The 52,631-nt window shown below is 50.3% G+C and overlaps 1 protein-coding gene across 1 annotated transcript; it reads left to right on the top strand.

Moving 5' to 3' along the window:
* Window positions 1-19,818: 19,818 nt before the first annotated feature.
* Window positions 19,819-42,795, top strand: LOC311353869 (fibroblast growth factor 11-like; the record flags this gene model as incomplete). The annotated part of the gene is made up of 5 exons (XM_084473671.1): window positions 19,819-20,011; window positions 38,827-38,937; window positions 39,843-39,946; window positions 42,504-42,537; window positions 42,725-42,795. The coding sequence occupies 5 exons, from the start codon at window positions 19,819-19,821 to the stop codon at window positions 42,793-42,795; spliced, it is 513 nt and encodes a 170-aa protein (XP_084329797.1).
* Window positions 42,796-52,631: the final 9,836 nt, after the last annotated feature.

The following is a 52,631-nucleotide window of genomic DNA, read 5'->3' as shown; positions in this document are numbered from 1 at the left end:
TCTGTCTGTCAGTACATCTGTCAGTCTGTCTGTCTGTTAGTCAGTATGTCTGTCTGTCTGTCTTGCTGTCAGTATGTCTGTCTGTCTGTCTGTCTGTCTGTCTCCATCAATCCCTTGCTTTCCGGTTTGACTGAATCCCAGCAGTCTGTAGTAAAACTAAAGGTGAAAGACATCAAATATATATATGTATCATCTTTAATGCCCTGCAGCATTACAATCAGAACGGCTGATGTGTTACTTATTAGTGAACATGGACAATTTAAAGTGCATAATTTGTTGGAATTGATTGGAAGTGATACGTGCCTCGAATGACAAGAGGCTTCAGAAAGAAAAAGAGGAATTAGAGTTAGAGCTGAAGGAGGAGTTAGTGATCTAAACTGGGTTACCAGGTAGTTAGGAACAGAGTTAGTTAGGAAAAGAGTTAGATATAGAAACAGAGTTAGTTATAGAGACAGTTAGTTAGGAACAGATTTAGTTATAAAAACAGAGTCAGTTAGGAACAGAGTTAGTTAGAAACAGAGTTAGTTGTAGGATCTTCTGTTCTAGAGTTACAATTAGTTGTAGAAAAAATAGTATGTTTTAGAGTTAGTTGTAGTATAGTGTTAGTTACAACCATTACTTCTCGAGTTAGTGCTAGAGTGACAGTAAGATGTGCCTTTACGTATTTCTGAAAAAGCCGGGTAGTAATTTTAACTTCAAAGCCTTTTCTGCAGAACGACCCCACAATACCCCATCAGTTAAAGGTTCCAAATCAACGACTGACGAACTACAAGAGACCGGCAAAGATCAGACACTACTCTTTCATCATCTCTGTGTTCTTCTTCAAGATAATAGTGTTCCTCATTATCCTCCTCCTCCTTCTCATCATCATCATCATCATCATCATGCTCTAGAAGCTTTTAGAGCAGAATGATCCAGAAGGCTGGTTTATATTGCAGAGGACGCGTGGGGGGGGGGGGAGGAGTGTTAACCGGACATCAGCCAGACTGCGGACGTGCTCTCATTATTGACCAACGTTTCCTCCATGCTGTGCCCTGAGAGGAGGTGAGAGATGAGCACGGATGCGTCTATGAAGACGTGGTCACGAACATTGATGTCAGAACCCGAGCTCAAAGCCTTTCATCGCCCACCAAAAGAGAACCTTCCCCTTTTGATATATTCTCATCCTGAGATTTCCCAGTGGTGCTCCCAATAAGGGAGACGGATTAGCTGGTAACCAGAGGCGGGCGGGCCGGAGAGCCGCTGCAGCCGGTGTCTCCGGGCTGGAATAACGTTCCGGAGACACGCAGACGATGAACACGGAATTGGAATTGATGTTATCATCGGCATAACTAACTCACTGTGTCTCTGACACACACACACACACATACGCAGACCCACGCAGATACACACACACACACACACACACACACATCCACATGCAGACACACACGCACACGCACACACACACGCACACTCACACACACACACTGTGAGTGTCTGTTCAACCACTGCATAGATACTCACTCACACACGCACACACACACACACACACACACACACACACACACACACTGTGAGTGTCTATTCAACCGCTGCTTAGATACTCACACACACACACACACAGACACACTCAGAGAGACTCACACACACACACCATTCAGAGACACACTCAGAGATACACACTCAGAAACACACTCACACACACATACACACCGACGCACACACTCAGTGACACTGTGTGTCACTGCTGCTTTGAAACTCACACTCACACACTTACAGAGATACACACACACACACACACATACACACACATTAACACTCAGACACATATACATGCTCACACACACACACACACACACACACACACACACTCTCACACACACTCAGACACACCCAGGAGTTGGCACATCTACAGCCAGCACACTTTACAGCGTCTCCTTTCATAGCTGTGTTCTTAATAGGATGAAGGAAATCATGTTAGAGGATTGAAACCTCTGCAGTGGAGCTCTGCAGTGCCTCACAGCCTCTCTCTCTCCTCCTCCTCCTCTCTCCTCTTTCCTCTGAGACTTTCCCTCCATCCCTCCTATCACTTAGCACCCACCAGCCTACATCCCCCCCCCCCCCCCCCCCCCCCCCCTCCTACAAACCCCCCTCCTACGAAGACCACTGAGGACGTTGGGAGAGAAATAAACGAGAATAAAACAAGAAACAAACGCGAGAAGAAAATGGAGGGAGGGAAATGGAGATTCTGGGCTCCGGAGACCGGTGTGAATTCAAAGCAAAGTAGAACAATTGTGACAAGACATCAAGTCCTCATAAGTCCTCATAAGGTGTGTATGTGATGTCCATATAAGGTTATGATTCCTGTTAAGGCCTGTATGATGTCCTTATAAGGTCATGATTTCTGTTTAGGCCTGTATGATTTCCTTATGAGTCCTGAGTAGAGTGGTTCTAATACCGATACCAGTATCGGAAATTCCTCCGATACTGCCTAAAATGCAGTATCGGCGAGTACGGAAGTCTATGCGCCAATCCGATACCATCACATGACTCATTTACTACCCATGGCAGAGAACATCACCAACACGACAGTGTTATGCTGCGTTCGTTAATGGTCAGAGGCAGGGTTTGAATTATATTTTCATCTTTAAGGGGGTCTCTCTATCTCATAAAAAAAGTTGGCGCACCGCACACATAGCCTTACCATGCACAGAAATGCCAGTATTCGTAACCTCTTCTTTAAGTTCTACCTTAACATTTCACATGTTTCCCGAAACGTTCTTTGCTACGAATCTCTTTCGTATGTCGTTTGTTGGAAAGGTCGGTCTGAAGAGCTTGTAGAACCTTCTTAGCTCTACCGTAGTGATGTTTCAGCTCCTGACACTAGTCTCTGTCACTGTACAGTAACCTTTAGAAATCCCCGTTGCGCATGTTCATTCCAAATTCGCATCCATAGCCAATTGAGGCGAAATGAAACGGCATGTTTGAATTAAGGATATTGGGCTGTGGGTACAGCAGGCAAGGTCCGCTCAACTCGCTTCCAATAATTTCAAAAACTCGCACCTTCAAAAAATAATTTCTTTTGAAATTCAAAAATGAACAAAACTGTCTTCTAAATGAAGGAAATGATACTGGGAAACAAATAAACCATTATAAGCAACGAGTGAACTTAATAAGCGATCAAAATACTTTTTTCAACCACCGCCTCTTTCCCTTGACATTTAGTTTTCACCTGACATATGCGACAGATGTAATTAAGGCAACCTGGTCTCACAGGAATTTGTGAAATGACCACGGGTGCTTAACTCAAAATCTGTGGTGGCCTCCATAACTGACAGTGATATTTATCTTTTAGATGTAGCCTATTGGTATTTACCTCAAAAGCACATCTAACCAAAATCAAGGTGACTCCTTCGGACATGCAAGCTGTCAAATCGAATCGATCGTATGCCGTTTGCTCAGCCTAGTGGTGTGGTGGTGAAGTGCAGCCATGGTGCGTTCATGAGCGTAGGCTACGGTCTACGTCCCGTACAGTAGCCTATATTTTAATTTAACGTCTTTAATGGTAAGAGACCGCACAGGGATGGATAATGAGCGTTTTTTAAAGATTAAATTACAATGCCACATATGGCAGACACCTTCAGATATGAGAGACCCCCTCAGATTTTAGACTTTGTTGCCTTTATGGGAGCCAGCAGTAACGGACTGAGCCTCTGGCATTCGGGCAAATGCCAGAGGGGCCGCGGGCTCTCGTGGGCCGTTTGAGCCGGCCGGCCAATCAGAGAGCAGCATGGCAAATGGAGGCCCCATTACATCTCGCCACACTTTCAATAATATGTCAATAATTTTCTACGGTACGCGCAACCTCGCTCCGTCAGCCAGTCCGCAACCAAACACTGTCCGTCCCCGTCCCCCGTCAACAACCCTGTCCGCCCGCAACCAAACACTGTCGTCGTCGCCCCCCCCCCATCAACAATCCTGTCCGCCCACAACCAAACGGGTAAGTTCGCCACTGGGTGGGTGCAAATGCCAGGGCCGTTTTTTGATCCCAGTCCGTCACTGGGAGCCAGTCCTCACTTTATGGGAGCTCGGCTCCCTCTGGCTCCCACGTTATTCAAACACTGGTCAGAGGTGGAAAGTCGGAATGGGAATTGGTAGCATTCGCGCTACCAAGTCAGACAAACATTGATGCTCACGCTAAACTAAAATAATACAAATGTATTATTATAATTATAGATTAATTATAATGATCTAGTTCTGAATAAAAAATAGTAGACAGTAAGTGAACCGACTTTACATTGCTGTCATGGTTAGAGAACCCTTCAATAAGAACAAGTGCTATGAGTAGAATGCTAGATGCTGTATCGGTATATAGTCGGTATCGGCTAATACTCAGGTTCAGGAATGAACCTGAATCAGTATCTTGAAGGAAAGATTGGTATCAGAACATTTCTAGTCCTGAGGTCCATGAATCCTAATGTTTGCAGTGTCTCTGACGTCCTTGTAAGATCTGTTTGGCCAAGGACGTATGATGCCTTTAAATCTCTCAATGATGTCCTTATAACTTCTGTCTGTCCTGGTAGGCCTACATGATATCCTTATAAGACTGACGGTGTGTATATGATGTCCTTCAAAGTTCTGTGACACACTTGTAAGGCGTATGTCCTTAAGACCTGTGTCTCCTTAAAAGGCTGGTATTTCCTAATAAGGCCTGTATGTCCTCATAAGGCCTGTATTTCCTAATAAGGCCTGTATGTCCTCATAAGGCCTGTATTTCCTCATAAGGCCTGTATGTCCTTATAAGGCCTGTATTTCCTTATAAGGCCTGTATGTCCTCATAAAGTGTGTATCACAAGTTTTGCTTGATGTCCTTATAATTCCTTATGAGTTGTGAATGTGGTCTGTTGTTAGTCCACCACTTACAACCTTTTGTGTTATTTTAGATTCTTCTGACTAAGAATGAATGTTGACTTCCTCCAATAACACTGTCTCTATACGTTAGAACCAGGTTTTAAGAAGTTCTGGGAGAATAATTAGTTATAGTATGGAGCAGTTAATTAAACAATAAATACATGTAGGTAACAATACAAGAGTGTGTATATAGTGGCAAACCATTGTTTTTTAGATCAAACAATAAATGTTAAAAGTAGCAGTCTGTTATTGTTATGTTTTGAGTTTTCTGAAAATATATTAGCAAACATTGAAATTTCCGACATTCCGAAATTTCCAGGCTTTAAAATAATTCGATTTTCATAAATATTTTAGTTTATTTGATGTTTCTTTCTTTTTTATGTTCAATGATAAGTCAGATGCATATAGCCGGCAAAGCCACAGCAGCCTTAAAGCATTAACCACAATCATAACTGCTTTGTTTCTTTCTAAAGGAACAAGAAAACCAGACCAAAACCCTGCAGTCTCTCTCTAGCGTTCAGAAGGTGAACCGCCTGTAGTTACCGCCTGCGGCCAGTAGGGGGCGCCCCCCGCCAGCCCACGGCCCTCTGCTCCCTCTGCCCTCTCTAATCCCGGCGGAGCCGAGCGTCTCTGCTGGCGGCAGATAGTCATGGTGTGCCGGTAAGACTATCACAGAGCAGCGGCGAAACCAGAGCCAGGCAGAGGATGTACAAGGACACAGACTGAAATGTGTTCTCCTGAAAGGACAGAAATGGCTGCAAATGTGTGTGACTGTGTGTGACTGTGTGTGACTGTGTGTATGTGTGTGTGTGTGTGTGTGTGTGTGTGGTGTGGTGTGTGTGTGTGTGTGTGTGTGTGTGTGTGTGTGTGTGTGTGTGTGTGTGCTGTGTGTGTGTGCGTGCGCGCGTGTGTGTACATCTATGTATACTTATATCCTCCAGGGTCATATTTAAAATCTTTCTATCCAATATTTATATCCGTTCACTGAGATTGAGGCGAGTTGCAGGTGAAATATGGGTGTGGGAGGGGGTCTGTGGGGGGGGGGGGGGGTAGGTATAGTTTCTGATAATCAGCTAAAACAGCCACAACACCTCCTCCTCCTCTTCCTCACCTCCACCCTCCTCGTTCTCCTCCTCCCCTCCTCCCCCCTCCTCCTCCTCCCCTCCTGCTCCTCTCCTCCCCCCTCCCACCTCCCCTACCCTCCTCCCCCCCTCACCTCCTCCCCCCTCCCCACAGGGAGGAGCAGGGACACCCCCCAGGACTCCTCCCTCCCACCCAGGGGGTGACTTTCAGCCTGTGAACCCAGGGAGAGAGCACCGCTCCCTGGGCAGAGGACAGGGAGAGGCGGGGGGGGGGGGGGGGGTGGTTCACACACGAGGGGGAGAGTCAGACTGACGCACGCACGCACACACGCATACACACACGCACACACACAACACACACACACACATACGCACAAACTCACACAAACACACACACACCCACACCCACACACACACACACAAACAAAAAAACGCACAAATACACATACACACACAGACACAAGCAAGCACACACACACACACACACACACACACACACACACACTCATCATAGCACGACACAAGCAAGCACACACACATTCATACACACAACAACACACAAGCACACACACACACACACACAACACACAGGTATACATATACACACACAAATACACACACACACACACACTCCCCTATTTTAAAATCTTTTTGCTCTTGTATTTTATTGTGTATATGTTTTGTTTCATTAAAATGACTCAGTATTTAGATAAGCGCCTTATGAATGAAAATATCAGCATTTGGATGATGGGTATTGTTATTATGATGACTCAGCGATCAGGAAGGGAGACAGCGACCTCAGGGTAAGACTTAGGGGTCACGACCCCCAACGACCTCATGAGCTCCATGTGATGAATGCTGAGGCTAAACTGTTCTCATCGTTTTCCCTCTCTTCTTTTCCTTTTCATTCATCATTCATTCATTTCATTCATCTATAATTCATATTATATTTTTGGTTGGTCATGTTAATATTGTGTTCTGTCTCAAAACGTCAGTAAAACTCCAGTGATACCATAAGTACAGAAGCTTCATCTACAACGACTGATGTGCTCATGAGGTGACATCGATCTGAACACTCTTTTTCGGTTTTGATCATCAGTGCAGTGCGATGTCATGCTGACGTTGTTTAATTCGTGTATAATCTCTCTCTCTCTCTCTCTCTCTCTCTCTCTTCTCTCTCTCTCTCTCTCTCTCTCCATATTGTCCCTCCCCATTCATCTCAATTAACACCCTCATGTATTAGGAGAGATGTGTGTGTGTGTGTGTGTGTGTGTGTGGTGTGCATTTATGTGTGTACATTTGTCTGTTTATGTGTGATTTATGTATGCATACGCATGCCTGTATTTTAATGTGGGACATGTGACTGTGTGTGTATGTGTGTGTGCGTGAGAGTGTGCATGTGTGTGTGTGTGTGTGTGTGTGTGTGTGTGTGCACGGGCATGCGTGCCTGTGTTTGTGTGTACGAATGTATGTGTGTGTGTGCGAGCGTGTGTGTGTGTGTTTGTGTGAACGTGTGCGTGCCAGCGTATGTGCGTACGTGTGTTTATGCATACGTGTGTTCATGTGTGTGTGTGTGTATGTAAACACAGGTGTAAGTGAGCCCAGGTGAGGTCGTCCCGAGGGCGTTCCAAAGTGTTATTGAACTGGAGCGACTTTCCCGCCTCCCCGGCGCCGCTACACGTCCTCCGCGGCAATAAAACAAGTTTGTAATTATAAAAAAGAAAATAAGGGTTTTCTTCGGAAAGGCGTGAAAATGCGGGAAAAAAAGGCGGATGGCGGCTAAAGCGTTTAGGTCCGCTGACTTGATATTAATTAGCATTCACTGTGATTGCTGTGGTGGGGCCGTCCCCCGTCCAATAGGAACCATCGAAGGCGACATAATTGGCCGAGGCGGCTCAAAACCTTTGAAGTGAAATTGCACGGCTAGAGTGAACTGTTGAGAAGTGGAATACGTGTCAAGGACTATAATAAGTAATCAGTCGTTCTCCCCCCTCCCTCTCTTTCTCTCTCTCTATAGCACACACATTCTCTCTCTAGTATTTTGAATCAGACCCTCTGTCTCTCTCTCTCTCTCTCTCTCTCTCCCCTCCCTCCCTCCCTCTCTCCCCCACCCTCCCTCCCTCCCCCTCCCTATCTTTCCCCTCCCTCTCTCTCCCCTCCCTCTCTCTCCCCCTCTCTCCCTCGCTCTCCCTCTCTCTCACATCCATTGTGCCCCCATCCCTCCCCTCGCCTCCCTCTTTGAAATGCCTGCTCCATTTCCAACATTATTTCTGTCTAAGACGCTCTAACGGGGCTGGGGGTGGTGGGGGGGAGGGGGGGGGTGGGGTAGGGGTTGGGGGGTAGAGGGTGCCCCCCCCAGCCCCTAGGAGGACAATGTCCTCCTCTCCTGCATTGTTATCTAAAGTGCACACAAGCGCAGCGACGAGACCCAGCGTGGATCATCTCCTTCCTGTCGCATCGCACTTCACCGCTCAATGTCACTCAAGGTCGCCCGCTGTTTTCAACGGCTGTTTGTCCGCGTGGGTGTGTGTGTGTGTGTGTGTTTTTGTGTGTGTGTGTGTGGGTGGGGGTGTGTGGGTGTGTGTGTGTTTGTTTGCCCGTGGGTTTGTTCTTGTGTGTGTGTGTATGTGTGTGTGTGTGCATGTGTGTGTGGGTGCATGCATGCTTGTGTGTGTGCACAAGTGCATGCTTGTATGTGTGTGAGTGTTTGTTTGTGTGTGCATGCGTGTGTGTGTGTGTGTGTGTGTGTGTGTGTGTGTGTGTGTGTGTTTTTAAACGCCAGATGTTGTCCCAGATGACCTTTGCGGTGACCTTAGTGAGGCTGATAATGAACGATTTGACTGTTTGTGACGACGTTCCACCCTCCCCACCCCCTCCCTCTCTCTGTTAGTCTTCGTCATCTCCTCCTCCTCCTCCTCCTCCCCCCTCGCCCCCCCCCTCCCCCCACCCTACATTTGATCTCCTGGGGGGGGGGGGGGGGTAAACCAACCTCGTTGCCGGCGGCTTAGTGGCGGCTGAGCACCGGTTTGCTATAGTGGAGCGTGCAGACGATTCACCCCCAGCCCCGCCGACGGGACGGTTTCTCCTTCCTGCTGGTCTGAGGAGCAACGCGAGCGCTTCTGCTGAGATCGATGCGATCCGATTCCTCAGATACCCCGAGACAAACGGCTCCTGGGGACGGCGGCGGGAAACAACCGACACACAAACAAACAAACAACGTAACGAAGACGACCGCCGAAGAGGGAGCAGCAGTATTCAGTACTCCCTCCTCCTTCTCCTCCTCCTGCTCCTCAGAGGAGCAGAGGAGGAGGAGAGAGCCGTGTGAGGAGTCACGTCTGTGTCCTTCTCCTCCCTCCCCGGAGGAGGTGGGAGCTCACATCTGTGTCCTCCTAAACATAGCTGAGGAGGAGGAGGAGGAGGAGGAGAAGTCACATCTGTGTCCTCCTCACAAAGGAGCCCAGGAGGAGCAGAGGAGGAGCAGAGAGCTGTGTAGAGGAGGAGTCACGTTGCCTCCCAACACAGAACGATCTACTGACAGATAGACACAGGGGGACACCCATTTGCATCTAATATTAACCTCCTCCTCCTCCTCCCTCCTCCTCTCAACATTCTCCCCCTCTTCCTCTTCCTCCTCCTTCTGCACCTCCTCCTCCTTCTCCTCCAGTGTGTGTGTGTGTGTGTGTGCGTGTACATGTGTCTGTGTATGTGTCTGTGTGTGTGCGTGTGTACGTGTGTGTGTGTGCGTGTGTGTATGTCTGCGTGTGTGCATGTGTGCGCGTGTGCAGGTATGTGTGCATTATACATTATACACTATACAGTTATGCAGTATACCACTCACACTTCTCAGAGCTACTATTATGGGCTCTCACACGTCAGAGTTTGTGTTGGCCAATAAAAGATAAGACACACTTCGTTAATCCCAGAGGACACATGTGGGTGACGCAGTTCTGACGCTGGTATAACCTTAAAGAATAAGTCACAGTCTGCACACACAGGCTCACATACAAGAGACTCAAGACTCACAGGTTGAGAGTTCACCTGAACTCTGCATAGCCTCCCCCCTTACCCCCACACCCCTCCTATGCACTTATTCCATGTTGTACGTCCTGGCACTTAAAAATAGCACTTATCCTAGCATCTTATCCTAGCTATCTCTGTTGTATACGGGGAATGGGTTAACCTAGCGATTGTTAGTGCTTGGCACTTGGTTCTATGAACATCCTTACTGTACCGACAGCGAAATATTGTTGTTTCTGTTTCTTTTGACAAATGTACTTATTGCAAGTCGCTTGTGATAAAAGCGTCTGCTGAACGCCCTGACTGTACAGCCTCAGACCAGTGCTGCACAACATCCCACAGCGAGGGGAACAAACAGAACCGGCCCCTAACAGGCGCGCCCTTCAACAAGGACGAGTATTTTAGTTTGACATCTGCAAGGTGTCGTCCTAACATCCGCACTAAACACCGGGCACTAACTCCCATTAATCCTCCACAGAACCCGGTACGGCGAAACACTCCTCTGATCCGTCCGGCCGTTTAGCAGATGCTCGTATCGGACGTACAGTGATTACAGATCTACGTCATGAGTTTGTGATCAGGGAGGGGCGCAGGGCCGGCGGAGCCCCAGGTGCTCCGCAGGGCCGGCTGGGGACATCGGGATCAAACCCGGTCCCTTTAGGCTGGGAATCAAAGACTTGCCTGAGAACGACGCCTCCACCGCTAACAGGGCTTTGGAAACAAAGACAAAGTCTTCGGAGAACTATAGGAGTAGCATTCAAACCGCGAGCACGGTAGGTTCTTCAACGTATGCTTCAGACATCAAACACAGACGTGAGGCCACGGAAGTCCCGAGGAATTCCCCCAGCGTGAATAGCGCCGTTTGAAATTAGCCATCAATGTCAGGCGGTGAACGTTTTGCCTCGTAGCAGAAAAGCCCAACGAAGGGGAAATCTGGCTCTGTTCTGCAGACCGTGAGGAACACGCTGCTAATTCTTGCTGCTAATGAACAGCTAACCTAGCAAATAAATGGCTAACTAGCTGCTTTATTCACTTCAAAATGATTTATGGATGATTTACTGGATCCAATATATCCACGGGGTACGTATAACAATGCTCTGATTGAGGAATCTTTGCGACATCACTGCCACTATCGCTTTTAATTAGAACGCGACAAATCAACTCCAGCTTCTAATTACCCCTTTCCAGCTGGCCCAGTCTGATAGGCCCTCTTAGTGCTACCTGTATTACCAATTAAACCCTTGTTAACGACACTATTGCTTGTTATTGTTAATTTCCAGCTCCAGAATTGTTGTTTCTAAGAAATGTCCTGGAATGTACGCTGGGTAAATAAGTAACAGATTGGCCGAATGTAATTAAATTTAATACATTTGTTGTGTTGTTGTTATTAATGTTCAATAATTATTAATAAAATAAATAAATAATATTATGAGTTTTCAACAATTATGAGCATTCAGAACCATTTGAAAAATAATTCTGTTTGTTCACGGTATGCTAGCATGTCCGCGGCGCGGTAAGCTTCCATCTGCCCCCTCATACCCAGAATGATTTCAAAGAACTGATATCGTTCCTGGTACAGTATGCCAGGGACATGTTTGTTTCAGGGAAACGGTTTATTTTTCAATCTGTCTGCGGGCAGAACCTCGCTAATCCCTGCGGGTGTTACCCCCCTCCCACCCCCCCCCCCCCCCCCCCCCCCCCCCGCACCACATCATGTCTCCTCCCATAATCCCACTCAAGATGGCCGCCGCGATAAGCCGCGCCACCGCCGCTAATACCTTATGTAACGCTAGGAGGAGCGTTTCAATTAGAGCGTCTGTAACACATCAAATGTAGGGGCAGGTTGGTGATTACTGTGTGCTACGAACTTACTGGACTGTTGATACCAGTACGGCTATTCACATACTTAGATCAACACAAATGTAAACAACGAATGAAAGTAAAAAATACTACTATTGTTACTGCTACTGCTACAAATACTACTACTACTGCTGCTGCTACTATCATTACTACTACTACTATACTATTACTACTACTACTATACTACTACTTCTATACTGCTATACTACTACTATGCTACAATACTACTACGATGACGACCATGATTACATCAAATCACTAACACCACTACTGCTGCTACTGCAGGATGGTTGATTAGTCTGTGGTTGAATGTTGTGGTTGAGGGTTAGTCATTAGGTAAATCCAAATGTTCCAGGTTCAAACCCCAAAGTCCGTAGTCTCCCTGTAGGCGTCCTTGAGCAAGGTGCCCCCTTCCTCCTGCGCTCCTCTGGCTCGTTGGGTAAAGCTGCTAGTCTTAGTAAAACGCGCTATGGCTCCATGGCACTGCCTCAGCAGTATAACACGTTACACGTTAGCTGATACTTTCATTCTTCCTTCCGTCTTTACATTCCTCTGCTCTGCATTCAGAGTTATTCCAAGTCTGTGCGTGTGTGTGTGTGTGTGCATTCGTGCCTGTGTGTGTGTGTGTGTGTGTGTGCATGCGTGTGTGTTTGTGCGTGCACTGTATGAGTGTGTGTGTGTGTGTGTGTGTGTGCATGCATATATGTGTGTGTGTGTGTGTGTGTGTGTGTGTGTGTGTGCATGCGTGCATGCATTTGTGTGTGTGTGTGTGTGTATGCATCGTGCATGTTTGCCTGCGTCTGTGTAATTGCGGGCGTACTTGCGTGCGTGTCAGTGCCTGCATGTCGGTGCGTGCGTGCGTGTGTGTCGGTGCGTGTGTACGTGCGTGTGTGTCAGTGTGTGCGTGCATGCGTGCGCGCGTGTCAGTGCATGCAAGTGAGCGTGTATGTGAGCGTGCCTTTCTGCGAGGCGGGGAGGCGTGGGCGAACATCAAGGTATGCGGAGCCGCGGTGGAGGCCAACGCGCTGAGGTGAGTTAAAGACGCAGGATCCCAGCTCCTCCCTGGCCTACATGGAGGAGACAGCTGTGATGGAAGCTTCCCACATCTTAACCCCAAGGACACACTGGCACTCTCGCACTCTCGCTCTGTCTTTCCCACACACACACACACACACACACACACACACGCAGCCATGCTCGCACGCACACACACACACGCGAGCGCACACACTTCGGTGAATTCCTGTGTCCTTGCTAAAAATACAGAAATACACGGTCGTTTTGAAGTTGCTTAATGAGCCATGAAAGGATTGATGAGGTGTCAGTCGGTCGTATTGTTTAAGTATTGTTGAGAATAATAAAGGCGATTGTAGCCTTGTTATGTAATGCCCTTCTTTTTCTCTACCCTTCAGAAATACATGTACTTATTTATGGACTGCATACATTTCAAGTTCTACGATCAATCTAAAACTGATCTCTGATATCTTATCTGTGGTGGATCTTTGGAGAAGGAATTCTGACTTGCTTGACTAAAGCAAATATGTATTTGTGTGAGGACATTTCAAACGATGCAGAAGCAAACCACAAACATTAAACACACACACACACGCACACACACAAAAACACAAACAAATACACACCAGCACTCACAAACACACACAAGCACATGCAAACACACACAAACACACAAAAAAAACACACACCAGCACTCAAACACACACAACACAAACACACCCAAACTCACACAAATTCACACAAACACACACGCACACACAAATAAACACACACAACACACACCAGCACTCACAAACACACACAAATACACACACAAACAGAGACAGTGTCTCTAATCCCAAACACTTCCCTGGTCTCTGCATATTTCAGTTTGTTTTGTTTATCTGTTGGAGGAGCGATGATGATGAGACTGTAGATTCTGTCAGATTAGATTAGATTGGTGTCTGGAGCACAGAGCACTCTCTCTTGCTCCCACTCCTCACTCCTCCTAATCCCACAGATTAGCAGCCCAACCCTAATCTGCCCCAAATTAGTTTTATTCATTTCCCGTGGAAAACGAGGAGGAGAAATATAGCAGGGCAGAAATAAATGGATGTGAGATTGGATGTCACAGCGTAGGCTAATCTTGTATTTAAATATCACCGTCTCCCTGACTCGACGTGCCCTCCTCGCTCCCGACTCTGATACTCCACAAATGACTTTGGAATCGGTTTATAGCGTGGCGCGCCCCCTCCCTCGCTGAGGATTACGCTGCCACAACAAAAGACCGAAGTTTCCCCGATGATGATAGCACTGGTTTATGTGTGTTTATATGGGCAGCCAGCGAGAGGAAATCCTGTCCCTGTCACATCCTTGAGTGCTTTCAGAGTGCAACGGCGCCGGGAGTGGAGACGGCTAGAGGGGGGGAGGGGGGGGGGAACTACAGACCCTCACCGCCCCACCGCCCCTCACAGCCTCAGAGCCCCTCACAGCCTCAGAGCCCCTCACAGCCTCAGGGCCCCTGGGGGCCGTCGGACCTGCACCCCCTCCGCCTGTTCATAAAGGCCAGTCCTTGAATCTGAGTCACAGACTGTACCGGGCAGGACAGTATCATAGAGGACCAGCACCCAAAACCTGCTCAAGGTCCTCCGATGACGTCAGATGAGTCATCGATTAAACGGCAGTATAGTGCATGGGTGAGGATGTTCCCAGCAGGAAGGTTCTGGGTTTGATTCCCAATGTCTGCAGTCTAACTTGTAGGCCGCCAATGACCTGTCTCTGTACTGTCCAACCCCTACGTGCTCCTTAACGACCTGTCACTGTACTGCCTAACCCCTACCTGCTCCTTAATGACCTGTCTCTGTACTGTCTAACCCCTACCTGCTCCTTAATGACCCGTCTCTGTACTGTCTAACCCCTACCTGCCACTTAAAGATCTGTATCAGGATTCATTGTTACCAGCTCTCGATAAAAGCGTCTGATAAATATCTAAATAATGAATAGTAACACATACATATATATATACATATACACATACATATTTTTACACTTTCACACATTCTGGCATATCGTGCATCATATTCACATATTCCTATATTTGCTGTGGTGGTGTCTCATGTGACCTCCAGCACAGAGGTCAAACCTAACCTCAGAATCATAACAGTGTGGAGCAGCAGGAGGGAAGCAGCACATCCGGTATGAAACACCATACGAGCGGCTATCGAAGCTAACGCTCTGCTCTCCGAGCGCCCATTGCTTTACCCTTCAAACATTTCACTCCTTTCAAATCTGCTGCTCGTGATTTCGGCTCGCGGCACGTAGTGGAAACATAAGGGCAGAGAGGCGCTGCAGGTTCGACGCCGCCTCTACCCGAGGCCTGGGAGACGAGGGCGGCCTGAACGGAATATTAAAAACAATACGCCAGGCCTGGATACTCAGGGGTCGAAACGAGCCCACGGACCGCTGGGCGACTTCCACCGTGAAATGTGCGGAGATATTGTGCACTGAGCATAAACAATGTTCAGACTTTCAAATTAGAGTGCTTGTATAACGCTCCGAACGCCGTGACGGCCAGCGGGGACGTGGTCGTGACCTTGTCCGTTTGCGTCTGAAGACGATTAGCGCTGCGAGATGCGCCGTGTTTGCATTGAAGGTCTAAAGTATTTAAGGGCTTTGCTGTTCACGCCTAATTTATCGATGAAATGTAGGCCTGTGTAGGCTTACGATTTCACGGCAACAACACGCGAGGGCTTTTTATAGACGGTATTGATGTTTGTGTGAGTTCCGATCTGTTGTGCACCGATTCATAATCCATCTGCAGCGCAGCGAGGGGAGAGGAAATCAGGAGCGCAGCGACTCGTCGGAGAGCAGCAGACTGACCCTGTGACCATGTGGTTCTCACAGACCTTTTTGGTCTGAGCAGGCTTTCACCTTTCAGCGCGTGTCGTGGGTTGTTCACTATTGGTGAGTGTGGATCGTTTAACTATACATTAGAAGGCTGTACACACACGGACGCATGCACAAAGGCACGAACGCATGTACATGCGCACACACACACACACACGCACACACACACAGCCACTCAGAACAGCAAGTTAATTACCGGCAAATAGTCTTAATAGCTAATATAATGAGAATAATAATGGCCTCCCTGGCCAAGGTTAATGAGAAGCTGAACCGTTGTCATGGAAATTAGAACTATTATTGCGGTTGGCATGTAGAGCCACACGTTGTGGACATAGACACAATAAGAGAGGTTTACTTTAAGAGTCCTGTCACCGTGGGAACCCAGGGGCCGAGAGACAGAGGAGACAAGGAAACAAGGAGACAGAGGAGACAGAGGAGACAGAGGAGAGAGGAGACAGAGGGGATAGGAGGCTCAGCTGCTGCTTACAGAAGACAGAAAGAGAGGGGACACACACGCAGACAGACAGACACACAGAAAGATAGGACAGACAGAAATGCAGACAGACAGACAGACATGCCGACAGACACACAGAAAGATAGGACAGAGGCGAGATGAGACATTGAGACTTGTTTCCTCTTGGGACTTTCATGCACCAACGAAAAAGTTTAACAACTTCTTTCAGGTAAACCGTGACTAAAGACAAGGTCAAAGGTCAAAGGTCAAAGGTGAAACGTCCCTGAAGACAGACTCTGTAACTACAAAGACAAACACCAGATCAGAAGAGGCCAACAACCTCACACGTCCTCCTGTGATGGTGGACACTGACTACCTCACCCTGCCTCCATCTCTCACCCCCCCCCGTCAAAACCTGTTCCCTCAGCAGACAGCCAAGCACCGCCCACCTCCTGTCAATCACACCTTGACAGACTCTGACCTTGCTCTCTGCATTGTTCGAAATAATTTAAATCGACCGGCCGTGGAGGACCAGTCCCCCCCCCCAGCCCGATGTCCCATGGCGACGGGCTGATGAACACCATCGATCACATCCATGGATCGGTTATCAACGAGGCGTTAGGGAACGACATCATCGTGTATTTATAGGTCACCCCACGAGGACGCAGGATGTGAGGCAGGAAGTGATGAGTTGTAACAATAAGACGTAGATGAATACGTGTATCATATCATAGAGCTACATTCATATAGACATATAGCTATATCATCGTGTCTCGGCGTTCTCGAGGTTATGTAAGCGGAGGAATGCCTTTGTTTGACTGCGGTGATATCTAAGTGGTGTTTAATTAATCAGCCGCCGTCAATATTTCATCAGGCTGAATAATGAGTGTGTGGCAGGCGACGTACATTAGCATGTGTACACCGTGTTTTCATCTGAGTGCTAGCAACAAGTTACCCTTTTAGTGTCCTATCAAACTTTAAAACACCAGCGCCCCCCCCCCCCCCCCCCGACGCTACATAGCACTGTAGCGTATGCTACACTAGTGGAAACTATGCTAGTGGATGCAGCGCTAGTGGACGCTAGTGGACGCTATTGTAGCACTGGTGGACGGTATGCTACGCAGCGCTAGTGGACGCTATGCTAGTGGACGCTATGCTAGTGGACACTACGCTAGTGGACACTACGAGGCGCAAAATGGACGCTAGTGGATGCTACGCCGCGCTATTGGATGCTACACAGCGCTCTGCTAGCTGTCAGGTCACGTGATGAGTCACTCAAAACACGCTCACACAGATTAGTCTGGAAGATAAACACAAAAACAAGGGTTTAACTGAGGGTTTGTGTGCACGTTTGTGTGCGTGTGTGTGTCACACACACACACGTACACGCACACACACGCTCGCGTGCCTACGTGCTGGAAGGCATGATATCTACTAATGCTGTCTGGTTGTCTAATAGGCTACTGGTGATGGAGATGTAGAGCCTCTCTCTCTCTCTCTCTCTCTCTCTCTCTCTCTCTCAGCAGGTAGTGGTTAGACAGTAGAGAAAGGTCATTAAGGAGCAGGTAGGGGTTAGACAGTACAGAGAGGTCATTAAGGAGCAGGTAGGGGTTAGGGATGTCTTGCAGGTAGACTGCCAACACACAAAAAGGATTGAACCCCAAACCCTTTGGTTGGGACTCAAACCCCCTGGCCGCCCACTGCTAGACTAGCTATCCCAGTCTCTCAGACCACGTCCCCCATTTCAGGAGTCAGGACCATGATGGTGGCCAGCGAGGGAGGAGACGGCAGGGAGAGCAAAATGGAAGCTATTGGCCAGGAGACACACACACACACACACACACACAGACACACACACACACACACACACACACACACACACACACACACACACACACCCCTCAGCCATGCAGCCGTTACCACCAGCTGCTGCTGCCATGCGTTTATGCATGCAGGTCTCTATGTGCATGTACATGCATGTGCGTCTGTGTTTGTGCGTGGTTATGTTAATGTGTGTGTGTGTTTGTGTGTCTCTTGGTTATCCGTGGCGGTGAGGCTGATAAGAAGCCTAGTGCTGCTGTTCCATTAGAGCAGATAGAGAACTGTCATAATCTGAACCCAAACCCTCGCTCTCTCTACCTCCCTCCCTCTCTCTCTCTGTCTCTATCTCTCTCTCCCTCTCTCTCTCACCCTCTCTCTCTCTCTCACCCTCTAACTCTCTCGCTCTCTCTCCCTCCCTCTCTCTCTCCCTCTCTCTCTATCTCTCACCCTCTAACTCTCTCGCTCGCTCTCTCTCCCTAGCTCTCTTGTCTGACTCAGTGAGGGGCATTTAAAAAAGACGGAGGAGGGGGGAGGAGGGGAGGAGGGGGAGGTGGAGGGATTCTGCAACAAGAGAATAAACAGTGCCTTCCATTAGCGTTCATCTGAAAAGTGTCTGTCACCCGTCAGCCCCCCTTCATGCCGCTCATCTTTCTCCCATTCCCCAGTCAAGCTCATCCTCACACAGCCTCCCTCCCTCCCTCCCTCCCCTCTCTCTCTCTCTCTCTCTCTCGCCCTCCCACGCTCTCTCCTTTCCTCGCTCGTTCATGAATGTCACCTCTACTGAGGGTGGCTGGCTGCTGGAATTCACGCACCCTTACTCTCACAACCACTAGCTGACTTTGGATCGCAGGGAGGGAGGGAGGGAGGGAGGGAGGGAGGGAGGGGAGCGAGGGAGGGAGGAGAGGAGGGAGGAGAGGGAGGGAGAGAGGCAGGACTTGGGCGAGCTGGAGGAAACGGAGAGTGCCATCGGAGGCAGAAGACGATTCTCCCTCTGCCTGTTTCCGCGCTCCGCTCTCCTGGCTTTGTTCTCGCTGCGCGTCCCCCCCAGCGTTCCCCCGCTGCCTCTGGATCTACGACGACCGGAACGCCCCGCTGGATCCCGGCGCCTCTCCCCACGGCTTTCACCTTTAAATGGGAAGCAAAGTTGGACCTCTATGGACGGCTCAGATGGTGACCGCCAGCCTGGATGCCCTGGCGTTCCTGTGTGCCTCATAGCCCCGCGCACCATGGCACTGCTCCTCAGCTCCAAAGGTTTTATATGTAAAAGACTTTGACTCCTCCTCCTCTCCAGGTTAGATAGCCGAGGTATTTTTGTAACATTCAACTTGAACTTTGTTAGGGGTTTTCTTTTTTTTTTGCACGGCTTGCGCACGCGGACACTAGCAGTAAGGAGGGATAGAGATAATCGCGTGTGTGTGTGTGCGTGTAAATATGTTCTGCAAAGCGGCTTCGACCGACGCGACCCCGACAAAATCTAAACCAGCGAGCACCGGTCTCAGAGCCCCGCTCTCCGTCCTCGCCGGAGGCTCCTGAGCCTCTCTCTCCTCCGCCTCGCCGCCTCCTCCGCCGCGGGGAGCCCCCCCCCCCCCCCCCGCCCCCAACCCGGGTCCTCAGGACTCCGGACAGCCGACAGCAGACAACACCGACCCCCTTGCTCCACCCTCCAGCCTTCCTCCTCCAGGTACCCCCTGACCTTCGCGCCACAGCCGGCGGGCGGAGGAGGAGGAGGAGCCGGCGGGGCCGCACTGGGACCGACTCTACCCCCCTCCCCGACGGCGCGAGGGGGGGAAGATGGCAGCCCTCGCCAGCTCTCTGATCAGACAGAAGCGTGCGGTGAAGGAGGACCAGACCAACCGCCCCGTGGTCAACAAGCGAAAGCCCTGCCCCAAGAGCAACAAGTCGCTCTGCCAGAAGCAGATCCTGGTGCTCATCTCCAAGGTCCGACTATGCGGGGGGCGAAAAGGTCGAAACGAAAAAAAGCCGGGTGAGTGACCGGGCGCCGCGTCCCTGCCGCCGCCGCCGCGTCCCTGCCGCCGCCGCCGCCCCCCCCCCCCTCCCCCACCCCACCCCCCTTCCCCCAGGGGAACGCCAGCTGCACCAAAACAGGGTTCCTTAACGGACGTTCTCCCCTTGATTCGGTTAGAGAACACTCTGTATGGATACAAGGTGTTGGTGTTTCATCCCAGACGGGAGGTCTGGATGGTTTGGGATGAATCGGGAGGCTGTGACGCTCGCTGTGGGGATCCTGAAGCAGGTTTTTTTTTAGCCATTGTTTCTCAGATGTTTAACCCGTCGATTCAGACGTTTGACCCCTAACCCTTGACCCCTATTCAGGCTCATGCTAACAGGCAGCCAGTCAATGGGACGAGAGGACATCATTGTCAAGGAGGAGAGGTGTGTGTGTGTGTGTGTGTGTGTGTGTGTGCATGTGTTTGAGGCATGTGTGTGTGTGTGTGTGTGTGTGTGTGTGTGTGTGTGTGTGTGTGTGTGTGTGCATGTGTGTGTGTGCATGTGTTTGAGGCGTGTGTGTGTGTGTGTGTGTGTGTGTGTGTGTGTGTGTGTGCTGAAGTGTGTGTGTGTGTGTGTGTGTGGGTTCTGCCGTGCGTGAGTGACGCGTGCGTGGGTGTGTGTGAGGCATGAGGCATGTGTGTGTGTGTGTGTGTGTGTATGTGTGTGTCCGTGAGGTGTGTATGTGTGTGTTGTGTAGAGCTGCTAATGAGGCCTTGTATCATGCAGTCAGACTGTAACTTGGTCATCCACCTTCCGTTCACATCACCGCAAAATACGCTCAGATGTACTCATCCTTAAAAGGACAGCCAGATGCCACCACACACACACACACACACACACACACACACACACACACACACGACACAGTAAACAACACGCCTGACAGATGGAGATGAAGAGGAACACACGCGGCTCAGCAGGTAGAGAATAAACAGATGTACAGCTCTCCGGTGGACCTGTGATGTTTGTACTGGGATCAGTGGACGGTCGTAACTGACTTTAAGAACCACATCAACATCACCGGCCCACCGTGGTCCACAAGGAGCAGGGGACTGCTGGTTGAAATTCCAGACTGCTGCCGGTTAAAGTCAGGTCTGAGAGCTTTGATTCAGAGCCCTGAATCAGAATGATTCAGAGCCCTGAATCAAAGCTACAGTCTCAAAGGGCTTCTCGGGTCCACATGATCGGGCACCCCCGCCCCACCCTAAGACCTCCTCCACGACCCGGGGGGGGGGGGGGGGACCCATGGGCAGGGCCTCATAGGGGGACCCCTCCTCCCAGGGACCCCCCGGGGGCCAGGTGGGGATGGGCAGACCTCATAATGCAGGGAGGCAGAGCAGGCAGACAGAAGACGTCCTGACGTCTCTGCCGGCAGCGGGCTCTGCTTGGTAAAGTGTGAAGGTGGAATTGGAAACAGCCCGGCGTTCCGCTGACGCCTATAGAGTGTAGAGTCTGTCGTCTCCTCAGATCGTTACATTGACAGATCTTTGTTTTTGTCCCTCTTCCTTTCACCGCCGCGTGCAGATATTGCTGTTTTTATTCAGAGGAGCGCAGAGAAGCTATGGGGGTATTCGTGGTTCCTGTGTTTGAGGTGACATGTCGATGTTTACAGGGACAGCGCGCTCTCAGCCTATAGAGGCAGAGAACACTGCAGTTCATCACCGTGGACGTCCTGCAGACAGACCTAGCATGATTGTGTTTAACAAACCCACTAAAACCTCCATGGAATATCAGTGGAAATGCCATGCCTGTCAAACACCAGCATGAGCCGACACTACTGCTGCATTTGAAGGAAATACCGAATACTACAATGCTCACATGAAACAAAACATGAAAATGCACCATTTCCATTTCAACAAATGAATTGCAAATTCTGTAAAAGTAGAAGATATCTATTTCTGCTGGGTTACATCTTTGCATGGCATATTGTCTCCGGGTGACAGTTGTGTTTGCGTCGTAGCGTGCGGCACGACGGCAGCGACTGCATTCAGCTGTTCAGCTCTGGCATTAAAGGGATGAAATATTTACATAACAAGGCGCCTGCCAGATGTTTGTTTGGATGCCAGCGCTGCAAACGCGGCATGAACAGGAAATAAGACGCATGGGGCTGGCAGTCAGGAGCCGTTCTGCGTTGGGTTTCTGATTGTCATTTAAAGAGCCAGGTCCTACAGCGCTGCCGTGCCTCCCTGCTCGTCCACTGTGACCGCGCTCAGCCCCGCTTGGTATTCAGAGTGTGTGTGATGTGTTTACCACTTGTTTGGGTAATTGCATGTGTAGGTAGCTAGGTCAAAAGAGATACATCTGTGTGTGAGCACTTGTAACCTGCGTTTATTTAGCAGAGAAACTGTGTTCCTCAGTCTATACCTTGTTTAACTGATGGATGTGTGTGTGTGTGTGTGCGTGTGTGTGTGTGTGTGTGTGTGTGTGTGTGTGTGTGTGTGTGTGTGTGTGTGTGTGTGTGTGTGTGTGTGTGTGTGTGTGTGTGTGTGTGTGTGAGAGAGAGTTTTGAGTATATGTGTGTGCCTGTGTGTGTATGTGTGTGTGTGAGAGTTGGTGTGGGTGTGCATGTATGTACTGTATGCGTACATATATGTGCGTGCATGTATGTGTGCATGTGTGTGTGTGTCTGTCTGCCTGTGTGTGTGTCTGCCTGTGTGTGTGGGGGCATGTGTGTGTGTGTGTGTGTGTGTGTGTGTGTGTGTGTGTGTAAGTCGATGTGGGTGGGCATGTGTGTGTGTGAGGGTGTGTGCGTGTGAGGGTGACTTTATGTCGGTGTGTTTACGTTTGATAAGATTGACTAGCCCGTCGGGACTTTACCCCGAGGGAATCAGGAAGTGGTCGCAGGGAGGAACACGATTGGACCAAATCCTTCTTCAGGAATTAATGCCGGCTGGATGTAAGAGCGGGGGTTAGCCGGCGAGCGCGGGCCAGGATTAAGGATGTCATCATAAATATGACATGCCACCAGAGTGTGTGTCCCTGTACGATGCACTCAGGTCTGCATGCCTGTACGTATGTGTGTGTATGTGTATGTGTGTGTGTGTGTGTGTGTGTGTGTGTGTGTGTGTGTGTGTGTGTGTGTGTGTGTGTGTGTGTGTGTGTCCGGCCGAGACCGCTACTAAACTGTATGCATGTATCATTCCATCATAAATATCTCATAACACTGCTTCAGGGCTCCGTATAGCATGTGTGTGTGTGTGTGTGTGTGTGTGTATTCCTATATGTATATATACTGTATATCTAAAATGTCCTCCAATATTCTGGACTGAATGTAATTGTTCCATCGCATGCATCGCATTCCATCGAGTATGTTTCTATCAGGAAAAACACTATATACACTTAATATATATATATATATATATATATATATATATATATATATATATATATATATATATATGTATATAAACACACACACATATACATGCATCACCTCTCTCTCTCTTTGTGATGTTATCATCGCTGCATGGCTCCGAATCACAAACCAGTTCAAACCCGATCCATCGTACCTGAGGGGCAGAGGACTGGTGCTTTCATCAGGGGACTCCCTCCCTCCTTACCCTGGTCACCATGACGCCTCCACTCTGCTGACCAGACCCCTCCTGCCTCAGATCAGTTCTTACGCTCTTTGTACCCTGGTCACCATAACGCCTTCGCTCTGCTGACCTGACGCCTCCTGCCTCAGATCAGTTCTTGTGAGATATGATTTATGAGCGATAACGACCTACGGTACTGTGCATACGCATTCATGTCCAGTGTTAATGAAACATCAACAGCATTAACCCACCAGCTGTGTCTCTGGTGTGGAGCTAGTTAAGAAGTATATGTGTTCCTTTTGTCAGACTGTATTTAGTGAAATATATACGATTAAATATTGATTTCGAATGCAGCAAAACTGCATTTGAAATCCCCTTAACAGAACGAGTGAGCCGGGTCTAAACAGCTCAGCATTAGATTTAAGTGGGCTACTTGAGTACAACTAGAGACGCACTTTTGACTCCCGCATAAAAATATCACAACTTACATCAGCACCTTGTATAACTACAGCCTGCCACTGTCATCATCGTCACCATCACCACCATCACCGTCCCCATCATCATCATCAGCACGGTAACAATCTCTGATCTGCAGGGTTCCTCGTCTCCCTCATCTTCCTCTTCATCAGATCAATCGTTCTGATTAATGCACCGATTAATCAATGGCCCGTGAGTTTAAGTCTGCTTGGGTCCGCTTCAAAGGCTCATAGTGAACACCGTGAGATTCATCTCGTATCTAGAGCAGACCCAGCTGAGGTGATACAGACTCATGTAGTACAGACTCATGTACTACATACTCATGTACTACATCATACTCATGTACTACATACTCATGTACTACATCATACTCATGTACTACATTCTCGTACTACAGACACGAGAGAGAGAGAGAGAGAGAGAGAGAGAGAGAGAGAGAGAGAGAGAGAGAGAGAGAGAGAGAGAGACTCTTGTACTACATATGTTGAGCTGATAGTTAACTAATAGTTACCACTGAGGATAATATTACTGTGTCTAGTGTGTTTGACTCCCAGCCCTAAGGTTCTGGGTTAAATTCCCGATGCTCGTAGCCTGTGGGCATCGTATTCAGACACTTTTCATCTATTATAAATACAACATTATTTCTTTCATGATAACACAATAAATATTTAGTAGCAGGGGGCTTATACGTTTAGTAGTTGTGTTTTGCAGTGGTAGATCGACCTGAAGAGATGAATGAGGCGCATCTCACGTCAAAACATATAGAAGTGTTTATTCATGTAGTGAGCGGTGGCAGCAGGCTGGGGGTCCTGGGACGGGGATGGGGACTTGAGGAGCCAGCCTGGGGGTCTAGGTCTTAGGGCCTGGGGGTCTAGGTCTTAGGTACCGGGTTTGGTATCTGGGTCTTTGTGTCTTGGTACCTTGGTACCGGATCTTGGTCCCTGAGTCTTGGTCTTGGTCTTGGTACTTGGTCTTGGGACCGGGTATTGGTACTGGGTCTTGGTCCCTGGGTCTTGGTACCGGGTCTTGGTACCGGGTCTTGGTCTTGGTCCCGGGTCTTGGGGCGGTCTGAGGCTGCAGAGAGGACCGGGTTACAGGGGAGAGGAGCAGGGAGGGATAGCATTAAGCTGACCGCAGGAGATCAGAACACGGAAGCTGCTTACTCTGCAACACCTGATCAGAGGCTGCAGTGATAGGAGCTGAACTTCACTGAATGCACCAGGGGTCACCGGGGGAGAGGGGGGAGGTAGGGGGAGAGGGGGAGGGAGAGGGAGAGAGGGGGGAGAAAGAAAGAGAGAGGAGGGGGGAGAGACAGAGAGACAGAGAGTGGGGATTGGGGGAGGGGGACAGAGAATAAAGAAAGGCAAAGGAGGGAGGGAGTGAGACAAATATATGGGCAGGGGAAGAGGATGGGAGAGATAGAAAGATGGAGGGAAATAGAGATATAAAGCAAGAGAGTTAGGTAAAGAGAGAGAGATAAAGAGGTAGCAGGAAGAGAGAGAGAGAGAGAGAGAGAGAGAGAGAGAGAGAGAGAGAGAGAGAGAGAGAGAGAGAGAGAGAGAGAGAGAGAGAGGGAGAGAGGGAGAGAGGGAGAGTCGTTTTTGATAATTGGTTTGAAATGTTGAAAGAAACTGCAGGAACCCGATGCAGGTTTAAGGGGCTGGTGGGTGAGGCTATAGGCTATCAGCTATAGGCTATAGGCTATACGCTATAGGCTATATGTTATAGCTTCGATGGCGGACATCAGTAGACAGAGATTAACTGGTAATTTTTTTCCCATCAACACCGATGAGGGATTCAAAGCAGCATCCCACTACAAGGCTGCATTAACATAAAGCCTTTGCTAGCACATATTCCCAGTCACATTATCTTAGGACGCGTCTGCTGAATAAGGAATGGCAAGAAATATGAAAAGTCATGTTTCTGGAAATGCTCAACACCCCCATCATGAGTGCAATGGGACGGCCCATGTGTTGTGTTATCGCACAACGCACAACTTATGTGTACCACATCATAGAATAAGGTTTGGCGAGCTAATGCTATGACTCTTATAATAGACATTTACATTCAGGGCTTTAAGCAGACGCCTTTATCCAAAGTGACTTACAATAAGTATATTTGTCAGAAGAAAGAGAAAGAGAAAGAGAAATGTTCATAGAACCAAGTGCCAAGCACTAACCATCACTAGGTTAACCCATTCCCTGTGCACAACAAAGATAGCTAGGATAAGATGCTGCATGATGCTAACTAATATTTTTAAGTGCCAGGACGTACAACACACAATAAGTGCATAGATTAGATGTAGGTTAAATAAAGTAAAAATATAGGAAATATAGGAAGAACTAACAAGCACTAACAATCACTAGGTGTACCTATTCCCCATATAAAACAAAGATAGCTAGGATATTTAGGATATTATGATACAAATTATCTGGACGAAGGCAGACGGGCTTCAGGCACGTCTCGGGACGCCTCTGGGAGGGGCCTGGGAGGACCCCGCAGGCCGCAGGACAGTGACGGTTGAGGCGCACACAGCTGTAACCTTCGTCTAAACAGAACGCGTGGCTCCTCTGATGAAAGCTGACAAGGACAGATTGAGTTGAGCCAGGAGCGAGAGGAGGAGGAGGAGGAGGAGGAGGAGGAGGAGGAAGAGGAGGAGGAGGAAGAGGAGGAGGAGGTAGGACAACTTGTAGAGATAATGATGAGGAACACGTGAGGTAGATTAGAGGAAGAGCAGGAGGACAGAACGGGTGGATGAGGAGGGCACGGAGGGGGCCATTTTGTTAGGGAACCTCACAGTCTGGTGTTGATCTGCACCCACTGTAATTGTCTCGGTGTGTGTGTGTGTGTGTGTGTGTGTGTGTGTGTGTGTGTGTGTGTATTTTACTGAATAGTGATGCAAATTGAGCATTTGTCAATTGACTATCGCAATTGTCATCGCTATACATACATTTACTTGAATATATTCAATTACTAAATTACAAATTTCTGTATTGTACTCACAAATACAGAATGTGTACTTATGTACGTATGTACGTACGTATGTAAACGCTTCTGAATGTAGTTGTGTAGATGTGTGTAACATGACCCCAGTGTGTGTGTGTGTGTGTGTGTGCACATAGTTTGCACCGTGTAGTTTGTTTGTGCCGTGTGTTTGAGGCGAGCGCGTGTGCGCGTGCATCTTTGCGTGTCTAAAGTGCTGCGTGTGAATCCAGCGCGGCCGTATTGACTTGTTGTCTCTGTTTGTTTTTCGGCTTTAACATTGTTAGGCTATCTATAAATCTAAAATGTCCGCCCTCTGCTATTCCCAAAACTCCTTCCTCTGAGTCCCTCCTGATTGGCTCGCGCTGCCCCCTGGGTTAGACCAATCCCCTGGGAGCAGCGCTCTCTCCACAGACTGCAGGTGTGAGGAGTCATTATCTCACATCCAGCTCCCTGCCTCTTTCAAGTCTTGTAATGGTGCTGCTTTAGCTGCCGGTCGCCTGGCATGTGATTGGTCGGCTGTACTTCCGGTGTGACCCGGTGGTGGAGGGGGGCGGGGATCGGCGTGGGCGCCGTTTGTTTTGCTGCAGGCAGACGGCGGTTCATGGGAACCGGATGAGGGACGGAGCTACGGAGGTGTTTGGAAAGTCTCAGGGGGAACCTGTGTGTGTGTGTGTGTGTGTGTGTGTCTGTGTCTGTGTGTCTGTGTGTCTGTGTGCTTGTGTGTGTGTCTGTGTGTTTGTGTGTTAGCGCTGAGCAATCACACCACAACCACCACAACCACCACAACCACCACAACACCACAACCGCCACTTAGGCCTTAGCCTTAGCCTTAGCCTTAGCCTTAGCCTTAAGGCTAAGGCCTAAGCGTTGATTCTTCATCAATGCTCAACTCAACAAACGGACTCTCACTAAACAGCAGTCTGATGTAAAATAAACAAAATGGTGTCACCGCGTGAGGCTGCGTTTCGACGTAACGTTTGACGGAGAACGTTCAGAGAGGGCCGTCCTCGCGAGGCGGCGCCGTAAATCTCCCGCGCTCCGCTGGCGCAGACGACGCGAGCCGGCGTGACTGACATGTTTCACGTCACGTCGCTAATGAGCCGTGGCGATAAACCTGACAACCGGGCGAGAGACGGCGGGGGTGGGGGGGCGATGAGGGGGCGCTCTGTTTTGCCCACATGTCTGCCGTCAACTCGTTAATACGAGTCGATCACCGCGTCTCCAGCTGATTGGTCGTTGGTGACGTCTGGGCTCGACGCCCTCCTGATACGGCGTGGATGTTGGGGGACATCAGGACCGTCCAGTGGCCGGGATGGCCAGCTGTTTTTGGGCTCGATGCCCAATGTGCCCGGGCTAAAAGTGAGATTCCCTGCCCCAAGGTTAGGAGGGTGAACTCTGAACCACTGAGTCTTTAGTCTTTTGCGGAAGCTGGGGAGGTCGTTCCACCACTGCGGTGCCAAAACAGAAGAGTTGTGACTTTGATGATAGACCTTTGCTTGCTCTTAGCGACGGCGGTACCAGACGTCCAGCTGAGGTAGCTGAGCGGAGAGCGATCGAGCTGGGGTGTGTGGTCTGACCAACGCCATTGTAGGTAGGCAAGGGGCAGTTCCATGGAGCGCCTTGTAGGCAAAGTAAATCCTGAATCTGATGCAAATTCACCGGGACGCCACCTGCATTCTGATGATCGGTATGAGTGTGTTCTCAGCGCTGGTTTGTAGCACTCAGCTGAGGGGTTCTGCGAGGTCAGCTCCACTGAGCGTCAGAGGCGTCGGGCTCTCAGGGCACCGGACGCCGTGATGCATTAGATATGGATGGACTCTGTGCGACCTGCGAGGCGTCTGAGCGACCGGTACGGAGGAGGCCGCGAGTCCCCTTTGGCTGTGTCTGCTGGAACGCGTCGTCTGGGGATGAGATCATCTGCCCTGATGTTGATTCTCCTCCGCTTGCTGGAGACAATGTGACTCTGTGAGTGCTGGCGCTCAACGTCTGAGAGAAACAGAAGGTCATGGGTTCAGACCGCGACCGGCGGATAGGTAGGACGTTGGAGGAGTCAGTCGGTCGGTTCTGTTTGCTTTGATAGTTCTCAGCCCTCACTCTCAGCCCACACTTTGCATAAAAGCGTCTGCTAAATGATCAGTGCAGTGATATTAAAGTCCTAGTCAAGGATGTTTGTGCTCAGCATGTCGGGGTATCCTAGTAACCGTGGGATTATCATAATAGGCTGGTTAGTAACATGATCGTCGTCGGGATGAAAGGAAACATGTCGAGTTAGGGGCCATGTTACAGTAGTTAGCATATTAGCGTACTTTGCATATGAGAGTACTTTGAAGGCCGGTCTGAACGAGCATGTGGCGCTCAACAAGCCCACTATGTGTAAACAGAGAACAACGATAAACTGGCAGCATCTGCCACCCATTATTCTCCTTTAATAACTGTAGCTCTCTCTCTCTCTGTCCCTTTCCATCTCAGTCATCTCTCTCTCCCTCTCTCTCTCTCTCTCTCTCTAATCTTTCTCTCTTGCTCTCTAATCTTTCTCTCTCTCCATCTCTTAACTAGCACATCTAAAGCTTTTCTTCCCCCTAAATCCCCCCGCCCCCCCCCCCCCCCTCATCCCACTTTAGTTTCAGGACACATTCTATTCCTCAGCGTTGACTCCTACTGTTAACTAGCTTTCATCATCTCTCTTCCTCCCGTTCAATCCTCCTCCTCCTCCTCCTCCTCCTCCTCCTCCTCTCCCTCTGCCTCCCCTTCATCTCCCTCCTCTCCTCCCTCCCTCCCCTTCCTCCCTCCCTCCCATGGATTCCTCACAAGGTTGATAATTGCTAGCAGCACTCCAGAGCGCATGGCCCACTTTAGAGAGCAGAGAGAGTAAACCTGGTTCTCCTTTTATTAGGAGACGACCGAGAGCGCTCACACACACTCACACTGTCACACACACACACACACACACACACACACACACACACACACAGACTCACTTACACTGTCGCACACACACACTGATGCACACGCTCACACACACACACAGACGCACACACAAACACACATGTATGCACACATTAAACACACAAACAGTCATGTGTGCACATGCGTGCAAAGACAATCATAAAAGTGAGCGTAGGTGCTTGCAAATAGACACACGTGTGCACAGATACATATGCATGCACGTGCATACAAAGCTCCTTCAAGAGGGGGTGCACCGTACACGCACGTGCACGCTCGGCTGGCTGCAAAAGGAGCATGCACGGAGAGAGAGAGAGAGAGAGAGAGAGAGAGAGAGAGAGAGAGAGAGGAGGAGGAGAGAGGGAAGGAGAGAGGGAGGAATACATAGACACAAAGAGCGAGAGCAGAGACAGAGAGAGGGGGAAGAAGAGAGGGAGAGAGGGAAGGAGAGAGAGAGAGAGAGAAGGAGAGAGGGAAGAAGAGAGGGAAAGGGAAGGAGAGAAGGAGGATACATAGACAGAGAGAGCGAGAGCGAGAGCAGAGACAGAGACAGACCCAGAGAGAGGGGGAGTCCTGATTCTAAAAGGCAGAGGAAAACCCCGGGTCGTTCGGTGGGTCTTCAGTCGATGCACGACCAGAGATGTCCTTGGTTGCTCAGTGAAGCAACCCCCCTCCGCCCCCCTAGTAATTACCTGCAACCTTATCAAGAGCAGCCCAGCAAGAGAGAGAGAGAGAGAGAGGGGGGGGGGGAGAGAGAGAGAGAGAGAGAGAGAGAGAGAGAGTGGTGAGAGCGAGAGCGAGAGAGAGAGAGGGAGAGAGAATGAGAGAATGAGAGAGAGAGGGAGAGAGAGAGCCAGAGCCAGAGCGAGAGGGAAGAGATTGGGCCGAGATCGGGAGCTAGCCACAGAGTAGCGAGCCGAGTGCCGAGCCGTACGCTAACAAATCATGCCAGATAAACGTTATTTGCATAACCATAACTGACGCAGAGCTCCCGCGCTCCAGCCCCGATCACAGATAAACCGCTGCCGCCGCCGCCGCCGCGCTTTGTCTTCACTGCGGCTCGCTTCACTGCAGCAAACCCCTCGGTGTGGACCCCCGCTGTCTCCATAACGCCGCCGCTTATTGTCTTCAGTGTTGACCGCGTTCTGCCGATCAGAGGGGATAACGACGATCGGGTCGTTGATAACTCTGGGAAAAGTTTGTGCGGTTTGTTCGGTTGTTGCTGTGATGACACGACCCCCCCCCCCCCCCCCGCGCCCCCCGTTATCCATTAGCACAATAGCCGTTAGCACGATAGCCATTAGCACAAGTTCCAGGCGGCGCCACTTCCTGATCTGAAGGAAGGAGAACACGGTCCACTTTGATTTCTTAACTTCCGTAATAATAGCGTCTGGTTGGGGTCATGTTGGAGATGAACCCCAACGCTACTCCCCGTTCTGCTGTTGCTCTAAACGGCAGAACCACATATTCACCAGCACAATGTCTGTACTTTACTACTTCTTTACATCCATGTCCTTCACTTCCTCTCACTTCAGCTACTGGACAGATTCTGTTTCTCAGGTTTGAACGTCGATTAGCTTCCATCCTCTCTCTCTCCCTCCCCCTGTCTCCCTCCCTCCCCCCCTCCCTCCCTGAGGTCAGTGGAGGCGAGGGGGTATCTCGCTCACGGAGGCCAACAGGTGGGCCGCAGACGTCGGGGGTCATTGAACCCAGAACCTTCCGGCTGGGAGCGTTACCACTGGCCCGGCGCTGCCCATTCTTATCTGCATGCTGAGGATATTAATACCACCGAGGACGGGCTACACTCCAGTCAGAGTCAACACCGTCTGGGCGATTCAACCAGCGAAACCTTTCTCTCTGGCTTCACCAGAACTAGGCTGCACCAACATGCTGAGCGTAAACATACTTGGCTATGACTTTAATATCACAGCTCATCATTTAGCAGATGCTTTTATCCGAAGCGTGGGCTGAGAGTGAGGGCTGAGAACTATGAAAGCAAACAGGACCGGCTCCAACGCCCTACCTACCCGCCGGTCAGGATCTGAACCCATGACCTTCTGCTTCTCTCAAACGTTGAGGTCTAGCCTCACTAGGTCACATTGTCTCCAGCAAGCGGAGGAGAATAAACATCGCAGCGAATTATCTCACCCTCCCCCCCCCCCCCCCCCCCATCGTAAAAGTCTGGTTCTGGCTTCACGATAAATCTGTTCCCAATATAATTTGTCATTGGTAGAACCAATATAATACCTTGGTTGTATCAATCCCGGTTTAATCACCGCGACACGAATCGTCCTTTGAGGTCAGAGAGATGCTGAATCCACGGTTTGTATCACGCTGGGTTTACGGTGAAATACGGCGGTGAATGGGAAGGTAGGTCACACGTGGGATTCTTCAGCTCATTACAGGACTTATTATCTTATTATTACATCTTATTATGGGTTAGAGATTCTTGTGCTTTATAGAGGATGTTAAGGTGAATTGATTTCACTAATCGTATGTTGCATTGAGATAGCCACGTTAAATATAACGTGTGTGCGTGTGTGTGTGTGTGTCTCACTCCTCATTCCATACCATGGCCACCTATCATATATGTTATTAAATATGTTCAATGAGCCACTGAGGTAGAATACGTTTTGAATTGGCGACACGCTCCCAATACTCTGCTGTCCCCTCGACGGGGAATCAACCCCCTGAACCTGGGGTTGTAAATTTCACCCGTCTCTGCCTGTTCACCCTCGCGCGCCCGACCGCCGGACGCGCGTCACGTGACACGCGACCGCCGAACACACGTCACGTGACACGCGACCCTCGACCGATCTCGGCGTGCGCGGAGACGCTCCCCCCTGTCCGTCGCTAGGCAGCGTCTCCAGGGGGGGGGGGTGGGGGGGGGGGGGGTCTCCGGGGGGGGGCCGTCAGGCGTGCGCCTCACTCTACTGCCCTGGATTCACAGCGTCCTGTCACTCAGCGCCGCCCCGTCGTCGTAGCGATGATGATAGCGGTGCCAAACCTCGAGGGGTTCCCCGGCATAACCGACGCTAACCGTGGGAGGGAGGGAGGGAGGGAGGGAGGGAGTAAGGAACGCACAAGAAAGGTGCGAGCAGAAAGCAGAAGCAGGCTTTTCTGCGAATGTCGGGCGGATTGCGTTGTTCTGTTCACACGGTGTTCAGCTCACGGTAAGACGACACCGCTAACGGGAGGAGAGTTGCAGTAGATTACGTTACAGACGGTGACAGCCCTCCATGCTAGTGCTGAATCGCCCGCTTTACGGAACACCGACGACAAGACAAACTAACTAACTAAAGCTACTAATTAACAAGTTCTCAGCTAATAAACACCGTCTGAGCCTCTGGCACCAGGCCAGGAGTTCTGACAGCCTCAGACACGCTTCGATGCTACTTCAGTAATCCCAGATGGGAGACGGGGGTAAACTATCGTACTGAGAGACAGACAGGGCAGCAAGCTCAAAAACGGCCAGGGTACTTTGGGAACTGCAACCACATTGCAGTGCCATTCAAAATGTAAGCATTTCTAAGAGAAAATAAGCTGATAGATGACTTTGGCTTCAGTAATTCGTCTATTATGAGCGTGAGCGTTAATTCATGCAGAGGTCATTAAGAAGCAGGCGGTGGTTCAGTCCTCTTGCCTTCAGGTACGTCTGCAGACATCGGGGGATCTAACCCGGGACTCGACCCTGACACGGTGTCTCTCTATCGGAAAGCCTCTCGCTCTCACGCCCACGCGGTCGTAGACGCATCTAGCAGACCCGTGTTTATGAGTCAGCGTTGGCGTGCTGGCCGGTCTCGATACCAGTGCTAATGGCGCGTTATGCGCTCCGATACGGGCAGCATCGTACCGCGTTAGCCGCTCCAGCTCGGCCGTTGTTTGGATGCAGGACCAACATCCAATACATTAAGTGGAGCGTGAGGCGCCGGTGATGGATGGCTGCTGGTCGTTAAGCTGCCTGCCTCTGGCGGCGCTTGTTGGCTGAACAAACGCTGATATCCCCGCCGCCACCCTGTCACTACCCCCCGGGGGCACTCATATCACCGCGTCGGATGTTCTCAATATCAAAGTTACAACCGGGCTGTGTGTGTGTGTGTGTGTGTGTGTGTGTGTGTGTGTGTGTGTGCGTGTGTGTGTGTGCGTGTGTGCGTGTGTGTGCGTGTGTGCGTGACATAATTTAATTCAGATAATAAGTCGGAGGTAACGATTTATTGTGACTCTTCTCTCGGAGCGTAACTCACGGGGGACACCGCCGGCGTGACGCCTCGACACGATGGATTCGCGGAGAACATAAATTTGAACCGAATCAAAGCTGATGTTAATACCTAACCTGGTGGCGGGGCGGGGAGGGGACGTCTCCCCGGGCGGCGGAGTGCGAGACGGAGCTCTCACGGAGACGTCCGCCCTCACTCCTCCTGACGGACCAACACTCTGACGGGCTGCGTGCGGCCGGAGCAGCGGGCCACAGGAGTCTGTCTGAATGTGCTGCTTCCTCCAACTCAGACTGTCAGCCCTGCTCCCATCTCACTGCTGCCCCCCTCACCCCTCCTCACCCCTTGTTCACTATTGTCCTCCTCTCTCCTCTCCTTGTCCACTACTGTCACTCCTCTCTCCTCTCCTTGTTCACTACTGTCCTCCTCTCTCCTCTCCTTGTTCACTACTGTCCTCCCTCCTCTCTCCTTGTTCACTACTGTCCTCACTGCACACTACATCCTCCTGTCTTTCCTGCTCACTCCTTTGCTTTGTGTTCACTCCTGTCTTCCCAACTTACTTCCCAACACTTGTGCCCTTTAAGGCTATTCACTTCACTATTTTCTCTCCTCTCCTCCCTGTTCTCATCTCCAACCCCCAATCTTCTCCTCTACTCCCTGATCTCCCGTGTCACTCTAATGCTCACTCCTGTCAGCCCCGCTCACTCCTCACCTCCCTACTCTCCTCTCCTTCCCACGCTCTCCTCTCCTCCTGCTCACTCCTCACTCCTGTCATCGCCTCGACCTCACACTCTACACTATTCAGTCCTGTCCCCGCTCACCTCCCGTTCCTGCTCACTCCTGTCTTGTCTGTTCACTCCTCAACCCCATGGTCACCCCTCTCCTTCCTCACTCCTCCTCCCTGTTCACTCCTCCACCCCCTAATCACTCCTCTACGCACTGATTTATCCTCTCCATTAGTTCACTCTTCCTCCCTCATTTCCCGTCTCCTCCATGATGGCTCCTCACTTCAGTGCTCACTTTTCTTCAGCTCACACCTCTCTCCCCTCACTCTTTTCCTCCCTCGCTTCTCTCTCAATCCTCTCCTCACTCATTTCCTCTCCTCCCTCCTTTTCTCGGTCGCCCCCTCCTCTCCACTCCTCACTCCTCTTTCCCCTCTTCTGTCCTCTCTCTTCTCTCTCCTCCCCTCTCCTCTCTCCTCCCCTTTCCTCTCTCCTCTCCTCACCCCTCCTCTCTCCTCCCCTCTCCTCTCCTCACCCCTCCTCTCCTCTCCTCCCCTTCCCTTTCCTCCCCTGTCCTCTCCTCTCCTCACCTCTCCTCTCCTCCCCTCTCCTCCCCTCTCTATCATGTACGTTCTCTCCCTCATTTGCGACTGCAGTCCCAGTCCTTAGAGCTACTTTCTGATTGGATGATGCATGGTGTCGTTAGGTGGATGGGAGCCCACATAACTCAGGAGAGAATGATACATAGCAGGAGGCAGGGGGGCGGGACAATGGCAGGGTGGGACAGGAAGGAGAATACAGAGGAGCTGATTGGCCGGATGGGGGACGAGGAGGAACAGATCAAATAAGGAGAGGAGGAGAGACCGCAGAGAGTGTAGGAGGGACAGAGAGAGAGCCAGAGAGAGACGGGAGGAGAGAGAGAGAGAGATAGAGAAACAGATAGAGACATAGAGAGATGGAGCAAAATAGAGATAGAGAGAGAGGGCGAGAGAGAGACAGAGAGAGAGTAAGAGCGAGGCTCAGACCTAAGGGAGCCTCTGTTGTTTGACTAAATCCTTGACCCTGCTTTTGCCCTTATGGGAAACCGTCCAATGGGAATAACAACTCAACCCCTATATAGCCTCTCTCTCTCTCTCTCTCTCTCTCTCTCTCTCTCTCTCTCTCTCTCTCTCTCTCTCTCTCTCTCTCTCTCTCTCTCTCTCTCTCTCTCTCTCTCTCTCTCTCTCTCTCGGGACGCTGTGCTGTTAGAGGGCAGCGGTTGCGGAGGCGTTAGGTATTGAGTAGGAGGAACCCACTGTGGGCCCCCTGGGGGCCAAACACCGAGCCTGCTAAACCGCCCCTCATCAACGTTTTATCGCCCTCATTATCAACCCATAGAGAGCAGGAGGCCACAGGGGCCCATCCACAGAGCCCCTCCACAGAGCCCCACCACAGAGCCCCACCACGGAGCCCCACCACGGAGCCCCACCACGGAGCCCCACCACAGAGCCCCACCACGGAGCCCCACCACGGAGCCCCACCACAGAGCCCCTCCACCACAGAGCCCCTCCACCACAGAGCCCCACCACAGAGCCCCTCCACCACAGAGCCCCACCACAGAGCCTCACCACAGAGCCCCACCACAGAGCCCCTCCACCACAGAGCCCCTCCACCACAAAGCCCCACCACAGGGCCCCTCCATCACAGAGCCCCTGCACCACAGAGCCCCTGCACCACAGAGCCCCACCACAGAGCCCCTCCACCACAGAGCCCCACCACAGAGCCCCTCCACCACAGAGCCCCACCACCACAGAGCCCCTCCACCACAGAGCCCCTCCACAGAGCCCCTCCATCACAGGGCCCCTCCACCACAGGGCCCCTCCACAGAGCCCAAACAGTCCTGGGTCCTAAGAGGAAGTGGGGAGGCTGACCGGGTAATGCAGAGCGAAGGAACCCCTACCTCCTCCCTCCTCCTTCCTCCTCCTGACCCCCTTCTCCCTCCTCCTGACTCCTCCTCCCTCCTCCTTCCTCCCCCCCCTCCTCCCTCCTCCCTCCTCCTCCTGACTCCCTCCCCCCTCCTCCCCCCTCCCTCCTCCTGTGTGGGGGAGGAGCCGGGCGTGGGAAGGAGCGTCTGACCTCAGGAGACAGCTTAGAGATCGTCAACACGGAGGAGGAGAGGAGGGAAAGGAGGGAGAGGAGGGGGAGGAGGGAGAGGAGGGAGACGCAGTCCACAGATAATCTTTTCTATTTCCTAAATGAACGCAAAGTAGTCAGCAGGGAGCGGCGCTCATAAAACATTCAGGCCCAGTGTTCATCCTCCACCACCTCCACCCTCGGCCGGCCCATGGTTTATTTAGTGAGTGACAGACTGGCTCGCTTGTTTGGAATCATCCTCGAATGACACAAACCCTTTCTAAAAATAAGCCCGGTGAGCACAATAGGCTGAGGGTCTGCTTTCATTCCGCGGGCGACCTCTGCTTCAGGAGCTGGCACGACGCGACACTCTCCAGTGGTCTATTAAAAATGGTTATTGACATTTATTGTAACTGACTGACATTTGAGCCCGCTGGCTTCAACTTTGATTTGTCCGCAGCACCACGCTGGTGTTGGTTGAGAGGCCGTGAGGATGGAAGGCTGAGCACTTTGCTTTAGGGTCCTTCTGTCTCAGTTCTGTCGCAGGGATTTCTAAAAGCACTGTGAATGACTAATAAATGCATTTATACGCTGATGATAGTCTTATATTTGATTGCATCGTCAAATTGGCCTTATATCTAATCAGCATTTATCTGTACTGCATGTATCCCTGGGAAATCTGAATCAGGCTTTATTCTGTAAATGCTAACACAACCAATATCACAGCAATCCAGAGCAGTAGACCAGTAGTCCCATTATAAACGACCCTTCTATCCAGCCACCACTCATGGCTGAAAGACCCTAAGTACCTCAGATTACAGCGAGATTCACACCTTTGATGCTCCCAATACTCAATGAAGGTCAAACTGAAGGGTTTTATTTCCCCATCGGCTCCTTGGAAAATAGGATCTGTAGGAGGTGCAGGGGCCACATGGCTCTGTGATTGATTATGGTGATATTGTATACCAGCACAGCTCGACCAGCACGGTAAAACAATTAGGCTCCTCCACCACCACCACCAACGCCACCACCATCCTGCACTTAGATTGATCATTAGAGAAAGGTGAGGGCCACATGAGTATGACCTCCACCTGGAGGTAGTTTGGACCTCATTAGCACCACTGTTTATCTAGCCGGCTCCTCCACAAACATCTCCTCATCTTTAACTCGGCCCCTGCACGTCAGAGCCGCTATCTGGGGGGCAGAGGTCAGCATTTGATTGTTTTCTCGATTGTTCCCGAGAGTATCTTCTGCTGAGCAGGGGGAAGGTGGCCTTTTATTCATTTAGCCAGATGCTTTCATCCAGAGGGTGAAGCTGAGGGTGAAGCTGAATGAGCACAGCACACAACACGACTGAAGTGCTACAAACAAAGGGCTGCGCCGAGACCCGCCGTACCACAGCGTGGCCGTACAGTACCAGAAGCAGACTGGATCCTGGTGTTCTCTTCATGTCATGTGCAGATAGTGTAACCCTCACATTATCTCCGTCCGGTTCTGTCCTCATACCTCGGTGTTGTGTGATTCACTTGATCAGAGTTCACCTGGACTCTGCATAGCCTCCCCCCTTACCCCCACCCCTCTTACACACTTTGTATGTATGTATTGTATGTCGTATGTCCTGGCACTTAAAAATAGTACTTAGCATGGTGTAGCATCTTATCCTATGTATCTTTGTTGTATACGGGGAATGGGTTAACCTAGCGATTGTTAGTGCTTGGCACTTGGTTCTATGAACATCCTTCCAGCCTGTGCTAATTGCCCTTAATGTAACTCTAAACGTCGTTGATCTCCTCTCCACAGAGCCCCAACTAAAGGGCATCGTGACGCGACTGTACAGCTCGCACGGCTACTACCTGCAGATCAACCCCGACGGCACGGTGGACGGCACCCGGGACGAGAACAGCTCCTTCTGTAAGTGGCGGGTGGCCATGTTGGACCCACTTTACCTCCGTTTTGCGTTTGCATGAAGTCATTTAGCAGAAGCTTTCATCCAAAGAGACTAACAAGCGAGCCCGGGATGAAAAATCAAAGCGTCCAAATTGGACTAACTACCTAAGATGCAATTGCTGCGTGACCTACTTTCAGAGCACCGCTGGACGGATTTGCACTTTGTATTGAGACCCGTTCAAACGTATTCACTCAGCCCTCTCTCTGTGTGAACGAGGCGTGCTGAAGCCTCTGTGTTTTGCCACTGAGGAAAAAATATAGGGAAGCCTTGAGGGACACACATTTCAGAAGTAGATTCGTTTTTAATCTCTTTGCGATCCATTGTTGTTCCTATGCCCCGAGACTGAATAACAGATTGACGAAAATCAGACTCCCACGTTTCAGTTCCCCCACCCAGCTAGCGTTTAGAACCAAGATGGCCGCTTGGTAAATAAGGCTCATTCTAACACCAGGAGAGCTCTACTGTGTTCAAATCCCACAGCAAACCTCCTGCTGTGTTAAGCGGGACCAGCCACTGCCTGTAGTCACAGCAGTAGCTGCCGGTAATGTTCGAATGCTGCAACAGAGTGACAGAAATTCACTTCACACCTCAAGGAGCCGACCACTGCACCCCATCGCTGTACTCTGCGAGAGCTACTCACTGTTGACACACACACACACACACACACATGCACAGGCACATGCACACATGCACACGCACACACACACACACGCACACACACGCACGCAACACTGGTCAAGCTAGTATAGTATAGTGCCCTGAGAAACTAGTTTTTCTGAAGATACCCGTGTACGACCTTTGCCTGACTTTGTCTTTCCTCTCCTCCTCCTCCTCCTCCGCCTCCTCCTCCACCTCTTCTCGGGTGCAGCACAGTTCAACCTGATCCCAGTGGGGCTGCGGATCGTGGCCATCCAAGGGTCCAAGACCGGACTGTACCTGGCCATGAACAGTGAAGGACGAGTCTACTCCTCAGTGAGTCCACACACACACACACACACACACACACACACACACACATTGCATCTAAGACAGAGAGAGGGTCTCCACCGTCTGCGACCGGACGCTTCTGTACCCGGCGGCGCTAAGATCCACCGCTAACGGGATTGTTCCGGTTGGGGCTGGAGCGACTCAATCGCCGGGCCACATGCTCTGGTCCGTGCGGCGGTTCGTGGTGGAGCTGCTGGGGTCGGTGCCAGGCGCGGCTAATTGCTGTAGCAGCGATAGAGCTCACAATTTGGCACGGCAATCAAGGCTTCATCCTCTGCCACGGGTTTGGATCCCGGGCTTTATTTGGCAGGAGGCCGTCTCTGGTGTCATCGGCATATCGTGATCTGGAGAGTCTCTGTCCGACCACCGATAAAAGAACACTTTCTGCGTCGGTGTTCGGCTGGGTGTGTGTTTCACGTGCATCTGTGTGTGTGTCGTTGTGTATGTACTCCCAATTGTGTGCATGCATAGTGTGTGTGTGTGTGTGTGTGCAGTAAATAAAGGTTAATGTAGCCTGATTCACTAGCCTGTCGAGCATTAAGAGGCCGGCATAAAACAAGGGAATATCTTCTGTATTGTGAGCAATTACCCACTTTGTCTGATGCTGCAGCAAAGCCCTTATTATCGCCACGAGTGTGTGTGTGTGTGTGTGTGTGTGTGTGTGTGTGTGTGTGTGTGTGTGTGTGTGTGTGTGTGTGTGTGTGTGTGTGTGTGTGTGCGCGTGTGTGTGTGCGGCATGTATTTTTATGTGTTTGAGTGTCAGAGAAAAAAACAGGAAGAGAGAGGTATACAGAGGTGATGTGCTGAAGGCTGGAACAAAAGAGAGAGAGAGAGAGAGAGAGAGAGAGAGAGAGAGAGAGAGAGAGAGAGAGAGAGAGAGACAGCGAGAGAGACAGAGAGAGAGACAGAGAGAGGAAACGAGTGATCGTTAATCGCCTGACTTTTTTTTCAAATGTACCGACAATCCAGAGAAACATCCTGTGTTTTAGGACATCGCATAGCAAAGTCGTTCTAGAGGAGGTTAGTCCATATTGCGTCAGAGCGCTTCTCTCCCAGGGAGGGGAGCGATGGGATCGTGGGAGAAACGTTCCCTGTTAAACCTCGCTGATGAAGAGGAGCAGGGGAAGCCAGCAGAGTCCCAGTGTGACCCCTTCTCCTTCAGTGGAGGAGACGGAGGCGCGGCCTGTGAAGCGAAGCGGGGGCTCAATAAAAGATGAAACCGTTAAGTCGGTTTAGTGACGCAGGAAACGCTCCTTTGGGCTTCTTCAGGTTATGCTTTAGAGTTTTATTTCAGTGTTTTATTTTAAATCATAACGCCAGAGTGACCACTGCCCTTGTGTGTGTTTTACTTAATAAGCGCCAGTGCAGGAAAATAATATATTTGATCAAAAAAGAACAATTGGTAGATCTTTGAGTTTTGAATCGCTAACTATTCTATTACATACTGTATCTCTAGAATAACTTTACCCTGTGGAGGATGTCATTCAATTCCAGTGTTGTTCTTAAAAGTATTACATTTAATGACTGCGATCAACATTACTGAATGTTATTTGCAGGCTGAAACTAACAGCAAACAGAAAAAGTAATTACCAAACCTAATTATTAATTAATGAAAACACGTTAACGTTAGCATGCTCACATCCTGAGCTACGGGGAGACTAGCATGCGCCGCCGAAGCTATGTCCGGACGGAAGCCTGCGAGATGTCTCGGGCCACTTCCTATCCGTGGCGCAGTAAAGTTCACGTGATTGATCGGGGAGATTAAGATGCATTAAAAGGCGCTCCGCAGCGCAATAACCGCAATTTGGGGCAGCGCAGTGACCCAGCAGATAATGAGACCATTCTTTAAGTGGAAGACCCAGCGGCTACCATTGACCCCCCCCCGCCCCCCCCGACACACACACACACACACACACACACACACACACACACACACGCACACACTGCTGAGTGTCCTTGAGAAGCACCACCTCCACCATGGGTGTAATTCCGTAGCCGACGGAGCAACCTCCACCCTGCTCCGGAAAACAAGCATTGAGAGAATTCCCATCGCAGCTAAATGATCTAGTTACTATTTGCCATTAAGCAGCCGCTGTTATCCAGAGCGGCAGGTTGGAAGAAAGATGTCATTAAGGATCACCAGTGATTTTCTTTCGGTAAATTTTGGTGAAAATCGTCTCTGGGAGTCCGACACTAACCCCCAGACTGTCCTGCCCCGCTGACTTTCTTGAAGAGCGGTAAAGTTCATAATAATAATCATAATTCATACCGTTTATAGAGCCCTCTTGAAGGCACTGAAAGAGCTCTCCATAGTGTGTGTGAGGGTGTATGCAGGCGTGCTTGCATGTAGTATGTGTGTGCGTGTGTGTACATGCGTTCATGTGTGTGGCTGTGTGTGTGTGTGTGTGTGTGTGTGTGGCTGTGTGTGTGTGTGTGTGTGTGTGTGTGTGTGTGTGTGTGTGTGTGTGTGTGTGTGTGCATGTGTGTGTGTGCGTGCCTGTGTGTGCATGTATGTGTGTTTGTGTGGTTTTTGTGTGTGTAGGGCGTCATGACTAACAGCATGAAGATCCTCCTGGGTCAGTGTGGACAGAAGGCCCCCCCCACCCACCCCCCCCCCCCCCCCCAGTAGAGCGGTGATGAATGGGGGCATCCATTCAGAGAGCAGGGGGTGACAGGGGGCCGTCTCGTTACACGGTGGGACCCTAGCTTGCGGTGAGCCCCCTACCCCTACGCGGTGAGTGCTGTGAGATCTCCGGTACCCAGGGGGATTCGGGACCTCCGGCTCGTGTCCGGACCGGAAGACGGGTCTCCCCCCTCGCGGCGGGAACAGATGAAATATGAATATTGCTGAGGGACGCAGCTCCGTGCTCCGGTCGGCCCACAGGGTGAGGCCATGTCTGTAATGTCCCCCCCCCCCGAACACAGCGGTTTGACATGCCATTACGCCTCGGATGCTTTTAGCCAGAGTGTCCTACAGACGTCGGAGTGCAGGCGTTTCTTGGCATGGCGGGCCCATGAGGGAACGGAACCCCTAACCCTCGCTGTGTTAATGCCATGCTCTACTAAACTACTCCCACCCAGAAATAGGAATACCCTTCACCAGTGAGAATATTAATACGAATACATGAAAATAGGTCTACAAAATACAGACTTAATCCACTGAAACATAAGAAAGGTTAAGCATTGTCAGGTTTCCAACCGACCCCCGCTGGAGATGTGGGCTACAGAATATTATAGAGTGAAATCATTATTTAAACAAACGACAGAATCCCTTCCTTATCGTGTGTTATCACATCTGGAACATGAATGGAGTCCATTACCCCTGCTTATTATTACTATAATGAGTTATTAAGTGTGCCAGCCTATTACAATATCATCTTCCATGTGTTTAAATGCCTGATGTCAATCAGCCGCATGGAAGAGAGGTTCTGGGAGAGGGAGGGTCCGGAGTGACGGCTGTCTGCTCCCAGTGAGGGTGTCTTTAAGCGTCTTTCACCCATTGGTTGGTTTATTAGCGTGGGCGATGTTGTGTGACATTAAAGTGAAATCGGTGCGATAAAAGTGCAGCGATATTAGCCGGCTTAATTGTTTCGTTTGTCATTTAGAAGGACGCTGATAATGGCTGCCGTCTCCCCACGAGATACTGGAGCAAACCCGAGCGAGGAGTACTAGTCAGTCAGTCTCTGCTCTCGAACAAATAGAATGGTTAGGAAAATATGATTCATATTTATATTTCCACTACTCAATGCTCTGCAGTGGATAAAGGGACAGGCTTTTCTGCTGCCGAATAGCTTTTGTTCCTGAGTACCCTGGTAAACGATTGTTAATGCGTTATTTACAGAAGCTATTGTTGCTATGTCGTAACCGTCTGTCTGACAAATTCTGTTTCATTTGCCCAATTCGTTTGATGTGTTTCCATCCAATTGATTTTATAATACATGTTGATTGGACTCTGAATAATTATCCCATTGATTTGCCATCTGCGTTCACACAAAGAAAGAAAAACATCTTCACAATCAAGATGCTAATAAGACGGTCTGGTGGTGTGAGGGCACAACGTCAGTCCTCCGCGACACTCAGTTCACATCCAGCATTCAACGTAACATACATGATGGGGGACAGGAACTATACATCTACCTGAAGGCGTTCTCAATGACATCTCTATGGCTATAATGACTATTAGCTGCTTTGGATATAAAGTTAGCTAAAGGACAACATAAAATAGATTGTAAGAACAACTTGAACTGGATATGGTTGGCCTCCCGAGAACTAGCACTGGGCTAGCTTGATCTAGCTGTTTAGCTAGCTTGAACTAGCGGTTTAGCTAGCTTGAACTAGCGGTTTGGCTAGCTTGACCTAGTGGTTGTGCTAGCTTGACTTAACAAGGTGCTAACTTGACCTGTGCTGTGTTCCAATATCCATACTATCCGTAATCACTATACTTAGAGTACGTAGGGCGTTCCGATTCAGATCGGGACGAAAAGAAGTGTACTGAAAGGACCCGGATGGTGTACTCAAAACGGTCAAACCGCGAAGTATGGATCGTTGCACACTTTTCGTACTCAACCACAGCCATTTTAGCTACGTAGCGGAAGAGGTGGCGCCAGGCTGGCGCCAACGTCGGTGCATTTTTCACATAGCCTGCATTAATGGAGTCATTTTGTAGCTTTTATAGCTTGTATAGATTTTTATAGCTACTATGCGTAAAGAGTTCACCGTTCAATGCAGGATGTTTATTGCGGGGGAGGAGCCACGGCGACACTGACATTTGAAAATCAGCGCACTTAGTCAGTGCAGATAGTGTACTACGTTTAAGTGTACTCATGGAAGTATGGATATTGGAACACAGCACTGGCAGTTGAGCTAGCTTTACATAACGCTAGACTAGCTTGACTAAACACTTGGCCTAGCGATTGGACAAAGGTCACTTAGCGTTGGCTAGTGTAAACTTGCAATGTGCTAGCATGATTACTGTGTGTTTTTATCCTTTAATGTGACACAGAGTTGAAAGTCGATTTTCTGTCACACTGTTGAGAAATTTTTTTTTCTGAAACTGAGTTGGGCTAGCGTGACCTACCGGCTGAGCTAGTGTGCCTTAGCGTGCCTCAATCTTCACACTGGCTTGACTCTCATGCTTGGCTGGTTGGACTAGCAGGTGTCTGCCATACTGTCACACACACACACTCTCTCTCTCTCTCTCTCTCAGGCGTGCTCTCTCTCTCTCTCTCTCTCTCTCTCTCTCATGAACACCACTGTTACCACTAAAGTGAACGAAAGGCAAGCAGTTTCCTCCTCTTCCAGTGTGACTGTTTGTATCCCTGAGTCTCTGGGTGTAATATCGTCCACGCTTCTCAGCGGCGTTCAGTCGAGCGTAACGCCTCAGCTCTCCGTTTAGCATAATCAATACCAGATATTAGAGCAGTCGTTTCAAGGTCCCTGGTCCGGGGTCCCACCTCCGTCCCGGTCTCACTCCTAGTGAGTCATCGCGCTCGTTTGGGTCCCTCTACTAAATTACAGGTTTAAAGCTGTGATTACTGCCTTCAGTACATCCCAGAATAATCACAGAGCACTCGAGGAGTCAGACTGCACTCAACTGCTCAAGCTGATGCTTTATTGGTTTTCCATCGGGCGTTATCGCGTGAATTGTGGATATTGATGAACCAATAGGACGAGGGCAGCAGTGGTGGTGAACGCCCAGAACCGTGAGGTGTGGATTTAAACGGGGGAACCTGTTTGTGAACGATGACTAATGCATGAGTGTTCAAACCAGACATACGGTTCCATGCAAAGTGTGCAGGAAGCGTGTGTGTGCGTGTGCGTGTATGTGTGTGTATGTATTTCTGTGTGTGTGTGTGTGTGTGTGTGTGTGAGAGACAGTGAGTGTGTGTTTGTGTGTATGTGTGTGTGTGTGTGTGTGTGTGTGTATGAGTGAGTCAGTGAGTGAGAGAGAGTGCAGTAGAAAGCTGAGCTGATGTTTGTATTAGTGTGTGATTAGCATGCACATATGGCACAGAGGCTCCGTGGCTCCCAGGGAGAGAAGGGATTTCCTCTGCATATGAAAGAGCTTGACAGGAGCTGGCTGTAGCCTCCTTCTGCTGTAGCCTCTTCTTGCTGTAGCCTCTTCCAGCTGTAGCCTCTTCCTGCTGTAGCCTCCCCTAGCCTCTTCCTGCTGTAGCCTCTTCCTGCTGTGTAGGGCTGCACGGTATATCATTTTTATACGAAATCGCCATACGCGCATGTGCGATATCGATATCGCTGGACATGCAAAATTAAGGTTAGAGTTTAATTAATTTATTTTCCCATTTAATTTGCCACCATAAATCTCTGTATAATGTGTGCAAAGCCAAAGCAAAACCTAGTTTAGGATGCCGTTGCCAGTGGTGCACCATACGAGAGCGGTTCAGAACGGATATATGCAGAGGCACTCCGCCACCCCACCACACCTCTGTGGTCTTTTTCTGCTGTCGCCTCTTTTCTAATACTGTAGCCTCTTCTCACTGAATATTCTAATACTGTAGCCTCTTCTCACTGTATATTATAATACTGTAGCCTCTTCCTCTAGCCTCTTTAATGTGACTTGTCCTACTGTAGTCTTTCCTATTGTAACAGGCTCTGTGAGAGTCTCCCTCACACACACACACACACATATACACACACACACACACACACAGCAGCGGTGCCTTTTTGCTGCATTTCCATCAGAGCAGATGCGTTCCTCTCATGTGTAAAATCAGAACGTTTTGGCTTAATTTCCACCGCCTCTTCTCATTGGCTCGCCGAGAGGAGCGGCTGGAAATGTGCTGTAGTGGCAGCGACCGGCGATGCAGTCTAATAACTACGCACATGCACTCACACTCACACACACATGCACACACACATGCACACACATGGACACGCATGCACACGCATGCACACAGATGCACACACAGATGCAGTCGCATGCACATACGCACACACAAATGCACTCACAAGCACGCACATGCACGTTCACGTACACACATGCATCGGCACACATACATACATATAGTACTCACGTGCACACACACACACACATACACGGAACTCCTATGCACACACACACACACACACACACACACACAGACACACACACACAGCACTCCGCCTGTACTCATTACCTCTGGGAGCTGTGTGTGTTTATGTACCGCATGCACGTGTAGGTGGGGTGGTGGGGGGGTGGGCGATAAACAAGCTCATCACTGTCAGTCTGAGGGCCCTTGAGTGACAGCCAGCAGGCCGCCATGCCTCTTCATTGTCCCGCCCCTCTGACACTTTTATTATACATCTCTCCACGCTCCGGCACTTATATTACCAACTCACATGTGTACACACACCTGGGCACGCACACACACACGCAGTCAGACACACACACATGCACGGTCACACCTGGGCACGCACACACACACACACAGAGACAACACACGCATGCACGGCCACGCCTGGACACGCACATACACACACATATGCAGTCAAACACACTCACTGCACCTCATGTACAAACACAAACACACACACACACACACACACCTGAATATATTCAGTTGAACACTCTTCTTACACACACACACACACACACACCTGCAACTAGACACACACACCCCCTACACACACACACACACACCCCCTACACACACACACACCCCCTACACGCAGCCTATGGGGTTGCTTGCGGTGGGGAAAGCCGAGCACAGCAGCGAGGAGCCGGGGAACTGCAGGGGAAACCCTGCAGAGAGAGAGAGAGAGAGACAGAGAGAGAGAGAGAGAGAGAGAGAGAGAGAGAGAGAGAGAGAGAGAGAGAGAGAGAGAGAGAGAGAGACTCTAGGGAGAGAATGTGGAACATATTACAATAGGAAAGGCTATAGTAGGACAAGTCACAGTAAAGAGGCTAGGAGGGGGAGAGAGAGGGAGGGGAGAGAGAGGGGTGGAGAGAGGGATAGTGAGGAGAGAGAGAGAGAGAGAGAGAGAGAGAGAGAGAGAGAAAGAGAGAGAGAGAGAGAAAGTGAGGAGGGGGAGAGAGTGAGCTAGAGAGAGAGGGGAGGGAGAAATACTGAGGAGGGTGAAAAGGAGGGGGGGAGAGTGGGACTGATGGGGGAGAGGGAGAGAGAGGGGGAGAGGAGAGAGAGAGAACACAGAAATAGAGTTCCCTTCCTGCCCGCCTCGTATCCCTCCGTTCTGGATAGCCTTTCTGCTCCCAGAGGGAGGAATAGGAGGACGAAGAGGAGGAAGAGAAGGGGAGGAGGGGAGTGAGCCTCTCTCACTTGAAGGGGACAAGGGAGAGAGAGGGAGAGAGAGAAATGTAAGGAGAGAGATAGGGAGAGAAGGGGAGACAGCAATAGAGAGAGAGAGAGAGAGAGAGAGAGAGAGAGAGAGAGAGAGAGAGAGAGAGAGAGAGAGAGAGAGAGAGAGAGAGAGAGAGAAAGAAAACCAAGGGTGGAGAGAGTGAGAGGAGATGGGTGTGGAAGAGAGCAGTGTTCAATAAAGTGGGCCAGTGTTGGGTTAAAGGGGTTAATGTGTTGGTTAATGTGTTTGCAGGTTTAATGTATTGGTTATAGTGGTTCCCAGTCCCAGAGCTCAGAGCTCTTGTGATGGCCTCCTTATCCCCAGTATACGGGTTGTTTAAACGCAAGGCACCATGAAACAGAGGTTAGTTATCACTGATTAACGCCAACCAGCGTGTATTAGAGAGGCATTCATTTCTGTTAATTCACGTCATTGACGTTGAACCCGCGGTAATTAACTCACTCATTAACACTAACAAATGTTAATTCCCGTTCATTAGCGTTGGTTAATTAACTTACTAAATGAAACCCTCCTTCTCATCGTTTTTTAATTAACGTTAACTAACGTCTACCTCCAGCGTTAACCGACGGCATCTCCTGCCGCCCGTTTCCCCCGAATCGGCCAATTATTCAGAACGCATCTCCGGTGTCCTCGCGGCCGGACGGAACATTCCGGTACCGTTCAGTCCTCTGCCGCTGTGCCCTCTGAGACAAGAACTCCCGCTATCGGGAATCAAACCCGGGCGGTCGATACTATGCATCCCTCCCTTCTCCCGGCTCCGCCCCCCTTTGCCCCGCTGCCGGGTTTTGCCGGGGAGTGAGTCACACTAGGAGCCGTCCTCTTTCTCTTGCTGCTTAAGCTGCCCTGATGCTAATTAATCAATGCGATCTCTGTGTAAAGCGTTTAGCTGGTGTATATGTTAGGGAGCACGGGAACACAGAGATAGATACACAGATTGTTCGCCGTAAGGATCCACTATAATTCCTCCATCACAGTTGATGTATAATTAACCCCTAACTAATTACATATCTGGTGGCCCGCGGGGAACATCTGTGTGTGGATCTGATGGGGAACCTAAACAGGACTAGTGCTCTGAAACACAGACCACACTTCCAGCGTGAAGCTCCCGTCCTGTGCCTCTATCCCTCCTCTTGTCTTCTTCCTGAGTTTCCTACAGCAGAGTCAGGAAAGGATGGAGGTTGGTGGGGGGTGGAGACGGTATATGGGTGGGAGGGGTGGAGGTGGAAGTGGCAGGGTGGTGGAGGTGGAGGGATGGGAGGTGGAGGTGGCGGTGGTGGGGGATGGAGACAGTACATATATGGGTGGAGGGGCGAAGGTGGAAGGGGCGGTTGGTGTAGGTGGAGGGATGGTCTTGGTGGCGGTGGTGGGATGGGAGGTGGCGGTGGAGGCGGAGGGATAGGAGGTGGTTATGGAGGTGGAGGGATGGTCTAGGGATGGGAGGTGTGGGTGGGGGTTGATGGAGACATTATATGGGTGGAGGTGGAGGTTGATAGATTAGCTCCTTGTTGCCAACTTTTTCTGTCCCGTGCCAACTTTGTGTGTCTGCCTCCACACAAATGCTTTTTACGCTGCCGATAGTGAAGATCTCCTGGTGACCATCATCATCATCATCTTCTCTCTGCTCCACACTCAGGGAGGAGCAGTGGTTTGCTTGTGGCTCCAGGCAGTGAGCTTGTATGTACAAGACGTCTCTGGATCGTGAAAACATGAAACACCTAACACCTAACACTCAGGTCAGCGAACTCCTGAGACCTAAGGGGTCAGGGACCCCAAGTGGGGTCGCGACCCCGTACGCACGTCAGGGGCCCCCAAGTGGGGCCACGACCCCCGGGCTGGATCAATGAGTTTATTAAGGAGCCCTCCAGTGAGGAGACGGCGTCTGTCAGGGGGGTCAGCCCCCTCCCCTCTCCCTCACATCCTCACAGGACCCTCCAACTGTCCGTCAAGTGGGCGGAGGCGTGGTCTGCATTTACAGTCAGGGCGTTTAGCAGACGCCTTTGTCCAAAGCGACTTACAATAAGTACATTTGTCAGAAGAAAGAGAAGCAAGCATACATTCATCTAGACTCTGCTATGCAGAGTCTAGATGAACTCTGAACCAGTGAGTCGTGAGTCTGACGTGGAGGCTGGTGAGCTGCGGTCCTGACGTCGGCAGGGAGCTCGTTCCGCCGCCGCGCTGCCAAAACAGCGGCTCGTCACTTCAGCCCCCCCGGTCCGGGCCCCGCAGAGCCCCCGGCATAAGAGCAGCGGCCCCCGGGTGACTTATGTTAGGTAACGCGACCGGCCCTAATGCATCTGGCAGCGGGACAACGACAACAGAACAACAACAACAACGATGACATCAACATGCGGCCGGAGATGGCGCCTGATGTTCCGCCCGGCCAATCCGTCTCACTAAAACACTGCGTGTGTCGCGTTAAAAAACAACAAGCTGGTAAAACACGAGCCTTGCCACACAAACGCACAAATAGTCGTACACACACACACAGGACTGTGTCCATACCTAGATATGCACACAAATATCTCACAAAAACATAATAAACATTAACATGCTCGCTGAAACACTATCCCACAAAAATGCAAACTACCTCGTAAAAAAAAAAGGTAAATGGTCGCCGTAATGTGTCTGCACACATACACACATTGTGATATAGGCTGTGTGTGTGGGTGTGTGTTTGTGTGTGCTTGCATGTGTGTCGGTGCATGCATACGTACATGTGCGTTTTTGTGTGTGTGTGTGTGTCTGTGCAAGTGTGAGGTTGTTTGTGTTTGTGCATGCGTGCACTCATGGATGTGTGTGTGTGCGTGTGTGTGCATGCATATGCGTTCACGTGTCAAGCGGGGTGGATCAGGGAGAGGCGAGAGGGGGGGGGGGGGGATTATTCAGGAGATTTCTATTTGCAGTTATCATGAACGCGGGCAGCTGTGGTCATAACACAGAACACCATGGAAATATGTTGGGATTACTGCAGCGAGGCAGATTAACGCGGGCAGGAGCGGGACAGCCCGGGCCCCACCTCTGGACCCCTGCTGACCGCACGGGAGAAAGCAATCGTTCACGCTTCACAGTAACGGAGAGCTGAAGGCAGCGAGTTGGGATCCATGTGACACACATGTCCTCTCTCTCTGTGAGGGGAGGGACATCATTACACAACATGTCCTGTGAGGAGGCGAGGGGAGGGACATCATTACACAACATGTCCTGTGAGGCTGGGGAGGGGAGGGACATCATTACACAACATGTCCTGTGAGGCTGGGGAGGGGAGGGACATCTTTACACAACATGTCCTGTGAGGCTGGGGAGGGGAGGGACATCTTTACACAACATGTCCTGTGAGGCTGGGGAGGGGAGGGACATCTTTACACAACATGTCCTGTGAGGCTGGGGAGGGGAGGGACATCTTTACACAACATGTCCTGTGAGGCTGGGGAGGGGAGGGACATCATTCACCACAGGACCCAGAGAGGAGTATGACTCATGAATCTCTGGTCCATGTTTCATCTTCCTTTCTGTTTCTCTACACCTCACATGTGTACCTGGGGACATGACAGACCAAGCCATTGTTCTTTGACCGGGAGAAGAAAATAGATAATATAGTCATTAATCATAGATCCAAAAGGAATGAATTGTCTTTTCAACATGAATTTGACCAACATTTCCTGAATATGTGAAGCTGCATACACGATGGAAACCTAGCCGTGTAACCTTTGACCTAAGAAGGTAATTTCACTAAACTCTCGCTCCTCCTTCCATCCTCATCTCAATAAAATCTCCTGTCCTCTGTCCCCTGAATACATACATATATAGTGTATATATATATATATATATATATATATATATATATATATATATATATATATATACACTCACATGACCTGGCCAGCATACACAGCCCTCAACCTTTGACCCTCTAGGTTCGGAACGTGTGCAGACTAGTGTGTCCTTGTCCTGAAGTAGGAGCCCCCCAGTCTGATGGTGGTGGTGGTGGTGTTGAGGTGGGGGTGCTGGCAAAGCTGGGAGTGGTGGTGGTGAGGGTGAGGGTGAGGTGAAGGTGTGTGGGGAGGTGGGGATAGTGTGGAGTGAGGTGGAGGTGGTGTTGATGGTGGTGAGGGTGTTGTTGAGGTGGGACTGATGGTGAAGGTGGTTGTGTGGGGAGAGGGGGGGGGTGAGGGGGGTTGAGGAGGTGTTGTGTGGGGAGAGGGGGGTGGGGGTGGTGTTGAGGTGGTGTTGTGTGGGGGGGGGGGGGGGGGCAGGGGTTGAGGGTGGTGTTGTGTGGGGAGGGGTGGGTGCATCCTGGAGCAGGTAGAGGAGATGTAATCGGAGGCGAGGGAGGAGGAGGACGGTGGGTGGG

Source organism: Micromesistius poutassou (genome assembly GCF_964030765.1).
Source record: "Micromesistius poutassou genome assembly, chromosome: 10".
In the NCBI taxonomy this organism is placed as follows: Eukaryota; Metazoa; Chordata; class Actinopteri; order Gadiformes; family Gadidae; genus Micromesistius; species Micromesistius poutassou.
The sequence above is the reverse complement of the archived record's forward strand: the minus strand, read 5'-3'. Positions and strand labels throughout refer to the sequence as shown.